Source organism: Chamaea fasciata, unplaced genomic scaffold (genome assembly GCF_029207755.1).
Source record: "Chamaea fasciata isolate MVZ Bird 193981 ecotype frontalis unplaced genomic scaffold, bChaFas1.0.hap1 SCAF_4, whole genome shotgun sequence".
Lineage (NCBI taxonomy): Eukaryota > Metazoa > Chordata > Aves > Passeriformes > Sylviidae > Chamaea > Chamaea fasciata.
The window spans coordinates 27,497,623-27,560,017 of NW_027094089.1; the positions used below are offsets into that span (position 1 = coordinate 27,497,623).

Sequence of the window (62,395 nt, forward strand, 5' to 3'; positions counted from 1 at the left end):
TTTCTCCACCAAAAGGTTGTCAGGCTGCCCAGGGAAGTGTTGAAGTCACCAACCTGGGGTTATTTAAAAGATACATGGATGTGGCTCTGGGGGACATAGTTAAGTGGTGAACTTGGCAGTGGTGGGTTAACAGTTGCACTCTATGATCTTACAGATACCTTCCAACCTAAAGAAGTCCATGATTATATAGGGCACATTCAAAACATAATCCACATTATATTACATTTTTGCCCAGGGCAGAAAGGAGCTGAGAACTAAATGAGGTCTGAAATCTGATCAGACTTTTTGTAGGTGCACCCATGCATACTATTCCTAAACACAAAGATTACATTAGAATTCTCTGTGCTTTTCTAACCTAGTCAACACACTAATTTCTTGCTTTTTCAGAACTTTTCAGCTGGTTGTCCATTACTTGTATTAGTATTTGATCTCCCCTCCAACTTCTTTCTTGTCTCCCTAATGGTTGTTAGGCCTTACATGAGGAGCTGTTCAGCTGCCATAAATTATTCATCCCTGCTGTGAGAAGAAAATATGTTGCACTTAGACAGTTAAGGAAAGTTGAAATGCACTCACTTTCTTTCTCTACTGTTTGCAGAAGCAGAACACCTCCAGATGTAGATTTTTATGGAGAGGAGTTGGCCCTGTCACTGCTGCAAGGTGGTGTACCTTCATCAGAAGTGATGCAGTTATGCAGATACACACATATATGCATATCCATGTATGCATCTATGTAACCACACTGATTCCTCTGAGAACTGCCTGTTGAAGTGCTTGTGTACACCTGAGCATATTCATGTGTGCACATGCCTGAGCCCAGACAGAGTGAGGTGTCTTAATTAATTTAGTTACCCACAGAGAAGGAAGTTGTTCATGTGATTTATATTGCTGCACAGTGTCATTCACCAGAACAGATGGCATTAGAGACTGCAACACTGCAACACTGCTGGGATCCTCTGTTTTGTGTTGTACATGGGGTCTAGCACAAGAGCCCACAAGGTCCTGGCCCTTGACCAGAAACCCCAGCCCATGTTTGTGCTGCATCTGTTGGTTTTGGATTGATGTTCCTTGTTTCTGAGTTTCCTGTATGAGGAGGTGACTGGCTCCCTCCATTCACAGTGCAGTGCAAACCAGCACTTGGACAATCTGGATGCTCAGGAAGCTTTAGACACATGGAGGCTCGAGTCCAGAGCTACAGGGTAGGAGTATCATCCACTGCTCCCACGATACAGGTAATTGCAAAGATCAATAGTAAGATAATAACTTTGATGCCTTGTGATTGCAGCAGTGCTAGGCAAGGCAACTCTGATGGATGAGTTTATCTGTGCAGACACAACGACCTTAGGGTATTAATACAGATATCATATTTGTATACAGGTATACAAATTAAAATGACACTGTAAGGCTGGGCAGAACAAATGTCAGAGACTATGCTCTGTGCAGGCTCAGATGAACTGTGGTGCACACATTGGGATGTGGTCATGAAAGTGAGATTTGGTCTGGTTTCTTCTGCAGTTGAATGGTACCAAATCCTTTGGCCTCACCTTGTCAGGGATTAGAAATACTACAAGAAAAGATAATGAAGTTCTACCTCAAAGAAATATCAGATTTTAATTTTGAATGCTCCCTTGATGAATTGTAGTAGGAGACCTTTATTTTAACAGGGGTTTCATGTATTGGGTTGTAAGATTTTAGCTTTGCTCATCTAGATGTCAAAATAAAAAATACCAAAGATTCAATAGCACAGTGTTTGGGAAGCAGTTTGTGTCGCAAACAGTGCAATTCTAAATCTCAGTGCTCACACAAAACACTGTTTTGAATTAAAAAATCACCCTCCTTAGGATTTTAAGAAGTAATTTGTGAATGCTTACTCAATAGCTTTATCTTTTGCTACTAGCTATTCTGGAACAGTCAGATATGATATCCTGCCAAAGGTCACTTGAAAATAACACACAGAGCTTATATACCATAAATTATTTAAGGCTATATGAAAGCTGCTTCTAAACAGATGAAATGGATACTAATTTAGGCTAATGTCTAAGTTCCTTTGCTCTTGTACCAATCTGCTGCAAAGATAGTGGAAGTTTTGTTCTACGGCTGTGTGTTAATGTCTGACATATTGATAACAGGAAGCAAGGCATATTCTCACTGCAGCTGAGTCTTGAGCCCATAAGAATATGAGCTTATTGCAAGTACAGGTAGTTGTTAATTGCAGCCTCTTCTCCCTCCTGGCACAACAAAGGAAAATATACAGTGATCTTATGGTGTTTCTGTAGAAAGGCTGGAAAACGTGCTACTCTTGCGTCCTTGCATAACTAAAGGAATTTGTATGTCCTGTGAACAAAAGATTACATTTGTAAACAAAAAAAACGTTAAACATAGTTTTTGTAGCATGACCTGTTCTTACTCATACTGTTTATTAGACAGTATTTGTTCCAAAATACTCTTTGTACCCTTCCCGTGTGCATGCTGTTTTTTGCAGTCTGAGAATTTATGAAGAGGCTCTAAGCAAAAGAGTCAATTTCATCTGTTACGTCTTTCTTCTACTTTGCAGAAATTTTTTAGTCAGCATTTGACAAAAATGTAATTTTTCTAGTGAACTTGGACTAATTAGCCTTCTCTTTTACTGGGCTTTCTAATGATTATTTTGTTTGCCGTTTTTCACCAGAGTAAATAGTCATTTTACTGCTGTCTCACTATCTAATTAAGAACTACTGTTTTATCTAGGTCTCTTGAGCTCAGAACATGAACATGAAGATTTACAATCAAAAAATGGGAACAGATATTTGACTAACACATTCTTCTGTGAATCAAGATTCTTAAAATATACTCATTTTCAAGAATCTCAAAACATGCATAGAAACAGATGTGCATACTTATGCTGTAGATTTATCATGTCAGTATCCTTACAGGATACTTGAAAAGTAAGCAGTGTGATTATTTAGCGCTGCCTGTTAGTAGCAGACTGGAGAAAAGTTAATGGCTCAAAACAACTGAAGTGTTCAGAGCAGGGAACAGGGCAAGTTCTGGGTAGGTGGTGCAGCCACTGCTCCAGCCCCCACCCACTGGAGCCTCTGGCCCAGCCGCAAAGCCACTGCCCCCCATCCCCCTGCCCCACAAATTCCTTTTCTCAAAACCTATGTTACTTAAAATAGGAGTTTGCTAAGTGAGTGCTTTGTGAAGTGCTTTACTTTAACTGGACGCTGCTTTAAAATTTGCCAAGCACTTCATTCTCTAAAGTTTGCGAATAAAAGTTTGCTATTCGACCTCCTGAGAAGTTTGTTGTCTTCTGAGGGTGTTGAAATACCGCAGCCCTTTCAAACACTCGCTGAATGAGGTTGGGGCGTGACACCATTCCTGTGCTGTACCTCCTTCAGCTCTTAAGAGAGACAAGTGTAGAAACTGCTCTCACCAGACAGAAAGGGGCACGCTTCCAAAGCAGTCATGTATCTAACTTTACTTGAGGGGTTAATACTCCAGGGTGCAGGCTGTCCTGAGATGCCCCAACTACAGATTAAGAATGTCCTTTCCCAGGGTCCTGAATAACTCAGGGTTTTCAAGTGAGCTTTAGGAGCATGGAGGAGGGTGGAGGGTTAGCCCACCACTAATTTGCTGGGGGATGAGGGTTCTGGGAGAGTTGCCCAGTGGGTAACTCTCAGTGACAGAACAGAACATCTATGGCTGCAGTGGGCTTGTTTCCCAATTCAAGCTGTCAAAGAGATTATGCTAGCTATAATATGGTGGTTTATATCTTAAAAGCTCTGCTTTAACATTGAATATTCCTATTGCGTTGTGAAGTCAAGACTTTTGAGTTTGAATGTCTCTATCAATATCTTTCTCAGCCTCTTAGGTTGCCTTGATTTCCAGGCACTGCTCAACCCCACACTGATAGCGTAGCAAGTCTGCTGAGCCAACTGGTGCATTGTTTCAGTTTCAGTGTATGACCTGATGGAACTGAAGTTTCTGAACTCATTTCTTGGAACAGTAGCCTTATTTATATTTCCTGGGTTGTCATTGCTATGCTCAGAATGCAGTAGTAACCTAGCCAAGGCTAACTTCTGGAGAATTTTCACCACTACATGAGTAACTGTATGTCTAATGGAATTTAACAAAGAAGTAACACTTTTCATAATCACAGAAAGATTATGCAAGAGTATCTAGGGGTGTCAGAGACAATGAGCATAAGATTATATTCACAGTTAATGCACTTAGACCATCACTGATCTAAACTGAACACTTTATTCTGAAGCAAAGGAGTATAAAAGATTTGCTGAAATGTTACTGTGGAAAATTATGTCCTAATGTAAGAAATTTCTTTATTATACCAGATGAGCCCAGCATGACCCTGCAGTGAATTTTCTCATAACCAGTGTCTGCTAAGTCTGCACATTGACTCCATGTTTTATTTCTGTTACTGTCTTAGATGGTTAGCTGAGAGGGTTTGACCTGGGAGGGGTTTTAGGTTTTGTTTCTTTTCCCGGTTTGGTTATCTTTTGTTCCCTTTTAGTGTAAGAATTTATGCCAGCAGCAGTAGTTTATGAGCTATGATATTTTTATTTACAAAATGTGTTTCTAAATCCTCTGAAGACAAAAAGTTTTGAACAGTGGGGGATAGTGTCTTTGCTTTGAACGTAAAGCTTTTTTGTCACTAGCATACTGCCTAGAAATGCTCATAACCAGCTGTGTTCATGGCTTGCTGCCTTTGCTGCCTGCTTCTCTCTCCCATGACCTTGCACCTCCTTCAAACATGCTCCATGCATTTGTTTTCATCTCTAGCTATTTCTTTTTGCTTTGTTTTATAGCTTGGCTCACAAAGAGGCTTGGGCTATTGCTTATCTTTAGCATCTCCCTTCTGCTTTTGCTTTTATTTTCTGGAGAGCTTGATTGCTTTTACACTTCTGATGAAAGGCTTCTGCAATTTTTGGGCTAGACAAGGTTACTCAACATCTGATCTGCAAGGAAGCAGGGGAGTGTTGAATCATTTTGGGTGAAAAGGAGCACACAGGAGTTTAGATTTTATTATTTTTCATCTTTTTTCCAGCACACAGGCTTGGTTCTCTGTTTTAAGTACTGCCTTTTTAAAGTAAAGGACAATCCTGGAAATAATCAGTGTATTACTTCTCCTGATGCACTATGGTGAGAGGTGTTATAAATACATATTATAAAGTTGACTTTTCGCAAGATGTGTGCTATATGATTATTAATGTTGTGGTAAGGATATAAGTTTTTACTTCTGCTATTAATAAAGAAGGTTAGGCAAAGTGGTAATAGTTGATATAGTATGCTTAAACTGTCTGTTTGGCTGGGATAACATCCAGTGAACATGTAAAGAAGACCCTGCTATTGAGATACCAACTATCAGCATCCACCATCTGAAGAAAGCGTGGACCAAGGCCCAAACTGGAGGTGATAATGAAGACACGGGCAAGAAACACGCATGCTCTAAAAAGGCGGACCCGAGGATGGACCATGCAGAACAGTTCCTGGAATATAGAAACTGGTTTATGGAAAAATATGAATATTCAGCAGACTGATGCAATAGAAAGGGTATTTAAAGAATGACTATGATATAGCAGTGTGTGGACTTGGCTGAATGCCAAGTCACTGGCTGGCCTTACTTTGCTTTTTTATCTATTTATTGTCTTATTATTTTATTAAATCTATTTCTTTAAATTTACATAGAAAGTGAACCTCGTTATTCACAGAGGGAGAGAAGATGCCTGAGCTCAAATAGGGGGTGACCCCATCCTTTGCTCCCATTCCTTTTTACCTTTCCTGTGCACATTCCCACTTCCCCAGCCCCATTGTAGTGATGCAAAACCACCAAACAAATGGCTGTGAAATTACCTAAGCCTTGGGTTTATTAGCAGACTGCTAGTTTGTAGATATGGATCAAGTTCCTGATCTAAGGTAGGAGCAAGGTAGCTCATTTCTCAGGGAGTGAGCTGGCAGTGCTGTGTCTAACAGGATAGGAGCACAGCCGTGTGGAGTAAATCCCTCACGTGCCCCTACTTGTTTTGTGGTGACTTGTGTTTTGTTTGTCTATGGCCTGAGATAAATTCTTGGATGCATTGTCTCTAGCTTGTGGTTGTTCTGCTCCCATGACCGAGGTTTAATTTTGTAAGGATTGACTTTTTCTTTAATGGTAGAGCTAACTAGAGTTTCTCTCTAGAGCCACATGGTTGTGGTTCTAGTTTTACTAGAGTTTACTCTGGCTCTGTTTACTCAAGTTTTTATGGCCAAGTCTGAGTTTCACTGCCTCTAAAGGAATTTATACTCTGTCAGTGTTTATTTTTGGTGTTTCTATGCTGACATTTTTAAAGTTACTCCACATGCTGCACTCTCACAGAGTCTGACCTTTTTCCTACATTACAGTCAATCTAATCTTAAAAGCTGATACAAGATGCCTTATTCACGCTCATAAAATTATTCAATTTGCTTCCATTTACAAATGTGTATCTATGCATTATCTATCCAACCAGCACTAATTTATATAAATAAATAAAATGGAGGGACTTTCTGACACATGCAAGAATGTTAATAGTTTCATTTAAGGAGGATATCCAGCAGACAGAGGAGTAAAAACACATGCAGCAAATAGAGCATAATGGGGATGTGCTAAAAGAGCTGTTCCCTGAGCAGGCTCTGGAGACATTTGCTATTGCCCGGGGCTATTTTGGCAAGCTCTTGTGTCTGAGAGAAGAAGGTGGGGAAGGGAGGAAGGGACACTCTTCAGGTGTCTGGCTGAACATGGCAAGTTTCGTGTAATACATGATAAAGGACAGTCAGAGTATGTTTTAAAGTTTATTACAGTGATGACTCCATTTAGGAATGTTCCCTTAGTACCAAAACAGCACCCTTGCCTCGTCCACAACCACGTCCTGGGTGATGGTGGGGAGAGGCACTGTGCGTGGTGGGGTGGTCCCCGTGGGTCTGTGCTGCCCGTGCAGCCACGCGTCTTCTTTTGCCAATGACGGATCTCCTCGAAATGGGAAAAAGCTGCATCTGTTCAAGCAGGAAGAGTTGTGCTGCCACGGTTTTAGTCCAGAAACGGTCTTCAGGAGCCTGTTTTTTTTCCCCAAAGCACTTGGGTCAGCGGTGATTACTTATCTGGGCAGAGCAGGGCAGTGATTCAGGCTGCAGCAGCGCATGAGAACAGGCTTCCTGTCAGCAAAGCCCAGCACATCCATCAGCCCGTGGGGACAGGGAACCGGTAATTGGGGCCTGTTTGATGTGGATCGGCCATTGTGAGGCCCCATGTGGGGGGATGGTGTGCCAAGTGGGCTCTGGGATACTGACCTGCTTGGCAACAGGCAGGTGTTGAGCCTGCCCATGACCTGGATTTATGACTCAGGACTGCGGGTGATGGAAGACCTTAACAAGGGTCAGGGCTTTTGCTCACAAAGGGAGAGGGAGAAACCACAGGGACTTGCTAAATTGCCAAAAAATAAATTGTTAAAAACATTCAGGAGTTGGTGGAGCAGCCAGCCTGCAGGCTACTACAGGAGACATGTGCTGCCCTCTCCTGGCACGGGCCTGGTGGGCTGAACCCGGTGGGGTTCTGGGGTTCCCAGCTGCTCTGCTCGCCCCAAGTGCCGTGAGAGGCCGGCATGGGGCTGTGCTGCGCTGCTGAGAGCAGCGCTGGGCCCCCAGGCTGCCCCTCTGCCCCAACACCACGGTGCTTCCGCGCTGGTCCCAGCATGGGTCTGCTCAGCTGCATGCTAGACGCGAGTGTCCCAGGCACTCACAGCCCTGTGAGGAACTTTATTTGGGATTCTGCTGCCCAGAACTGCTGCGTGACGCTGCACACGGGTAACAGGCCGGGCCAGCCGCAGCAGAGGAGCAGTCGAGAGCTGCTGGACATGTGTGCCCCCTGCAGAGCTGTCCTCCCACTGAAACCTGCAGCTGGCCCCTGACCCAGCCTAGCGCCCAGGCTGGCTGCGTGACTCAGGAGGCATCCATCACAAAAAGAATGCCGGGGCGACGCCTAGCACACCAGTGCACACAATACGCTTCCATTTCCAGGCGAGCCCGGAGTCAGATTACTCACTGGGAAAGTCATACTTCATCTCCCGGTGGGGTCACTAATCCTAGGCCTCCTTGGCCGATGCAGGAATTTCCCAGTTATTTTGTAGGGTGTGGGAGGAGTATTTTGGCTCTGCTAGTTATTTCGTGTGGATGGAGTCTGCTGGGAAGTCAGAAAGGCACTGGATCACTCGGCCATGAATAGCACAAATGACTGGAAAAAGCATGTAAGATGGTTTTGCAGAGTTCAATGTTACTGCGATTATCAGTGGTCAGAACACAGCAGAGATCTCCCGGCTGCACTGCAAACAGCACTGGGCAGGGCTAGCAGGGCCTCCGTGCACCTCTCAGAGGTGCTGTGCTGCTGTGCCAATCCTGGCTGGACAGACCTAGGCTACTTTAAAGGTAGAACATGGTTAGGCACACCTCCTGCTCCTGTGCTCTGCTCTGCTGGCCCCTGCCAAGGGGATGGAGAACTGTTTCCTTCCCGGAACCGAGCTGTTTCTGGCATTTGTCCTGCACTAATGCTCATCAGCTGTGAGCACAGGGGAGCAGGACACACAAAAATGCTATGCCTCTCAAGGGCCTTATGTGAAACAGGGGTCAGTGAACTACTGTGCAGTAAACCAACATTTTGGAAAAGGAGTCTTAGCATCTTCTACCAAGCATTAACTCATGCATGACACGCCTAGGATGGCTCTTCTGGTGCTGTATAATGAATGGAATGCCCCCTTCCCCACCCCACTGCCCCCTGGGCTTTACCGGGGTCCGAGTCTCTCTATTCAGATGAGGACTTCAGCCAAGAAAGGGGAGCAGTCTTTCCCCGCCTGCCCACCTTAAAGCACTTTGTGAAGGTGACCAGCCTTTGAAGACCCAACTCCCAAAAAAATGCTTTTTCAGTACATGTCAGTACTTGTCAGTATCAAGACATAATCTGTGATGATCCTACACCCACGAGAAACAAAAGAAGTAAACCCTGGTGAGATAGAGCAGTGCCAGACATAGCCAGGTCGGAGATGCCTTTCTTGGAAATGAGACTGTGTGAGTAGAGAGCATAGTTTCTGTTTCCAGCAGCAATAACCAAGGCGGGACTAGACCATTCACCTGCTGCTGAATGTGGCCACAGGAGCAATGAGAAGGTAGCCTTTTATTCAGGAACGTCATGGTTGTGTCTCTGTCTCTTGCATGTGAGGCAGTGGCCCAGACTCTTCTTCTGTGGTTACTACTTGGTTAGCCTCACAAAACACTGACTCTAGCACACAAGTTAAGTATGGAATTTTGTTTTGTTTTCTTTCTGCATATGATGTACTACAGAAATGCAATGTTCAGGCTCAATCAGGTAACAAAGAGGAAGACATTCAAAACTGACCATAAAAATAAATTGTAGAAAGCAGATTTTATATGACAATACACATGCAGCTTGCAAAAGAATAAAGACACTGAACAGGTATTAAAACACATTCCCATACAGAGACAGCTTATGCAGCAATTTACAAGGTTAACCTCTGGCCAGAGTATGCAAGCCCTTTAAAGCTGGCATCAAATTACCACTAGTTTAATTAGACATAATTAGTTTAAGTACATAGGAAAATTTAACTTAATGTTTACATTCACTAGCCATCCAATCCAGCATCAAGGCACTTTCCTTGTTGGTACATCTGTTCGTTCCTGTGTCGCACACCTCCACTCACCTAGATGCATATATTGGCACAGCAAACTGGGTGACCAGTAACTTCTTATCCCCAAATAAAAGCAATTGGTTACTAGACAATCCCTGGCTGTATCAAAGTGTCAGGCTATATGTGACACTGTAAACAAAACTGGTGTGTTAAAAAAACCAACGGCAAGTTGACTGGATCTGTTAACAAATGTGCTTTGATGATGAAAAGTGATAGGTGTTATCAATTTCACACTGCAGAGAACGCCCATCTGCCACGCCCATGATCCCCAGAGAAGAACAGCTGACACTTTAGTCTGAGCAGGAGGATGTGGATGTGGAGCTTTCCAGCCATCAGTCAACAGTTGTGCCATAAGTGTTTTTCATCTATTGTTACAGAAGTGTGCTTCTGCAGAGTAGCAATGACATTATTGCATATATCCCCTTCAGGTTGTCTTTGCAAATAAATACAAGTACTGGCTAAGGCTGCATTCTGGGAGGTACTTGCTGCCCACCCTCTCTCTGCACTACAGTTAAGAGGCAGGGAAGCATACAATTGTTGAAATCTGGCCCTTCATTATTGTATTTTGGTTTGTTTTATCAAATCTTGTGGCCTTAGAAATGCATCCTTGTGCATTAAGTCAGCACTGCTTTTATTTTCAAGAATGGCTCAGATTGCACAAATCCTACAAAGGAAACAACAGTGAAAGCAAATATATATGATTTTTAGCTTTTTTAGCTTTCACTTTAAAGGAAGAGAAATGGAAATTCGTGAGTCCAATGCAAGATACTTAATTTCAACCTCCTCCAGACTTTTCCACTTACACCTCCACTTCACTGCAATTTTCTGGATCAAAAGCAAAGCTGAAGACTCGGGTTGGCCGCAATTCCCTAACAGCTGTTCCATGACAGAACACTCAACATTTTTATATAAACTTCTTCTGTGAAACATTACAAGTGACTCCTGGAATTTAAAATGGTTATATGTATCCATCCTTGCAGACAGACAAGAGATTATGGGGATAAATGAACTTTTACTGTCGATCGGTCAAGAGAACTTTTTAACACAGTTAAAGGAATGCATTCAAACAACAGTTAATCTCAGCTACAGTCACTGTCTAATGGGGAAAATCAACTAGTATATTTAGTCCCATTTAATGCACATAAGTGACAATGTAAAATGTGTACATCCCAGAGTGGGGCAGACTATTAACAATCTGACAGTCTTTGGAATTTCAGATCCCACTGAGAAGTCGATTCCACAGCAGCATGCACTGATGTGGATCTTGGGTATCTGAGACCTGGCTCTAATTAAACAATTAATTAAAATCAGCACGGTGATCCCCACATACGGGGCACACTGATGTATGTTTTAACCACCTGACAAAGCTCATGCTCTACAAAGCTGAAGCTCCCACCCAGATGATGGGGCTGCTCCGGAGCCCAAGAACGGGACTCAGCCCTAGCATGCAAACTCCCTCATCCTCCCAGAGCCAAAGTTTTTTCCAGGTTTTGCTAGGCTTCTCTACCAGACAAGAATATACTCATCATAAACTCTCCAGAACAAAGTTTAAAAATTTTTCCTCTGCTGTGCTTGTACTGCCACATTAAGGCGTAACAGGCAGCTTAATTCTTCTACAGAAGCATGTGTGAAACAATTCCAAGACTTTCACTACAGCAGAAGAGGATATTCCTAGACTATCTGCCCTTGAACTGAGCCAACACACTCCAGAAAACAACACAAATCATCTCCTGGTCTAACAGAACCACCACAATAGAACTACAAAGGTAATATATTTACTTCCCTCGTAAACAGAGGACCATTATTCGGCCTGCACTTAAGAGTTTTTCAAATATATTAATATATTTCTACTAGCCTCCCTTCCCTGCCCCCAAATTAACAGCCCTTACGACTATTCTTCCACCTGTACCTGAAAAATTCCAGTCCAAGAAATCAAGTTGGACATGAAAGTGTCTATACTGAAATGTGACTTTAATAATGCCTTTGTTTTGTGAACCAATAGCCACTGGTGAAGGGAGGGGGTGGAGGAGGGAGAAAATTTTACTTTAATTACTGTGTTAGGGCCAAGCTCAGAAAATTTCAGTGGATTGCTATAATTACACTGCAGATACCCTTAGAAACCTGTATGCAACTGTTTGATACAATTAGATTTTTACAGTCCAAAGTACAAAATCTTGTTAAACCCTGAACACTGCACGATATATTTGGCACATAGGTTTATGAACTAGTTGTAAACCTGTTATTTATATGTATTGTGGCTTCTACAAGCTGTTCACCCACCAGGAGCTCCTGCTTAGTCTTTAGTATTTTAGCCCTAGATAAATGCACTGTCTCAAAAGAGCATGCCATTGCCAGCCAGCCAGAACTTTCTCTAGGACCCACTCAGTTCTTTGAGTTTATTACCACTGGCCCATAAACAACAATGAAAGATGTCAGAAATGACAGGCCAGAACTCTAGTTAGCACAGACTTTAAAAATCAGAATCTTTTGCTGCTGTTAAACATCAGGTAAATCTTGAATGGTCCACGATTAACAGCAACTGAGAAGAAAATGCCTTCCCTCTACAGAAAGGCAAGTAGCAACTTAAGGAATACCTGTCATTCTCCCTCAAATAACATATGCTATCAAAAGTTAATATTACTGAATCACAAAACCATAATTAAAAAACGCCAACATGTTTTTGAAAACATCCAGACCTTTGCAGCACTGTTTAGACCATGTAGCCAGGTTGTGGCCAACAATATTACAGAGATGAGAAGATGGATGAAATGCATTTGGCTGCTGGACAGTTCTAATAAGTATGCACACTGCTCAGCAGAGCCTTTCCCTTTCACTTGTGGTTTCTACAGTCATTGTGAAGTTTGCATAGAGAAGGTAACTCATCCCCCAGTAAAGTAAATGCAATTTTTCCCAAGAGGAACATGTTCCAAAAAAGGAATGCTCCTTCAACCTCTGAAAAAGGAAAGATGATATCTGTTGTCTCATGACAGCAGTTTTCATTATGCCTTTGCCCTGTGGGAGGGAGTTTGAAGATGCTGAGTGTGCAGTGGGGTGAACAGGAAGAGGAATGGTCTGAAGAAAGGTGTAATTATAGTAAGCTGCAACATAGCCTTTTAATTTAAAAAAAGTGCCTAGATACAGACAAATACTGTCAGGAGAAAGGAACAGTGGAATACTGAAATGTTATTAAAGATTCTGCATTCTTTATCTGTTTTAAATATTCCAAATTTCAAGAGGCAATCTTACAAATTTACTCTTGTACTTAATTTCTTCATAACAAAAGCAAAAGACACAAGTGGACATTTACATGTGTTACCCATCCTTCCATGCAAGCTGGCAGACAAGGGAAGATGAAATGATACTGACACAGGCCTTTCAAGGGCTTTTAGCAAGTGCTCTGCAGAACAGCAGTACCAGAGGTCACAGCACAAAAGGTTTCAGGTGGTCTTAAATACATAGTTATTTTGCTGAAGGAGAAATAAAACCCTTGTTTTAGTCTCACAAAACAGCATTTAGTGTTTTGAAATGCAGTTTTATTAGTGTCAGATTAGAAAGCTGACTGCCTACATTAGATTAAAAATTAATTAAAAAAAAACTTAAAGAGTGCCATAAAATTTCTGGTTATCACTGGAGAAGGGGGTTATTTTCATGCAATTTGATTTTTGTTTAAATACTGGGAGATGAAGTTTCCCAGAAATGTAGCTTCCTCAAAAAAACAGTAAACTGTATGAGCAGGGAGTCATTAAGGAATTTTAACAACTTAAGTGTGCTACCAGCAAAGTTCAAATTCAGAGTACAGGTTTTGGTTTTAGTTCCAAGAGCATCAATGACTTCTATGCTTTGGCTGATTTCAGTTTCAAGGATGACCTGCAGTATTAGCAGTGAGGTTACAGCACACTAACAGCTGCAGTCTGTCAGGAGGAAGGTTATATTTCCTTTCCCCTCAGCACTCAAAAATGGTAAAAGCTTACACCTTGTTACTTGAGCTGTACACAGCAAAGGTGCACTTATTAAAAAAAGGCATATATGACCACGGAAGTTTTATATGTTCAAACAGGACTGGGGTACAAAGCCTTTAAATAATTCCTGATCTGTGTTGTCATCTGATTTCCAAATTTTTCAATGAGACTGAATTGCTGTGTGTCAAGTTGCAAGGCACATTTTTATAGGCCAAATTACTCTATAGTTCATGTGCACACATATCTAAATGTAGGTACAGTATCAATTGCTATAGTAGAATTCAGATTCAAGCAATCTTGGTGTTCTCCTACCTGTGCACCATAGCAAGTTCTATTCAATGTTAAAGGTTTTTAAACAGGGATGAACATGATTTGCAGGCCTGGCAAGCTGAAAATTGAGGCACTGGGACAAATCAAAATTCTGTAAGTCAATTAAGTTATTGAAAAGTCTATCACACAAGTATTCTTCCATGTCAGAATACTGAGCTTCAGTCTTACTTTTGCACAAAGCTGCACTGTGCAACTAAGGCTAGCTTTTTAGGCTTGTACACTGCCACGCATCAAAGTGTTTCTTCTGGGAGGTCTATTGGCTGATGTGGATATTTAAAACTTGACCTTTTCAATCATGTGAAATTCTGTTACGAAGAGAGACACAATACCCAATGTAGCACACAGGCTCATTCAGCTATCCAGATGTAAGGTTTTATGTAGTGCATAAAAGTAAATCTCCAGTAGGTCTGCACTGGAAATTTTCCATAAAAACAGTCCTTATTGTATTCTGTCAAATTACTTTTCGCTTAATTTCAGGTTTTCTATCTGCAGTAAGATAAGAATACTTAGCTTACTTTATCAGAAACACAGGGGAATATGTGAACAGGCACTAATGAAGGCCTAAAGAGAGCCAGTCTTTTCTCTCACTGAGGCATATAGCCCCCTTGTCTCACAGTCTGTGGGAGGTAACTTTTTGGCATTTCATCAACTGGCAGTGGATTTTCTTCCACTGTTTCAGGTCTCACAGTTTGTCCTTCAGTACATGTCTGTAAAACACTTGATAGAGCAGATTCCTGGGTATTTTTTTCCATCCCAAGGCCCAATGGCTGTGAACTCTGACCTGAGATCTGCAGTTGAACAAATCCAACAAGATCTCCCTCATCAGCCTGAGTAACCTGCTTTGTTCTTTCAAAGCATGGCCTGTCTGTGTTGGTTTCATCCTGACCACCATTTTGTCTGAAATACTGCTGCCTCTGTGCCGTGCTGTCAGCTCCTCCAGAATGATCCTCTGATCTCTCTTCTGAATCTAGCAGTGGCTGAGTTGACTCAGACCTTGAAAAGACATGTAGAGGTGTCTGGTCTCTGTAGCCATTAAGCACTACAGTTGAATACTGTACAGTGCTTGAAGTGTTCTGTGTTGTTTCACCTTCATCGCTGTCAGAGACGCTCTGCCTAGGAGAGGACATGCACGAGGATCCTCCAATACCACTGCTGTGCCCTTCTGAAGTACTTTTGTCTTTTTTAAGCAAGTCAAAGGGTTTTAGATCTTGTTCTGAAAAAGACTTCTTGTCGTCAGCTTCTATTTCTACAATGCTTACATCTGTAAAGCTGCCTTCTGGGTACATCTGATCTTTGGAATTAAAGGTATGCTGAAAGAAAGAGATGTATGCTGTCTAAGAGGAAGGTTATGTTAAAAATCAAAAACCTCAATAAATATATGAATTTTTCTTCATAATGCCTTTGAATTTCTTCATGTAAGTTCTCTTTACTAAGTCTGGCAATATCTCCAAAGCATGTGTTAAAAAATTAAGGATACAGCTTTGTTTTCAATATGGAGCCTTAATTATCCAGCTATTCTAAAATCATAGTGGATGTTTGCTCTCATTTTAATTGTTCTTAAGAGCTGTAAACACAGAAGCATTTGCTGTGCAGCACAGGAACATCCTATACTGAGAACCATATACTACTTCAAATAATGTACTCAACATCAGACTACTTCTTCACAGAAATTAGCCACAATTTGTTGAACAGAATTTGCCTGGTCATTTGTCCCACATGTGGCACAAATTTTGCTGCCATCTTCTCATTAATGAGGAACTGTTTATAGTCTTCTCCTTCATTCATGACTGAACTGGGCAAACAAGTCACTTCAGGGTTTTAAGAATGGGAATCATGGTTTACTTAATGATGATTTCCCATGAATGAGCAAAGAAATGAGTACTTGACCCTTCCAACTAGTAAACTGAATCTAACTCACAACTTTAAAGCCCATGCTAGACTATGAATCTGTGCTAAGAGCCATGTGAATCTAATGCTCAATCTACAGATGAAATGAAGTCTTCTAACCATATTGTATCACAATATCAATGACACTTAATACTCAGGGTTTTCCTTGAAATCCATCTGTGCTAGAAGACAGAAGACTCCAGCTGGTTAGTTTATCTGAAACCTTGCAGACTAGGAAGATACAGGATGCAAAAAGGTATTACCTTAGCTGGAACTTGAGGAGACCACTGAGCAATGTTACTCTTGGATGGATCAGGTACAATAGGCCAGATATGTTTTTTAATTCTGTAAAGGATTAAAAAAGGAATAAAGTCACAAGATGCACTCCCCAAATTCTCTGTTCATAGCAACTACAGAAGACTCCAGGACACCACTTCCTTACATAGAAATTTTGCATTCCAAATAAGAATGCTTCCTGGGTTCCTTTTCATCTTTGTATGAGACTGTAGTACTTTAGTAGTAAAACAAAGCAAAACACAGCACTGCACTTTATTCCTCCACACATTAGATGAAGCTATTAATGTAATGCAAAACAACAAATGGCAACAATAGTGAGAGATTTTCAAATTTATAGCACTTTAGAATGTACAGAGCTATTACTTTAGTACTTCACGATGCATGCCAGCATGCAAATACGATCTGGCTTCTTTTTAATGTAACTATGATTAGCACAGGTCAAATCTAAGCTAACTCCACAATTAAAAATAAAAAAAAAAAAATATTTGGAAGAAAAACTTGCCTTGTAGGTCTTAAGAATGTACTGTTCCTTAAAACCAGAACGTTCTGTTGATACATCACCCCCAAACAAACCAGCTTTAAAACCGATGCACCTCTCTTGCTCTTTATAAACAGGCTACCACAAGAGATTCCCTATAGGAGAACTCTGAAGAACAATTCAAGATGGGCTTTCCAACTATTGTCTACTAAGAACTAATTTTAGGAGCAGCAGGGAGGTTAAAAGGAAAAGGGCATAAAATGCTGTCATTAATTAGAAAGAAAGGATAGTTGGCAGGGGACACAGGAGAGGTGCTACACCTTGCCAGGGGAAACACTGCAGCAATGCCATCTTGGTTAAGATGCCACAGACAAGAGCTTTGGGGTGGGGAAGCAGGAGGAGGCAGGTTGCTTCCCAGCAGTCAGTAAACAGGCACTGAGTTACCTGATCATGATGTCTGATTAATTTTTTTTTGCCATAAAGCTTCACGTTTGTTAATGCTGTAAATAAATTGCCCAAACACAACAAAGAGACTTCCTCCACTTCACAAACTAGGGACCATAATTCCACTCACAGGATGACTAAGAAACACAAACAGTATATCCTGATCAAAACCTAACAAAGCTAACCCTAACTACATCCACCAAGAAAATCATTAATTTTCTTGCAGGACTGAATCATGGAACATTTAGTATGTGTGTAACTAACAGTAAGAAATTAGTATCAGAAGAGGCCCTGGTTTCTCCAGGAAAACACAGGTTTTGACACCAATCCATACATGCATGCTTTAAGTTTTTCTCTGCTCTAACTGAAGAATACTTAATTGGGTTGGTATAAATTACTGCCATTTCTGTTACACTCAGAAATATAAGAGGAAGAGTTATTTTCTACTTACAGGTCACGTTTGTTGAAGCAAAACAGAACTCCAAGGAGCACAATCAACAGGAATGCTAGACACACAGGTACAACTATGGCTTCAATTTCTCCTTTTCCTGAAGGAGGTGAAAAAAAGCAGTTACAGCCCACTTTGGCATTTAAAGACCTCAACAGCAGTACATATTTCCAAAAGGTTAGGGAGAACCTGAAACACCTCAATGCTCAGTCTCAAAGCTTCACATTCAGAAGAACCTTTTCAACACATGAAAAGCGCCTCCTGATGAAAACATGAAAAGCACTGTCCTGACAATCTACTGCCTTGCACCAACAAAAAACATGGGTTGATCTAGAAGCTGTAGTACTGACAGAACAAGTAATTTTGTAGCTTGGGCAGGTATGACAGTAACATCTCTGTCAATTCATCTGCTGCCCAGGTGTTCCAGTGCCCGGGTGGCTGTCATAACACGGTCATGGTCAAATAAGTAAAGTAAACAAAGTCACTACTCAGCCATCAGTTTATTCTGTACATGAAGATTTCCTCTGCCTGCAAGCACCAAGGTTTGCATTATTATGTATTTCTTCGAATGTTACACACATTCTTAAGCAGACCTTGGAGAATGCTTAGGAAAGAGCAACACTATACAGGAAAAAAGCCTACAGTAAATTCAAGAATTTAAGTGTCTTCCACAATTAAACTCAGTCAGTAATGTTGCTGTTACCCTTACATGTAAGAAGCACCCTAACACTGAATATATAATATATTTAACTACTCAAAACAAGTCTCTGTAAAGATCTGTAGAAAACTTTCATAATGATATGAAAGAATTTGGAAGGGCTCTGAGAATGACATATGCTGACGGGCACCTACATCAGCAGATCAACATACAAGCACACGTTTCTATAGCTTCTTCAGCACACCTTATCAGGATTAAAAAAAAAGACTGACTAGGGGTAGGTGCCACTGGACATCAAAAGAGATAAGGGCACTGGGTGAATCCTAATGACTCATGAAAAATGACCCACGGCCTGAAATATACATAAAACACATCCAAACCAGCAGGGTTAGTAACAAAAAAGTGCAATTCATGAGGTTTGCAGAGCATTTATTGTTGTCTATATAATCAGAAAAATCCTGACTAAACTACCTCTTAGTAAAAGAGCACTAGACAAGCCACCCAGGTATTAGGAACATTACAGGTTGACTGTTACTGAAACTTTAAAATAAAATCACTTTTGCCTTTTAACACATCTTTCAAAGAGCCTTGCTGTATTGTTGCAACATTAATTCCTACCTCTACCAATTGTGCCACTTTGCCTTACCAAATTTTTGAGTAGTAAAAGTGAAATCAGGACCAGTGCTGCTTCCATTATCTGTGGATGCCATCATCCGCACAGTGTACAGTGTATCACTGGCTAGAGAGGAAAGGGTATACTCTGTCTTGGAGGGATCCACAGTCACAACTAAAGAGAAGAAATTTATACTGTTTTTTTACAAACAAATAACATCTCCACAAAAACAGCAACATGAAGATATCAAAACTTCAGACGTGAAGGATAGTTTTAACAGAACACATAGCAGGTGGAAAATACAACAGTCAAAGACTATAAACTTGTACAAGAAATGCTGAGATTAATTTCTGTTTAGGTATCTGAATTTAGTATCTTTCTATATTCAAGTTCCTGTGAGAGTTTTTTCCCCTACAATGCACCTACAAACTAAACTAGTAGTATAATTAAGGCTGAAAGTCTGTCTAGTAAGCCAAATACACAGTGCTAACAAGGAACTGCTAGTACTGACTAGGACAAAACCAAGCTAAGGAATATTAAGACATGGGTATGCATAAGTACCTGGCCCTTCCAATTTAAGCAAATCTAAGAATTAAAGTTTTGATAGTGTCAGCTGCCTGTACGTCACACACACTACTGAAAACTATGACACACTTCAAACAAGATGATCTACATCAGTACTATGTTGATCTACAGCTCCAGGAGGACTAAAAATCTCCTCCCCACTTCCTTAAGGTTTTATCATAGTTAAATACAGTCAAAACCTTTTGTATCTTGAATGGTCTGCCATCATCCTCATATACCATAATCTCAGTCTGTATTTAGATTGCAATATGGGAGCACAATACTCACAAATCAGCCTTCAGAAACTAAACTCAGTACCCAATATATACATACTGAATGTTCTGAATTCTTTACTAGGGACTTTCTGTTCTGTATGGAGGAGAATTATGGCTCAAACACCAGTTTTATGTTCTCAGAACAGACTGTCAGCTGTAATGATTCTGTGTATTTTTTCAGGAACAAATATTAGGAAGGAGACATATGAAACACTTCAATGCCATAAAACACTTCTCTATTTTCTGGTACCTGTTTCATTTCCATCAATAGTTTTATAAAGTATGGTGTAATTTCGGATAAATCCATTTTGTTCCTCAACTGTGAGATGGTTCCACGTCAAAACAGCTTCAGCTTTTCCTACTTTTTTTGTCTGAACAGTAGGTCCTTTTGAAGGACCTGTAATGGGAGATAAAGATTAGTTTCTGCTTGGCAACCTTGCATTCACAGAAGCAGCATATTAACAAGGACCAAACTGTTAGAGCATAAAAACTTCAATGGAATAGTTTGACTAACTTACATGGAAAAGCACTGGTTTTAAACAACATAAGAACTATAAAGATGCTTTAAAAAAGAAACATTCAGGACCAGATATGAAAAGAAAGTCAGCATGTTGCAGGAAACCTTCAAATAAAGTTAAGTTTTGATTTCACACTTGAAATTTAAAATAAATCAGCATATAAATATCACTATTGTAAATAATGAATATATTGTAAATATATCACTAAAATAAAAAATTCATGTCTGATTATCTGATAAAGTTTGGAGAAACAAAGAGCCAGCCATAGTCAGCCATCTGTCTAGTTCCCAAATACTGTAAAAAAGCAGAATGGATAATAACAGAAGGGAAAAGATGAACGATGTCACCTGACCCTCAGTTACTAAACCATTTTTAATTACACAGTCCACATTAAAGCAAAGGTTTATTTATTTTTTGTCAAAAAGGGTCAGTGTATGTGCTACAAGGCGATGACTTATACTTACGATCTTGCTTAAGATAAGCCTTCACAGACTGTCCACTTCCCTGACCATCAGCATACAGAGGGTACACAGTTATCAAGTAACACTTGAAAGGCTTTATACCTAATAAAAGGAATTTAAAAGGTGTTGTTTCAGACAGTCAAATTGCTCATCATCCTCATTTACTTCAGATACATGTTTCTGAGTTTTCGCTGTTTACTAGGTGTACTTGTACCTAATGCAGCTGAGTATTCTCTAGAGCTCATTAATACACTGCTCCAAAATATTAACTAAAGGAACAATATAATGGTCCACACTCAAATGTAAAATTTACTAAGTGCACTTCAGAGAAGTCAGGGTTTTTTTCTAATTTACTTTAAATAGAAGGTCTTTGTATATAGCATTAACTACCCAAATTACTGATTTCAGACACAGACCATAATCTCAGAAGAACAATAAGGCTGATCAAGTTTCACTGTAGTAAAAGAGTAATGAAAGAATTTGATTTCGAAAGGACTCATCCTTTTCACTATTTTAATGGTTTCTAAGAATGACAACACTAAAACCAAAATGGAGATATACCCCTTGTTGTTACATTGTATACATTTCAAAATTTGAGATCAGATACAGTTGTATATTTGACAAAAACACACAAATACTTCCATACACTCAAATTAAACTAGTTGAAACTCTCAGCATTAAACCGCTGTTCTACCAAGAAATTCTAATCACTGTGAGAGTGTTTCTCATCTTCAGAATGCTAAGCAGGTTTTTAGAGTGTCCTACAAACTATATGTAGATTTATGAGCTAAATACCTTTTAAGTCGATTCCTTGAACATCACCCTGTGCAATCTGCCATTCTATGATGCAATCTGAGCTGCTGGACACCAGACACCATTCAATCACATATTTAAGAACATAAGTGTTAGGAGCAGTCCACCCTACCCACAACTTGTCATGTTTAGGTAATGTTCTAAGATTCTTCACAGGAGCTGTAATGAAAGAAAAGAGAAAAATGACCAATATTGACAGTTCTTTCAAGATAGGAACTGTTCTGGCAAATGTTGATACTTTCGGGTAATGGTAGCAATTTGACACAACTAAAGTAAATGTAAATGCCATTTTCTGAAATTTGGAGGTTTACACGTGGATCTTTGTATCAGAGATTCAAAAGCAGTATCAGGCTATTTAAAAACAGGAAGTTAGACTCAACTTCTCTATTCTCAGAGACACTATGTTTCTTTCTTCCAAAAAAAGGTTTTGTTTCAAGACAGAAATCAGACTTAGAATGGGAATTTACAAGTGTATATCAAACAGTTACACTCAAGTACCGTACTAAGTACTATATGTACATAGTGTGTACATATGTAAATAGATAGCATACATAATGTCCAGCTCACAGCTGGACCAACACATCATGGGATGGGTGAGAACTGGCTCATGGGTTGGGCACAAAGGGCTACAGTAAATGGGGTGACATCAGACTGGGGACCTGTCACTAGGGGGTTCCACAGGGCTCCATCCTCAGCCCCGTGCTCTTTGACATCTTCACACATGACCTGGACTCAGGACTGGAAGGGACACTAATCATGTTCCCAGGTGATACAAATCTGGGAGGAGCTGCTGACTCCCTGAAAGGCAGGGAGGCTCTGCAGAGACCCTGACAAAGCCGAGGGCCAGGCAATCATCAACCATACGAAGCTCAACAGGGGAAAGTGCCAGATCCTGCACCTGGGCTGGGGCAGCCCTGGATGCACAGACAGACTGGGCAATGAGAGGCTGGAGAGCAGTGCCATGGAAAGGGCCCTGGGGTCCTGGGCCAGGGCAAGTTGAACATAAGCCAGCAGTGCCCTGGCAGCCAGGAGGGCCAAGTGTGTCCTGGGGGCATCAGGAACAGCATGGCCAGCTGGGCAAGGGAGGGGATTGTCCCCTCTGGGCTGGGGTGGCCTCGCCTCCAGGGCTGGGGGCAGTTCTGGGTGCCACAGAATAATGAAGTTATTAAACTGTAAGAGTGTCCAAAGGAGAGGAACAAAGACAGAGGAGGGCCTTGAAGGGAAGCTGTATGAGGAGCAGCTGAGATCACTTGGTCTGTTCAGCCTGGAGAAGAGGAGATTGAAGGGAAACCTCATTGCAGTTACAGCTTGCTTGTGAGGGGAAGAGGAGGGACACTCTTCTCTGAGTGACCAGAGACAGGATCCAAGGGAATGGCCTGAAGTTATGTCAGGGGCAGTTTAGGCTGGATATCAGCAAAAGGTTCTTCACCCAGAGGGTGGCTGGGCACTGGGACAGGCTCCCCAGGGACATGGTCACAGCACCCAGTCTGCCAGAGTTAAGAAGTGTTCAGACGAAGCTCTCAGGCTCACAGTGTGACTCTTGGGGTGATCTGTGCAGGGTCAGGAGCTGGACTTTAAAAGACCTGTGTGTCCCTTCCAACTCAGGTTATTCTGTAATACATATTATATGCCTATATACTATATATGTATACCTTACTAAGTACTTCCTCCTGGCTGCATCACGACTTTGTTTGAATTATATCCTTAACTAATTCATCTAATAGTTTTGGAGCCAGTGGCTCTCCCTTGGTGCTTACCTGCATCTATGCATATACCGATTTGCCTCCCATCATGGGACCATTTTAATTGTCTAAGAAAAGACTGGAAATAAGGATAAACCAGCCTGTTCTTACGATTAGTGCATAATAAAAAGAACATAATAAAAAAGAACATAAACTATAAGGAAATAGTGGAAGCAGATGACAGAACAACCAGATGATACTGAAAATATGGGAGAATGAGACTGGGACAATCAAAGAAGGGAGTGGGAGGGAGATCAGGAAATCAAAGGAGGAACAATGGCAGAATGGTATATACATACGTATATACCAACTCCTTGATTTTTTTTTTAAGAAAGACACAAAAATGCCTGCTATGCTAAGAAAAGAAACAACAGGGAATATAGTACACAGAAGCCCTAAGAATCAAAAACCAGCAGAACAACATACAAAGCTTCAAATGACACTGAGTACACAAACCCACACATTCCCTGGTACCCAAGTGGCAGTATATACAGAAGGCATGAGACTGCAGATAATTCAGTAATACTTTAATTATGTGCTCATGTAAAAGGTATTGTTTTATAACACTGAAGATACCTTATCAAAAGGGCTACGCAAATTTACTTGACAGAGACATTACTAAGAAACCTACCTTTTGAATTACTTGCCGGGATAAGTAAAACTGATGGAGGAGATGCCCCAACACTGTTACGGGCGATCAGAGTTACTTCATAAGTTCCTTCTGGCAGCTGTAAGGTATGGTTAGTGCTGGTAACATTGTATTTCTTCACTGGACAGGAAAGAGATGATTTATCTCTGACAGTCACTTCATATTGCAAGATTACTCCATTGGCTTCAAATGGCTTCAGTGCCTGTCAGAAACATAGCTTTGATTAAGCTGATATTGAACAAATGTGACAACCCTTATTGTTGTCCTTATAGCACAATTAAAAAATATGAGAACAAGGCAAGTTCCATAGATCAAATACCTGTCCATTTAGGAAAAGCATAAATAACCTGTGCATATTTCTATAAAGCAGTCACTTCCAAAGCCTATTTCTGGTTTAAATACTCCTTTTCTTGATCATACCTAGTGATTTACTAAAAGCTATTCTGTAAGGACTGCAAAACTTGTTGATAAAACCTTCGTTTTATGAGACTTTACAACACAATGACATAAAAGGAATCTCACACCTTTGGCTGTGTTACTATGATAAATATGACAGTTTATGGACTAAAAGAAAGCAGGGTTTGGGGAGTGACCACAATTACATTCCCCTTCTCAGCTGGACTAATCATCCAGCTGGACACAGCAGCATTACTGCACACAAACGCCCAGTGCTGTTTTTAACAACCTTGGCCCCTGCAGTATCTCAAGGCTTAATGGATTTTGCAGCTGGGGTATCACTGTCCAGTGTTGCCACATTTTAGGTTACAGCAGAAGGCATGGCATGAAGCTGTGCTTAGTTCAAGTGGCAGTTCCAAGTCCACAGAAGGAAAACAAATGAGGAATCTGAAAGCAGTCTGTGTGTTTTAGATCACAGAGGAGTGTCAGTTAAATGATGGCATTTACATCTGTAATTTAATTTTTCATAGCTAATTATTATAGAAATAATAAAGTCACTTCTCATATCAAAAAACCCTATAATATCCCAGCCATCTGTTGGGCAGATTTTTTCCACTTAAAAACTGAGGTTTTTAGAAGAATGCTCTATTTCTGCAATTCGCTTTACCTTCCATATTAGATGCACAGTCCAGGAAGCTGGTGAGTGAGATGTATCAATGATCCTCCATATGGGTGGTCCTTTCGATGGTTCTGAGGAAACAATGAAACAGTGCTTGACAGCAGAAATAATTTCATTTAAACTGTTTGAGTTCATCCTTTGATTATCATTATATGATTAGTTTCTTAAAAAAAATAAAAAAATATTAAAAAGCATTTCCTTACTTTCTCAATGAATATAATGCTTGGCATACTAAGTGGAAAATTTCCTGAAGAGATGAGCAAGACACCAGTCCTGCTTTAAGTGTACTGTATCAAAAGAGGTATGAGTCACAATGGTGGGCATCTGCAACATTAGACTGAAGGTGACAATGCTGAGTGAGGCATGATCACACCTACAGCATGCAGCCTGCATCCAGAGGCACAGCCCTGCACACCTGCAAGCCTTGCTACAGTCTGTATCCTGTACTGAGGGGTAGGAACAGTGAAGTTACCTGAAAAGAGGAAAGTGCACAAGAGTTAATAAGGAGAAAACTCTCCAGGGAGTAAGACTCCTAGATTCTGAAAGGGCAACAGAACTCTAGTATTTTTGTACAATGCTACAGTAGGTTTTGGCATCTGTAGTATGAAAAAGTGGTATTTTCACAGGAAATTCCATTTCAAATTAAGATGAACCAACCAATACTACACTGCACAAAGCAATAAAAAGTGGCCAATTTTTGTGAGGGTCTTAGTCTTGTAATATTAAAGATGCAATTCATTTTGAGATCAACTTTCTCTTGAGGCTATTTTTTCTCAGAGTAATTTCATAGCATTTAGCGTATTATGAGGCTTTGGCTTTTAACCTCAAATACCCCTCAGTACCACATATACAGCGTGCATCTCATCTTTTATGCTTTACACTTTGAGAGGAGAACTACAAATTGAGGAAAAGGGAGCTCTTTTACTCATTTGAGTACCCAAACTGGTTCACATGAAAGAAGCAATTGTACATCTTGGCTAATAGAGATCATGAATCTAACACGACCTGTCTGATGTTCACTGATGTTCAATCTTTGTTCTGAGGCTAAAGTAAGACATGGGTACTTAATCAGTATTAGCAGTATTTTTGCAGAGCCAGTCACCACAGCAGAACAACAATGCAACCTAAATAGGCAGGCAGTCCTGAAATCACCATTGCTCAGCCTGAGAGAAAAAACAGAGAAAATGAAGTCATACTATCATTACGAGTTGGAAAGCAGAGATTAGAATATTGGTATGTTTTACAGTATCTCTCCCAGAGAAAGCAGATTTTGTACAGAGCTGATGCAATGCCATCATGGATACAAATTCCACTTGTTTTAAACAAAAAATACAATAATCCCTCTTATTTCTTATCTAAGATGACAAATTAACTCCATCAGGATAAAAAAGGAAGGATTTCCAATCCGTTTTAATGTTGGGACTTGTATTGCCTTAACCTGATGTGCACTGACACTCTGCAGTGAACAGATTGCTCAGAAAAGACACACTTTGTAAGATACTATGGGACACACAGGATATTACAAAAACAAGATCATAAAGGTGCAAGCAGGAAAAGCTAAAGCACATTTAAAAACCAGAAAAATACCAGTCAGCTTGACACTGAAGCTAAATAGCTATCACAAAGTATTTATAGCAATTGGATGTAAGAATAGATTCCTTACTGAGTACTAAGTACACAACATTGGCTCCCTATGGGGTAGCATCAGCATAAGCCAGAAACAAAGCCAACCTTGCAGGCTATCAAAGTGGAAAAGAAATGAAAACTAATACTTTATCAAAAGTAAACCAGAATGTCTTATTTAGATGCTTTAGTGGCTACACTTACCATATGCACATTATTTTTTATCACTGCCTTACTAAGTTTGTGAAGAAGTCTATGCATCCCATCTGACTAAAATCTTCTGCTTTGTAACTGTTGATGATTGCTCACCTATGACTTTTACTAGCCTCCTAAACATGAAGTTATTCATAAACTAAGGCAGTTGGTCTACTAAGAAAACCTCTTCTAGGCAGGATAACTTCCGTTACAGAGAATAATATTCAGAATAAAGAAATCAAGCATAACGCCTAGATTTCTTCCAGAAGACTTTGAAAATACAGTCTTCTGTGAAGAAGGCTCTTCTTCCCTGTTGCTGTTCTAGCTGTTTTCAGGGAGCACCTCTACACTAGATTAATGGGAAGCTATTCTTATGCTCCCTGGAATGCATGGGTCAAGTCAGAGGTTGCTGAAAGTAACTCAGGAGAGCTTTGTTGCTTATACAAGCAACCAGCTCAAGCAAGGATACAACCATTTCAGCTGGCTATTGCCAAATTGCTGAGCACTCACACACTATAAGTCAGTGACCTACTTTTATACATTACTTACGATCTTCAGTGGTCATCCCGGACTTTTCTTCACTCCAGTCGCTCCAGTAGCCCTCTCCATCTTCCTTCATGCAACGAATGGAAAACACATACTCTGTGTAGGGTCTGAGACCTTGAACACTGAATGAAGTTCTTGGGGAAGCTGTATCCTCAGAAGGAACCTGCAAATGTGACAAAGATTTCAAAGGCACTGATCAAAACACTGTAGAGCTGAGTTCTGCTCTAGCTCAGCTGTCATCCACAAAGGCTCCCCACCACAAACACATCTAACACAAAAAAACTTTTCTTCCCTCTCACTTCCAAAAACTTCAATTCTCAAACACTGTTTGATAAAAGTTAAGTCAGTTGTGTGTCTTTACCAGGTGTAAGAACATACATACACTGGAACAGCTAGGCAGCCACCTCAGGAAAATCTCATTATTTTTTATCTTTTTTTTTTTTTTAAATTAGCATCTCTCTCCTTCCTTCCCACATAATTCTGCTGCTTACTGATCTGTAGTATCCTGCCTCAGAATTCAGAACTTTGCTAGGTTACCTGCTTCATTACTGAATGCAAAATTATTGGTTACTAGAAGCTAAAAATTCAGGATCACTGCTGTCACTGATCCAGAACAGTGTTTCTTGAGTGAAATTAAAAATAGTTTTAGAGTAGTTTATAGTTTTGTTAATAGATTATTTTCATAAGCTCTTTCTTTCATTATCTTAGGTGAGCAACCAAATGCCAGAGAAGTATTCTTAGTACGTATGTGGAATAGATAATAGACACAAGTAGGTACACACACTGACTCTTCATGTTATTCCACTTGCAACTAAGGGCTTTTTACAGTGAGGACCCCTGCAAGGCATGACTGCAGATTAAACACAAATGCAGGACACTTAAAGAGATTAATCCTGACAGCAAAGAATTACCCAAGTAGTCTAATTTTACCACAGCTAAGCAAGTCAACTGATTTGAAAGCTACTATTTCATTTGTTTTGCACATGTTAAAAGGCAAGACAAGTTAGAAGAGCTTGTCCTATTGTCCTATCAAGACAACATATCCACAGATCCTGGAGCTGCAGACTAGACTGTGCAGGCCAGTGTGTTTTAAAATATAAATACAGGTGACCTCAACAGTTTCTGCATCTAAAGCCACATTAGTCACAAAGAGCTACCTGCTCCAAAGAAGGTATTTTGGTAAAATCACAAGCAGTCTTCCTTACAAGAACTCACAGAATTCAGAATACATTTGGGCCTCTGCTGGAGTACTACTGCTCTGAGAGAAGGCCTGAAGTAAGGAAAAACTGAGGAGCTATATTAAATCTGTCCTATATTAAAAATATGTTCACAGATTGATGTTGATGTAAAGAAGAAAACCCAACAGCTCTTGATGACAGGAACACATCATAGTACATTACAGGTAAGGCTTACTCCTTACACTTCTGTTCTTGACTGCCTCACACTTGAGGCATGTACACAGAGCAGCCAGATTTTACAGAATTACACAATCACCAAGGTTGGAAGAGACCATTGAGTCCAATCATGTACCTATCACTGCTGAATACACTCCTGAACCATGTTCCAGAGTGCCACATCTAGATCTTTTGTAAACACTCTACAGCTTCCTTCGGCCAATCCTTGACAATTCTTTCCAGAATAATTTTTTTCCCCATATCCAGTGTAAACTGTCCCTGACACAGCTTGAGGCCATTTCCTCTGGTCCTAACACTTGAGAGAGCAGACTGACCCTGACACCACTACAACCTCCTTTCAGGCAGTTGTACAGTGATAATATCACCTCTGTACCTTCTTTCCTCCAGGCTGGATAAACCCAGCTTCTTCAGCTGTTCCTCAAACTTGTGATCTAGACCCTTCCTCAGCTGTGTTGCCTTTCTCTGGACATGCTCTGCTTAGCACCTCAGTGTCTTTCATGGAGTGAGGGGACCAAAACCAGGATTCAAGGTGTGGCTCCACCAGTGACAAATACAGGTAGACAGACAGAGGTCCTGCTGGCCACACCATTGCTGATCCAGGCCAGGATGCCACTGGCCTTCTTGGCCACCTGGGCACACCCTGGCTCATGTTCAGCTGCTGTCACCAGCACTGCCAGGTCCTTCCCAGCCACTCTGCCCCAGCCTCTTGCACTGCCTGGAACTACTGTAGCCCAACTGCAGGTACAGTAAGTTCTAAAAAACATCCCAGCATGATATAGTATTTACCCAAGCTTTGGATGACATTTAGATCACTCATTTTGCACATGCATGGGAAGATGAAAATTCATTAATGTTCTATATGTTGCATGTGCACAATAAAATTTAAAATAATCATACTGCATTGTGGCAGGGAGGACAGCAGAAAAGTTCACAAAGATATGAAAAGGTCACCATACTCAGACTGTGCCAAAAAATACCCAGACCACAGCCTCCATGAACAGGCCAGATAAACTTCCTTGGGTAGCCAGGTAAGACATAATGAAATGAAACTGAATGTCCTGAACTGCAACAGAGGGAACTCCAGTTTGACAGATGGCTTGGTTACAGGAGAATCATGGCAAGGGACATTAGTGGTATTACCTCCATCCAGTTTGTGTCACCAGCAACCCTGTAGCGAATATTGAATTTCAGCGTCATCACAGCATTTGAAATCCAATTCTCCCAGGAAAGCTTCAAAACAGTAGGCAGAATTCCTGAGCTGACTGATACATTCTGTGGAGACAGTGGTTTAACTAGAAGAGAAGAAGAAGTTAAAGTCAACTCCACAGCTGTACTTTACCATGTCTTTAGAAGCTGGCACACTATGTTTCAGCACTACTATTAAAGCCATTCAGGACCTGAAATGGCTGCTACTTTACACTGCCTTCTAAATCAGACTACCCGACACAAATCTGCTATCAGAATTGTGATGAAATCTCTCCACCTTTGCCCAGCACAGTACAAGCTCTAGTCAACAACACTTATGCAGTGATAATTTTTATAGTGAAGAAACATTAACAAACCAGTTCAGCAATGTGCACAGAGGCAGCAGTAATGTTCTGTTAAAGATTTAAGGGGCATATAGTTACCAATGTCAATGGGATCAACAACAAGATGATCAGATTCAGCCTTCCCAAGGGCATTTGTTGCTTCTACCCAGATCTCCGTGTTAACAAAGAACTGAATATCAGTAATGGTGCAAGAATTGTTTACATCTTTTGGTATACAGTCAGGAAAGATCTCTTCTGGCCTAAAAAGAGAAAGACAAAACAAGCTACAAAGCAGTAAGTTTGGTTTCCCTTAGAGAATATTTTAAAGTAGATCAGAGTGAGCAATCAGTTTATCTTGTATGCTTCCCCTCTTAACTTTGTAAGCAGGGGGGGCGGGAAAGAAAAAGCAGGAATGGTTTGTTCAGCCACAAATGCATGATTGCATTAGAACTGAAACCAAAACAAAATTTCTTGACTTCCAGTCACAAATCTTCAAAAGCACAAGCGACAGCACTATAATTAAATTTGTATAAAAATCCGGACTGGGCTTAAAAAAGAAAACAACAAGAACTGATACAATTAATCAAAAGCAACATGGCCAATAACTAGAATACAATAGAAAATGTAGTCAGTGCTACCCAAATACCTTTCAAGAATACACTGTTAGAGGTGCCATACATAATTTCTGTTCACCATCTTCTGCTACACTAACACTAGATAGTTATACAGGCATAATTTGCAAAGCACTAACATTTTCTACCTGTGCATACTTTCTACTACGCCTGTTACCAAAACACTTCAGCAGAACTGGATACCTGGAAAGCTGTAGTCAATCATTCCTGTTTCCAGAACAATGCAACTCCTGTTCACTCCATATTAAACTATGACAGACCACCCAAAGAGTTTGGAAAGTAACTTAATTTGCTTTCACAGGAGAAATACTTTGCTGAAGCTTTCATGTTAGGATTAACTCAGAACAGTGCGTGTCCACAGTTCCTATGAAGTGCAGACAGATAATACCTTTACAAAATTCAGTCATGTTTATGTTAGTTTCTCTGCTTAGAATCATAAAATGGTTTGGATTGAAATGGACATTTCAAAGTCATGTAGTCTGATCCTCCTGCAATGAGCAAGGACGTATCCTGCTTGTTTAGAATGGGATAGAACTGTCAATCCAGAAAAGTGTAAAAGTTTGGGGAGAGCCCCCTATTACTAGATGTACTGTACTAAGCCACACTAATCATATATTTGAAGAACAGAAAAATAGGAGAACATTGCTACTCCAAAACAAGTTCAGCAGCAAAAATTCAAGTCTGACTTACAATTACTTGAATGCCAACTTCTTTAACTCTTCCCTTTCCCCTCATACCAGACAGACAGCAATGCCTCAGAGAACAGGACTTATGTTAAGAACTCCTCCAAAGAATCAGGAATTTTAAGGACTTTTGGTTTAGCACAAAAATATTCTTCAGAATTATTTAGATGTTCTATAGGGTGCTACTTACCAGCTGTATCTCAACTTGAACTGAGTATCCAGGAATGTGTGCCTTCCAGGGTTCCAGGTACAAGTCATAACATATGTGAATTTTGACACCTGATGCACAATGCAACTTAAGTTCTTCGGCTTCTCTGGAGCCACTGTACAGAAAGAGTATGCAATAATTAATCTATACACAAATTTCAACCCAGCAAGAATCCTTTTAACTGTCCCACTAGAGTGATTTCTGTGAACATCAGAAGTATTTAATTCACCCTTTTCTAAAGTGTGCGGCAAAAAGGGCTGGATACCATCCTGCAATCAAAGTCAAGAAGCTTAAATAGCTGCACTGACAAACAGGCTGTCTAAGGATTAAGCACCTGCTAGTAAGGAACAACAAAGACTTCTCATTCTGAGGCAGAAAGCCTTGTATTAACCATCTCTCATCTAAATATATTTTAATTCACACAGAAGAAAAATAAATTAATAATCACTACTGAATTGGCACATGGTGACTTTGCCAGTAACCTGAGCTCCAAAGGCAATTTGATAGGTCTGCTCTCCCCCAGCGAGGTATGGAAGAAGCTTGAGCTGCAAACCCATGCAAGAAAACTTCGGGATCTTCATCAATCCACTGTAGTGTACAAGGAACTTCTTCAGACTTCAGCAAAACTATTTTTTTTCCTTCTTAATCTCAAATTATAACATACAAAGAGTTTGTTGCTACCTCCTTTTTGATCACTATTTACAACAGTATGATGTACTTAGAGAATCATATTTGCTTTCAAGCAGAGTGCTAGTTCCAAAAGAACAACATTATTGCTTTCTTCCCAAATAACTGTATTCTTCTCAAACCTGTTGCTAATCTCATTATTCGGTTTTTCTTTAATTGATAGTATTAAAAGACAATAGCTTTAAATAAAAATGCATCTCAAGACTTATAACATAAATTACAAATGTGGAATATTATCTGTTCATTTATAATATTAGACTAATTTATCTGTCTTCACCTTTCCATGTATTTTATCTTTAAAAAATATTTTTTATTTTATCTTTTCTTGTACAACATTTACGCCTCCGAGATTGAAATGGAAAACATTACTTTTCTGTGATAGCAATTTTGTGAGTCATGCTAGAAGCACGTAATTTTAAATTGTGGATTCAAGCTGGCCTTTTGCATGAAGACCATTCAGCATCTGTAGTACCTTTTGCCATTACTAGGAGACAACATAATTAATCAGCTATATAATGCAATATTTAGGACACTACAACATTTGTCCTATTAGCAGGAAACCAAGTAATTATAAGAAGTAGCATATTAAGTTATTCACATGACTAAACCAAGTAATTATAAGAAGTAGCATATTAAGTTATTCACGTGACTTTCTCAAGACAGTCTCATCTAAAAGCACTTGAACCGAACCATGCAAGTGCTATCATTCTAGAATAAATGAAGTTTGTAAGTAGTTTGAAGTATTTTATTAGGTATAGAGGTAAAGTAATCCAAATAATACGTTCCATCCATAAGACAATTCAGGTTAGCTTTAGTGATACCGATGGACTAAATATTTCTCAGTCCATTAATGAAGAAAACATTATTTTTAAAATGTTAGTATGAAACCAGGATGTACCACCTAAAAGTATTTCCTCTGACTCTGATAGAGAATCAAGAAGTAAGAAATTAAGTAGGAAATTAACTTTTCCTATTTCAGTTAAATCCACATCTTTATTCTGTAATTCAAATCTGCTACTTTTTGTTTTTCCATTTTTTCCTATTTCAACACTGAAATACTCCAGAGTATTTTTTAGTTTTTAGAAAACTTTCTTCAGTGCATATTAAGCAGCCATGGTGGCATGTAATTTGACAATATTTTGACTCAATTATCCAGGAACTAAGGGAACAAAAGTAAGTGCCTCAATATGCACACACATTCTATTGTTTGCATTTTCCCATTTCTCAGAAACAATTTTCTTAATAACAGAATAAAATGTAAAAAATGGTACTCACAGCCTACTGTAACTGTAATTCCATAAATGTTCTGTTCAATCTGTCCATCTGCTAAAATGTTGCATGTCAGAGGAGTAGCTAATGAAGAAGTGTCATTGAATGTGACACTGGAAACTGTTCTGTTTATTTCACGATACTGTTCTTTAGGTACCACTCTATTTTTAATCTTCCAGATAATCTGACTGGCATAGATATTGCCAAAGTCAAGACAACTCTCATTGAGAATGCATAATGCTGTGAAATTGGAACCAAGGGCCAGTACAGGTGACTCTGGGATGATGTGACCACATGACTGCACAAGTCCACTTGAAGCTAAAAAGAAAACAAATTTCACATTTATTAAAAACTACACAACATTCCCTAATCATACAGCTGATACATCACTAGTGCAATGTTAAAAACACTACATGTGTCTAAACAGCAACTTAAGTAGTTACTTGACAATTATAAAACTGAAATGCACTAGTAGACCACCAGGAAGATCTAAGGGCAAAAACCAGCATAGCATTCTTTAGGCTTTGCAAAAGCATTTTACCAAGCTAGGAAAGCTCTACTAATAAACAGAGGCACTTAAAAAGAGAGAGAGGAGAGTCAAGGGTTGCATGATTATATCTTCTGAAGGAGGAAGTTCTTACACTTGAGATTACTCTTTGGATAAAAAAGTGTTTTCTGTTAAGAAAGTTATCATAGGAAAATCGGGGTTAAGTGTGCACCTCTGCTGTGGTGAACCAATGTTAGAAGACTCGGTGTATCTATCCTAACACACCTTGCTTTCTGTCCCCATCCAACAAGTATCTAGACAAAAAGCAGGCAGGTGCTTCAGACATGCAATGTAACCAGTTCTACAAATCCTCTTGTATTTGAGGCACAGAACTCTTACCGTCAGGAGAACAAATATTCAACACCAGATAGAAGCCACAGGCCACCCAGCTCCAGCTAGAAAACATGTTGCACAGAATTTCTGTAACAAGAGAAAGATAATTTTTTAAAAAATTTAAACTATTATTTTTTACTTTAGATCAATGTCAAAATCAGATTTGTATTTTCTCTAAGATAATTTCTCACAAAGACATTTATTTTCCTGGAAGCACTTCTATCTTCTCACATTAGAATGGGCATACTATGTTTCCATTTGCCTCACTGCTAAAACAAAATCAAATGTTTACCTAAAAAAACTGAGGCATTTAAAGCTGCTTTAATTGTAAGTTTAACAAATTCATCAGCTTTAGTTTTTCACACTGTATATGAAAACAAACTTCACTGGTAACCCTGTGGGAGGTTCAGTTAGAATACAGGGTATAACACTGTGGTTCAGGTTTTAAAACATAACCCAATGAATTTGATTATGGTTATCACACTTACCTAACTTTCAAGGGCACTGATACATACAAAAGGTTCAGAACAACTTACCACAAGAGTGGTAAGTTACCACTCATTCACAAGAGCGACTTAAAATACAAATTACAAAGGAATTACAAAGCACAATGCCCCCATATCAAGAACTGTCGTCTACTATAGAAAAAACACTAATTAATTCTTCAAAACTTTACAAAGGAGTTTGCAATTCCCCAAAAGCTGGAGTACATTTTATAACACTGTATATATTTCTGTACTGCAACAGAGCCCACTCATTCTCAAGTTTTGACATTTCTGGAAAACACATTAGAGAAACTGAAGCATGCACACAGTAGCTTCCATCCCCATTGTTCTGAAGCCACTAAGTCTGTTCTGGTTTTCTCAACTTACAGTTTTAAAGCAGCCCTAAACTACTACAAGCAAGTGATCATTCTCTACTAAGCATATAAGCTATATTATTTTTAGCTACATTTACGCATCTTTACAGGAACAGGTAGATTGGCTTAGTGAAATAAGGCATTTAGTTCACAAGCTGATTTCTAGAAGCAGACTTCATACTGTTCTTACACCTAGAAACTAAACATAGGCTCTTTAGGTTTACTAAGATTTGAAGTGAGATAGCCTACAGTAATAGTGTTTCTGAAGTCTTATTTTCCTTCTTTGGAAACTGAGCTTTACCCAACAAAAGGAAACTCACTAAAAGTTTTAAGGGAATTCCACAGTATTCCCTAGACAGGAAAACTAAGAAGAAACTGCAATTTATGACAGTAAACATGCCTTTGCTTTGACTGCTTGTAATTTACTTTATAATGACAGAAGGCCACAAGGCATTTCACATATATAAGTAAAACCAGACACACGTTTAAGCGTGGATCACTACCAAGCCAGAACCTCATTCCTTACACATCAACACAACGAAGCCATTTCTTCATTACAAATCATTTCTTTTCAGTGTAAAGAAAATCTATTTACAAGAACAATTAAAATGAAAGCAAATCTCAAACATTCATAGCAGTCTTTGTAGGATTTGCCAACCTAGAAGTCTTTCAGTTAGAACTAAAATAAAAGCCATCAGAATCACCCAGCAGTATCTTTATTTGCTTCTGTATTTGTGAGTTCATTGCCCAAAGCCCACCAAAATTGCTTATATAGAAACTTTATAGCAGAAACATTGCTGATTGAAAGACCTGACAAATACATTAAGAAGCATTTGTTTGTCACTGGGAGCTTGTTGGTTTGTTGTTTGACTAAATAAGATGCCATTTTTCACCCAACTGTAGCTATATGGCATTAAGAACCAAAAAGCTATTAATTTTTCCTATGTTCTATTTAAGTACTCTCACTGCGTTGGATATAAGAACCGCTACACTGCTCTAAATGCAGTGTGTATTTGGATATTTATTACAAGGGTACAGTAAAAGAACTGTATTTTTGCTTATTTTGGAAGTAAAGTGTACAATATCTGAAAAATAAGGTTTCTATCCACATATGAATTTCTGTGTTTAAAAAAAAATCCCAGCTAATTTAACAAATTTTTATAAATTTTCATGGTGAACACAAGCCAACTCTAAAGAGTATTCTCTTTTAGTTTAGATCACTAAATAAAACCAGCACATAGGGATCTACTTTAATGACTTGACTTATGCTAACACTTATCAGAATATTCTTTGTTAACCAAAGCCTATTGAGCTCTGCTACAGATAGACCTTAGGATCTGTTATAAGCAAGATCCATTTAAATTATTTAATCAGAACAATTTGAGTTGTGGAAGATCTGAAATTCATCAGAAGCCAGAGGCAACTACAAAGTAGGTGAAAAGAAGCAGGAACTCTGCTTCACTGCTAATTGCCAAGAGCTGCAAAACAACAGCATAAGCACCTTTCACACTGAATGGGAAAGAATGAAACACATGTAAAAAGGAAAGTTTTTAAAATGTCGCTTAATTTCTCTTCCATTCGCTATTATGATTCACGCTACCTTAGAACAACGTCAGGGTCACCTAAGCTATTGCATCATTTCAAAGTTACTGGTTTTCTTTGGGGTCATTATTTATTAAAGTCAGACAGTATTTCCACAAAACTATTCACTGATTTTCACACCAGCAGTTATTAAGTATGGCTCAGGTTATCAACAACATACTGCAAAGCAACTGGAAGAATAAATAAATAAAAAGCAATAACCAACTTAATAAGTAAACAGTAATACATAATTAGCACACATTTTTCCCTTAAGTATGATTTTTTCACTGGAAATGAAAATTAAATTACTATCTTTTGTATCAATGCCATTTCTATATTCAACTGTCTTCCAGACTTGAAAAAATTTCATTTGTTCCGAGCAGATTTATTCACACTGAAGAGACTGAAGTTCAAATCTCTACCAGTTTGCACTTTGGAAAGTTTAGCAATTATTTTGAGGGAGCAGATAAGCCCTCCACAAATCATACTACTTAATTCCACTGCAGTCAGCTCCTGAAAGGAATGAGAATGGAGCTTCATGCTCCATCACCTGCAAAGGAAAGTTAAGTGGAAAGCCCACCCACCTACAGCATGGGAACCAAGCAGCCAAAACTACAGTGTCAAAACCATGCCACAATTTAGCATGTATCTGCTTTAGGCTGTTCTGATTTATTTTACTCACCCCACCCCCTGTTGATCAATGCAGTTTGAAAAAGACTGAAGCTATACACCTACAAACCCACAAAGGGGCTATTACAATCCTTACTAATGTGTGCTATTTTAAAAAACATTAGTGTCTCTGGCTTTTACAAGACTGATTCTTAATTGAAATTTTGTTCTAGGGGAAAGATCCAGAGTTACACTAGACACTTCCATCCATCTTGCCTACATGAAAGCCATAAAGGAAATTAAAAAACAAAATAAATGGTGGGACTTAAAACTATCAAAACAAGGAGCCATACTCCATATTAGAATGAGGAAATAATTCTATGCACACTAGTGTTTTCTTATTTAAGTGTGTAAAACTGCTCAGGCGAAATCAGTGCAGAACTCCTGCAAATAAGCTACACCAAACTTTAAAGACAGGACAATCATTCAACAGTAATGCTAAACAATTGTTCATCATTAATGATTTTAATTCAGACTAAGCTAGCTGTTAGTCTAGACAACAGAAAGCTCAGTAATTTCTTTCAGTCACTATGCACAGCTCAGTCCAAGTTTTATATTTTACTGTGTACAGTGTACACATATCTAAGGTGAAAGCTGAACCTGATGCTGAACAAACACTGAAACAGCTAGTCAGTTCAGATGCTTTTTATTAAAAACAAAAAAGAAGCAAAAAACCCCAAAAACACCCCAAAACGAACCAAGCAAACAAAAAACCACACCCCCCCCCCAAACAAACAAACAAAAAAACCGAACACAAAGAGCCAAATCAACACATTTTATCTATACTATGCAGTTGTTCTTAGTGTGGATCACGAAGTAAACAGGCAAGGGAGACAGAGAAAGAAAACTGACTTCAGAAGTCTGCCCAGTTATTCTCACGGATTAGTGGCAAAATATCAAAATCCATCAAAATACTACTGAGTAAAATCAGCATGATCAATTTAGAATGTTGCTGGTGATAGTCCTTAACTCACGGAAAATAAACTACCTTGAAGAGGAAAAAACTGTTAAAATGCTCTGATTATTCCCATGAAGACAGACTTAAAAAACTCATGGGACATGAGTTCACCCTATTTAATCTCCAAATCAAATGGGACTTCTATTATTCTTCACATCCTGCAGCCATTTTGAAAAGAAAGCATTAAGCCTTTATGCCTGATCTGTAAATTGATGCTCCATGCAGTGCCCATGAAAAGCTAGTAACAACCCTAAAACCAAACCTTATATGCACAAAGTAGCAACAGTGTTGGGTATTAAGATCAACTTGTGACTAACAGTTTGTGAAGAAGTATCAGGCTTTCATGCAAAACAGGTATCACAACTTATTCTAAGGAAGAGAAAAATCTAAAAAATTAATCTTATTTCATAAATCATGAGATCTACCCCAAAATTAACACATGAATATGTCATTATATAATGACACGTATAATGAATCTCTCAATTACAGAGAAGTGGCAATTCCTGTCCAAGTGACCTACAAAATCACAATGTCAGTTTAAGAAACTACAGCTAAAATACCATGTACTTGCCAGCAAAGCCAGCTTGGAAGCCAGGAAGTATAGATAACACCATAACCACCAGAGGAAGGTGTCCAGTCTATTAAGGCTCATCGTCACATCAATCACAAGAGACCAAAGGTTGCAGGATAATGGATTTCCAGAAATTCCTCAAAAAAGATAAGATGACCTATGTTTACAGCTTCAAGAGGTCATTTGTCACAAGGAATCCACACGGCTTGGGCAGTCAGAACCAGATGCTTCACCAAGCAGCTGCTACTTGAGGTTTTATAACAAGCCAGACTGTACTTAAAGCCATCTAAAAACTGTAACTATCCTCAAGGAATTTTGATTACTGAAACAGTAACTGCTTTCTAATTAAGCGTTTTTCATCTGCAAGCTTCCTTCCTGCCTCCAAGCTTACTTCCTTCTTGGAAATATTTATGTTTTTATGTCAAAAAACCACCAGACACCTCTAAGAGAAGCACTGAAAAATATTATCTAACATCATATGAACAGAATATTCTGAAATACATTTTTGTGTTTAAAATATCTACATTCAAATGACATCTCTGTCCCTTTCACCATTTAAGCAAGTGATTTTTTCTACATTATTTATTCCTCTGCCTCTAGAAGAAGGCTTATCCCTGGAGTTTCAGTAGAGCCCTCAGAATAAAAAAAAATATAAAGAAAAAAGGAAAATCAAAAAGGGTACAGAGTTTAAAAATACTGAAATACCTAATTAGAGGCACCAAGTATTAGCTTGCAATAATTGAGTCTTTTCTGATACCTTCTTAAAACTGTAAATCAATTTCTCTGAAATACTTCAGAATTTTTTCACAGCTAGCAAGTACTTTTAGTCCAAAAATCAAATTAGTTTATACGAAGTAATGTCTTAGCACTCCGTGTTCTCATTTTGAAATCAAACCTTCCAGACTGATCACAAGCAGTGCTGCTTTTCTAATCTACACAGTTCTTACTAATACAAGAATAATTGATGAAAACATGGCCAAAAAGTTAACTTAATTTCACGTATTTGTGCTAGTGCTAATCCTCCAGACAAGCAGCATGGGAACAGTATCTCTATTTGGTGTACTCACTTATAGATGTGCATCTATCTTTCTCCTCAGCCAAAGAGATGAATCTAATAACTTTACTTTAAACACTACATTTCCAAACATATAAACAACACCAAAATAACTACTCTGAATGCTCAACGTCTAGGAAGTAATCTCAAATTTTCATCATCCACACTTACATTCTTACTGTGCTACACCAACATATAGATAAAAAATCTGTTCAGAAGTTACACACTTCGAACGATGTATTTTACATAACTATGGCTCTGAAAGTAACAGCATATAGGAAGCATAAATGTTATATTCTTATAGAAAAGAGAGTGAAAGAAAAAAGACCTTAACTACCAATAGTATCCAACCTCTTCAGGCTGTGGATTCCCTTTCCCCCTCTGTGGCAGATCACTAATGACAGAACTATAATCCCATATAGTTCTTTTATCTGCTAGCAGAACTACAACTATGTGTAGAACTATGCCTTCAGAATGCCTCAGCAGTAACAATCAGCCACCAGCTGGAAATCCCTAGTCAGCCTAAAACAAGCATAAAAACTGAGACTGGGAATTATTCCCCTCAATCCTGCCAACACACTTGGCAAACGGCTTTCCTTTGTGCCTCAGTTTCATCATCTGAGAGATGAAAATAATGATGCCGATATTTTTTAGGGAAAGCATCAGAGCCCCACGACAGCAAAGACTGGAGCCCAGGACCACACGGGAAGGAATCAGACGGGCACTGTACCCGCTCATCCCTAATTCCTCAGGGAATCCCCTCCAATACTTGGACCGGCAATAAGACGAAGCGTGCGTATCTTTCAGGGCGGCAGATTTCTACCATCTACAGGCAACAAGAGCAGACAACTTGTGGTGACGGCAAAGAAACGCGAATCTCTTCATCAAGGAAATGCCTGTCGGTGGCACAGCCGCGCTTATCTGACAGCCGAAAAAGCCGAAAGACGCGAATCCAGCCAGGATCGCGACACGTTTGCCAGCTCAGGCGGCCGGCACTAACCACCACCGCTCTGGGAAGAGCGCAGATAACCTTCAGCCTGACCCTCCGCGCCGCGCCGGGGGCAGGGCTGCGGACGGGGCCCGGCGGAGCGGCCCCGCCGGGGAACCGGCACCCCCGGGCCTCACAGCCAGCGGCCCCGGGCGAGGCCATGCTGCGCTCCGAGCGTCACCGCCGGCCAGCTCCGCCGGCGCCGGCGAGGGGAGGCTGAACGAGACGAGACACCGCCGCGGGGCACGGCTGGCGATCGGCCCGGGAACCGAGTGGCGCAAGGCTGCCGCCCGCCCGCCCACCCCGGCCCGTCTCCCGGTCAGCCCTGAACGAACATCCCTCGGTGCCCCCGCCCGCGGCGCACGGCCCGGAGGGAAAGGATGGGCCAGCACGGCCCCCGCCGGCGGACGCCCGTCACAGAGAGGAAGCCGGGGAGGCAGAGGGGAGCCTCGCACACGACCACACACCCCAACCCTTACCCAACGCCGCCGCCTGCGCTCCGCGGCCGCTGCCCCTAAATAGCGGCACTGCCGCCTCGCGCCATCGCGCCGCCGTCCCGCACGCGCGGCTCCGCGCCCGGTCACGCTCCCGCCCCGCCCCAGCCCCGCGCGCCCTTCCCTCCTCCTCCACCCACACCGCCATTGGCCCATTGAGAGAGTGACGTCATACGGGGGCGGGGCCGCAGGAAGGGGCGGGGCTTCCCGTAACGCGGCGGCCGGTGCCAGGATCCCGGGGGCGCGGGGGGCGCGCGCAGGGGGCGGGCGCGGTGGCGGGGGCCCTGAGGGCGGCGGTGGCACTCCGCCGCATCGCCCCCTCCCGCTCGTCGGCCGCGACTTGCGGCCCCCGCAGGGTTCTCCCATCAAGGTGTGTCCCAGCTCTGGGCGGCAGCCGCGGGACGCCCGGCTGAGGACAGCCGGACCCTGCCCGGGCCGCCGGCGTCCAGGCTCTGGAAGCTTCTCCTGGCCCTTGCCCGGCCGGGCCTGCGCGAGCGGCGCGGCGGGGGTGTTGTCCTGAGCAGGCCTGAGGAGTCAGCGGCCTTCCCCGCGTTTCGCAAGACTCCCTTGGGAGCACGGGCGGCTGGAGAGTGCTTTTGTCAACAGCTGCGGTGTAAGCGAAGCGCTGCGATCCAGAGCAGCCTCAATGTTTCAGTCCCTGAAAATCGCTCAGGATTCCAGTCCCTCAAAAAAGTGTTTGTGGAAGGCTGGGTTGTTAGGGAATGATCCTTAGTATAGATCGTTAATATGATCGTAACCCAGATTTTCCTTGGAAATTTCTTCGTTCAGTAATTCTGAAAAATGACGTTTGTAAGTCAGAAAAAACCATGTGCTCTAAGATGCTGTCTTCATTCCAGATTGATTTTTTTCCAGTTCATGAGTAAGAAAGAGCACATTTCAGTGTCATGCCACAAACTTGGTGTTGAGAGTGTCAAAGGAGGCTGTTCCTGGTGAGGGAAGTACCAGATATCACTGATGCATGCCTGAGTTTCTTCCTGCCGTATGCTTTAGGGTTTTGCCCTTTTAGTTCTTAAATTATATTTGGGCTCAAGTAGGATATGAGGTATATTACACTTCTAGTTACATCTGTAGATGAGTGGACAGATTGGCTAGATTAAAAACGACATCTTGTTCAATACCCTGTTTCAGGCAATGGCTGCTAATAAGATTTGGAACTTTGGAAAAAGACAGTGGAACATAGTCTGTTTCTCACAGATTTAGTGCCAGTCTCTGATTATGCTTGGTGTACTGTGTAAGATGGCTTAATATCCAACAAGAGTGTTGTTGCTAATTCTGAAAATACTGTGGTTTTCTTCTGTGCAACAGAGTAAAGCTAGATGGACACTTTTAAATGGTCATTTAGTTGCTCTGCTTTCCTAACAGCAAAATTGTTTGTACTTACATAATTTCTGATAAGTATTTATCTGGGCTGCAGATTAAATTTATTACTTTATGTCCCTGCTTGCAACTGATGCTGTCTAGTAACCTTCGATATTGTAGATACTGCTGTTTTCTCCCAGTGGTGGTCTCTCCACTCAATAGACTCAATCCTTTCCATTTTCTCCTACAAGACTTTTGGTGTTCAAACCCTTCTTAAGGTATCGGGATAAATGACATCTGGGGAATAAGTTTCACAGTTTTTTTCAGTGCAGTAAGAGCATTACCGTTGGCCACTTTTGCTTTCTCACCAGATAGTGGTTACTATGTGTTTACATTGATTCTAGGTAACAGTTTGAGACTGTACAAGTACAGATACAGTTTGATTGTATAACTGGTAGATTTCAGTGTGTGTGGATATGCCTGCTTCAGCATCCTCGAAAAATCGGTGTTTGGCAACAAAACTTTAAGTGGAACTAAGCTCTAACTAGAAGGACCGAAAATATAATATTTTTTCTCTTGTTTTAGCATGTCCTCTGTCTCTTGTAAGATCACTTGAGTTCTGCTGCTAAATAGACATTCCAGAAGTAGACTCTCCACTCTCCTCCCTCCCCCAGCCAACAGAAAGCCTCTTATGACATTCTTATTCTGAAATCCTATAGCCTGAAGCGATTCTTGGTATATTGCCAGAACTTGTAGAGCAACCTCCCATCTCCCTTCAAAGCCAGTCCTGTGACAGGCTTCACTTACATATGACATGCTTTGTAACTTTTCAAATAAGCAAGAGATTGTGTATTTCAAATTTATGGGCTCAGTGTGGAAGTATGTACACATATCTGAAGTTGTGTAGAGAACCAAAATAATTTGGTTGCAACTGAACTTAATTTTTCTATATTGTCACAAAATACTATTTATTCATTAACAGTGTAGTTGCCAAAAATCTGATTGTTCTTAGACACCAGCAGTTTTCAGGTGCAAGCAGGTAAAGGTTAAGAGCATTACGACTGCCACTGGATAGAATCAGGACATTTGGGATCCCTGGTAAAAAGAGAATTAAGCCGTTCAAGCATGTGAAGTGCCTTTTCTGCACATGGATGATTTCCTGGAAGGACTCTTTAGTTTGATTTACTGCTTCACAGTCTTCCCTACTGAGACATGTTATATGGCTTTATACTGTACTGTATATGCAGTGTAGTACTGGTATATAAGTAATATAAACACCAGTTATTTAAACTTTAAAATACTGAGAGAAATGAAAAATTTTGACAACATTTTTAAAATGTTCCTGCCAGCTAGCCTTTTAATCTGCACATTGAATCAAGCATTATATGAAATGCTTATTTTATGTATTTCACTAAGCGTTTGGTCATGTATTTCATAAATATGAGGCAAGAATAAAAGAAAGCTAGTTGTCAGTAATTGGAAGGTCTTTGATATCAATTACCCTCTACTTATTCACACTGCAATTTATATTCATTCCAACATTGTGCTCTCATCAGGGCTATGTAGGATATTTCCAAGCTCCCATGGTACACAGTTAGGATATCAGTCAGTGAAGCATGCCTTCACATCCTCTGCTTTCTCAGTCCCTGAAAGGAGATAGCCTGGACGTGTAGAGATGGGCACTGACACTTGAAAAACATGTAGCTGTTAACTGGGAGCAGAGATGTTTTTGGAGAAGCTGTTGGAGATTGCTGAGGAATAAACTTGTGTCACTCCATGGATATTTTCAGTGGTTTTGTAACGAAGGAAAAAATTTTCCGTCTGTGCAAAATCCACTGAATCTTACAGTAGGTGAGCCACAGAGAAGAAAAAGCATTCTGGAATGCATTATTATCTTGGTATAAGGACACAGAGCATCCTAGAGATGCATCAGATGTGTGAAGAGATTGCTCAGTCTGACTACGTGTGGGTTTGTTTTTTTTTTTTTTGGTAATGTGTCACTCTCAGAACAGGGATGTTGGGAATGATTCTCAATAAGGGAGAAGCTGAACAACAACATCCTTTAATGGCAATGTTCTGACCCATGCCAAGATATTTACTGTGAGATGGGTGAATCACTATATAGAACTGTTTGCCTGGGAGGTTTGGTGAAACATCTGAGCCTCTTGCCAAAGTGATGATGTTGCCTCAGCTTGTATCACTTCTCCTGAGCCTGAACTTAAGATCTCCAATGTCTGACATTCTTTAGCATGAAGAAGAGTTACTTTATTTTTCCCCTCTTTGGCCTGAGTGGTGGGAACAGTAGCAGACACAGTCTTTGAGGCTACAGTCTTGTAGGTCAAAAAGTCATGGTGAAGTCCTCTGAAGAGGTAGGGAAGAGACAGCAGCAAGGAAAAAAATGGCTGATGTAACTGCTGGAAATGATTTAGTGACAGTTACAGCAGTTCACAGCCTTTTAACCTACCAAACATGAGCAGTTCAGTGGCAGCAAAAAATGGATTTAATAATTCAGTACTTCCTCTTGAGGGAGAAGGGAGCATATCGCTTTTTTTTGAGGGCAGGTAGGTGTTTGCAATTTGTGTGACAAACGAGTGAAGTTCACTGAGCCACTATTGCAACCTTGTATATACAGCTGCATGCTTGATGGCATCTCTTTACAAGGGAGTGAATGATGCATGTTGCAACAAGACTCACCTCATTCTTTAGTTTGGCTATGCCCAGTGAAAGGTTATAAAACTTAAGCCTCTGGACAAGACCTTGCAAAATTCAGCCAGGGTCTGTAGAGCTCCATCAGGATGCCAGAACTTCAGGAGAATCTTGTGGTCATTGGAAGAAGCTAGGAATAGGGATAGCTGACTCCTCATGATATATGATATGCTTGATAGGAAAGCTTTGGATTGCTGGAGAGGGCTTGACCTAGTTCTTTCATTCTGATTCTCAAGAACAGGAATGGTAACAGCAGGGTGCAGCAGGTGTATAGAACAGAAAGGAGATTGGTTATAGCCCACTTCAAATTAATGAAACATCTAATGGAGCAGTGTGGAACCTAGCAATCTGCTAGTTTTTCTGTGGTGGAAATCACAGAATTAATGACATTTTAGATCTAGACTGGAAGTTCTGACTGATGTTGCTAGGGGGTGGTTTTTAGGAAAAGATAGTGGGTAGGATAATCAGAGAAAAAAAAAAAAATGGTCTGGTCTTCACTGGAGGAACAAGACCAAAAGTGAGATCAGAAAAAGGAAAACATAAATGAAATTTCAGTGAAGATAAGAAAACTGTAAAGGATAAAATTGATCAAACAGGAAAAATGGTTAAGTCAGAACAAGCCAAATAGTTCACTGAGAAGAAAGGCTTGTTCAGAGCTAAGATGAGGTGAAGGTGTTATGCTGCAGTCTCCTACACCACATGGGAGAGCTGCCCATGAATATAGTATGCTTTTGGCACCTGCTGGAGCTAAAATACTTTTGGAGTAATCCGGCACAAACAAACCAGAATGTGGATGTGTCCTTAAGGCAGAGCTCTTGGGCAGTGAGTAAGAAGACTCAACTAGGAGTAGTAAAAGATGATTAAAAAGAAAATGACATCTCAGATTGACTGGAATTATGTTTCCTACTTGTCCGCAGACTTCCATGAGCAGTGTAGCCAATAAAAAGTATGCCAGAAAATGTAAGTCAGTACTTTTTTGCCAAAGTAATGAACTATTTGCACAAAATAAAGTAATGCGTGAAGAACAGCTGAGCTGGGCCTAATTATTTGGGCTGACAAAAGGCATGCTAGCAGTTGAAAAAGGCATTCTGAAACCAAGGCTGTGGTTCAGTCTACTCTGTTACGGGAAGCCAGTCTGTCTTGTATCAATGTAATTGTGCAATCGTTTCTGATGTCAGCCTTTTAAAAGATACAAGGGTGGCACTTTGGTCCTTTCCACTGAGCGAGGGAACAGTTCTAGCCAGGCAAATTAGCACTGGCCCTGGTTATCCAGGCCTTCCCTTGAGTCTTGGGCAGGCTGTAACAAGGTTCTAGGTGATGCAGAACAGTGCCATGGATGTGCCTTTTCAGATTGTGTGATGACTGGCATGGAAGGTGTAGAATCACAAATGGAGTTCGTGTTCTTGGTCCTCAGCTGCAGAGTGTAGCAGGGAAAACACAGGCATGCCTAAATCTGTACAACACTGTAGTTGCTCCATTTAGTCTTAGCCTCTCCAGACTAAGGCTAAAACTTGTCTGTGTGAGATCTGGTGTTAGTGGAATTACTCTAAACACAAAGAGTATGTAAGAGTTAACCTGTAATTGGAAATGTTGGTTTTCTGATACTACAGCTTGTGACTTCTCAGTAAAGTATGGTAGAGACATATTTAAGAAACAGTGTATGTGTAGCTTACAGAGGGGAAATATGCTACAGGCAAACTACTGACAAGTCCTTTTGTATTTTTCCATGCTATACCTAGTGTTCTACACTATACCACTGAAATCAATACCATGAGATACCACTTGATTGCCAGGAAAAGAGCTATCAGAAGTGATAGATAATTGTCTTGAAGTGACATGTTTTTTAAAAAAAAGGCCTTAACAGCAATGTCCTTCAAGTTTTCTGCTTGAACTGTTAAAAAACACAAAAGGTTGGAGCATGTTGCTACAAGTAAAGACTGTGGAATTCACAGGGAAGTACATTCTCATCACTAACATTGAGGCTAAGTTAGTATTAGATAACCCCTCCCTCACTGCTGCCTTATGGTTAAATTAGCTAATGCTATTCAGAGCAATTAAGGATATACATGGTAAAGTATATTCAGTCCTGAGTACTTTATTGATAATATTATCAAAATGAATGCTTTTGTGAGAAAGAGTAACAACTTCATATCATGAAGGAATGAAGACCTCAGAATATGAACAATTGGAAAAGCAGCAACAAAATTCAACATGCCGGGTATATTTGTGTGTAAATGTGCAACTAAGAGATGCAGAAAGGAATGTAGGATTTTGTACATGAAATTGTATAGAGCATAAAGTAAACAACAGAACAAAAGAGAGAAAAGGAGACTATTGGGGTTTGGTAATAATTTCTAATTGCTGAGAGAGTATACTGTATATATATAGTATAGCTTCCATCAGCCACAGGACTAGATAATTTCAGTCTGGAGTGAAGAAGTACCTAGGAAACTTATGCATTCACTAAAAAATTAAAAGAAACGGTAAAGATTTGTATTAGCCAATTCTTGTGGCAACTTCATATGTAGTACAGGTAAGATACAGGTAAAGATCTTTGTCCCATATGTTTCACTGCCTTTAAGGATCTATTTTGTATTTTACATTTCTGGTCTCACTGATCTATCTTCTTGTCTTCCACTACCCTACCATTTCTGTACCGTTCCTTACCACTTTTTAAGAGTTCTTCCTTTCTTTTATCTCCTTTTGCTCCTTTTGTCCTTTGCCACTGCCAAACTCAAATTCATGTATTTTCCTGTTTTTTCTGCTCCCTTTAGCATTACCTGTTTTATTTACAAGTTTTCCAACATCAGTCTGTCAAAATAGTTCCTTTTAAGAATTATTTTAGGAGAAAGTTAATTGCCTAAAAATACTTTTGTGGTCAGTTTATACTATCAGTGAGCTACATAAGAAATCAAATTCTGCCAGAAATCTGAAGTGACAGAGTTCCTTTTCTTCTCGTCTCACCGGCATAGCATAACAAATGCTTTGCAGTCAGAATTTAGCAAACAAAAATAATGGTGTCAGAATTGAAGCAGTAGCACGGAAACCTTGCTTTAAGAGATAAGCCAGAGACATACGAATCCTAGCCTGAGAGCATCTCCTTCACTGATCAGTGAAGCATTCTGTTTAGAGCCAAGGCCCTAGTGTAGAAATTGTCATTGTTACTTGAAATTCTGTTATGAATATTCATAATCAAGCTATAACTTCCAAGAACAGAGCTTAGTATGTTTTGTGATTTCTTTTTCGTTTTGTTCTCTCACTCACATTTCCCAGACTGGAGTAAAAGCACATTGTCTTGCTGGTGTATAAAAGTATGGAAAAAATGTAGATCTTCCTGAGAATCAGAAATCCTAAAAGATAGAAGAAAACAGCAGAAAAACATTAGTGGTAAGAGCTGTAACATACACACCAAACTACTTTGCATAAAAATAGACTATTGCTACCTCATTGTTTACTTTTTCATTGTCTACTCATTTCTTTTTCACTTTCCTGTGTCTTTCCTTTTGCCTTTCCTTTCTCCTGTAATTGAAACCACTTGTCATTAATTCTGTAAGGGTTTATTTAAATATATTTTGTGTATAGTTAATTAAGCAGTGGGAGAATCCTCTTGAAGAGTTCTACACACTCAAGATCAGGTTCAAGTCACATCATCATCACTATTTCCTGAGAGATATAAAATTTTCATATTTCAGTGCCTTTTCTGAGTAGGTCCTTTATGAAACTACTTGCTAGTATTTCCTCCCAAGTTACAGTTAATTACATATTATTTAACTTTTATTATATGACTGTGACAAGATCAACTAAAATAATAATTCATTCACCAATCAGAAGAGACATTAAAAATGTTTACTATCCTAATAATTTGTATGCAGTCCTTATTCATGTGAATAAATGTATTCCAGAAATGCTTATAAATTCATATATCACTCATTATTGCCTGATAAGCTTGATTAAACAGTTGTTAATAAATTACTTCTAATGCCTTAGATAAGATGAAAATTTCTCAGATTATATTGATATTTTCTCCTAGCTTCTTCTTGTCAGCTTCATACTGTAAATTGCATGCCTGTCAACATGTAACATGTTGGTATGGAAAATATATATATTTAAACTAAATTTTTGAAAAACAGTAGTGTGGAGTTGGATCATCTCATCTTTGGATGTGTTGAGTGCACTGTTCCCCCCTGAGCTGATAAGTGGGTAATACAAGCTTTGAGAGAAGTGTAGAACCACAGCATCTGCAGAGTTTGCTTTCTAAATTATTTACTAAATTATTTTACAATTCTGTGGTAATCAATAACTTATCACTAAAGATTGGGCTAAAGCCCATTTGCTGTCCAATGCATTTAGTACTTACTGAATTACTGGAATGTATTCAACATGTCTTCTTATTTTTTTTTAATGTTACATTTATGCATGCCTTATTACAAGTTTAAATGTGTATCACTGATAACATACCTACTTTATAGAGACTTAGATGACCATTAATGCCTGGAAATACACTAATACATTCACAATAACCAACCATCTCCTATGGAGTGATTCTGTGTTTAGTGTAAAGATGTGTGTCATTTTGGAAAAAAGCTCCCCTATAGTGCCTTTGTGTTACCCTTCTTAGTTCTGGGAAAGCTTTTCAAACGTTGTCTAAGCTATGGTATAAAGTTGCTTTGCAAATTGTTGCCAGCTCAGGGTTTTGTAGAACACTTGGTATTCTCGGGAGTGATCTGGTAGCTGCTGTCTGTCTGATCTCCTGCAGGAAGTGTCAGGCTGTCATTTTCCTGCTTTGTCTCCTTTAAATCTTGTTCCACTGCGTTTCTTTTCCCTGACTTTTGCCTCTGAATTTATTTAGTATTGTCCGGGGTATGTCTCACCATCCAGATCTCATAATCCAAATTTGGTTAGGTAGACTGGTATCATAGCCTCTGATCTGGGGGAACCCTTCTTACTGACAGAAATACTAGGAGCATGTACAGACAGGGCAGTAAAGGAAGCTGTGAATAACAAGGTGCTATTCTAAGTGTCCGAGTTAGGAATTTATGGTAGCTGTATTCAGCACCGGTGAGGCCACACTTTGAATCCTGTGTCCCATTCTGGGCTCCTTGCTCCTTGCAAGAAAGACACTGAGGTGCTGGAGTGAGTCCAAAGAAGGGGAATGGGGCTGGGGAAGGGTCTGGAGCAGCAGTCCTGTGAGGAGCAGCTGAGGGAGCTGGGGTCATTTATCCTTGAGAAAAGGAGGCTCAGGGGTGACCTTATCACTCTCTACAACTGCCTGAAAGGAGGCTGTCTGCCGCTTCTCCCAAGTAACCAGTGACAGGATGAAAAGGTACGGCCTCAAGCTGTGCCAAGGTTGGTTCAGATTGGACATCAGGAGGAAGTTTTTCATGGAAAGGGTTATTAAATATTGGGATGACTGCCCCAGGAGATGGTGGAGTCACCATTCCTGGAGGTGTTCTAGAAAGGGCTGGAAATGGCACTTAGTGCATGTGACACTTAGTGGTGATCTGTCAAAGATTGGACTTTATGATCTTAGAGGTATTTCCCAACCTAAATGATTCTGTGATTCTGTGAAACTAGTACCTCACGTACAGATGAGCTATTGACGGGATAGTGGTGGGATCTTGTCCCCTGGGAAGCAGCAGTTCCTGGCTCCTGCTGAGTTCCTTCCAGCAAGTTCAACCACTGAGTTAGAAAAGAAAAACACAATCTGACATATAATCCTTGACAAATTGCTGACCCTTGTATCTGAGAGGAAACTATTATCTGTGTTCACACAGTTCTTTTCTCTGTAAGCAGCAATTCTTTGTCCTCGGCCCTAAGAAAAAAACTCTGACCTGAAGACAGAAAGTTCAGTTTCATTTCTGTGTGTAGGAAGTCCCTTTTAGAGATGACTGAATTCAGCCATGTCTGGAGTGAATGTAACAATTGTTTAAAAATGTGAAGTTTTAAATTATATCCAGCTGATTCTGTAGGGGAATTTTGCAGGCAGAAAGGAATTAGTTTCTCAAAACTGGATCCAGATCAGGATTAGGTTTATTGGCTCACACACTACAAACTTGATAGCTCTAATGTGGTGAATGACATTTTTTTTTATCATTTGTGAGCATGTGCAATGCTGCAAGAAGGTGTTTTTCTAGTCAGCTCAAGAAACAACTTTTTACCTGTTTGTTATTCAATTACACTTTTCTTGAGAAACGGAATGTAAACTAACATAATATTCCAATATTTACTGAAAAAAAATCCAGGTAGGAGCTTTTCAGGTCATAGTTCAGAACTCCTTGGTTTTGCCTTTTTTCCCCTCAAAATGGTCAGGGTCAACATGACCAGTATGTTTTCAGTGTTCTCATTTGCAGTAATGTGATGTTATCTTGGTGGTGTGATTATCCTGAAGAATCACAGCTAGATTTTCATCATATGGAGGGCTGGCAGATTTGGCTTCTGAACCATGAAATGAAACTTACTGGTGAAAATTGAGACCAGCAAAGCTAATGAATATTTTATTAGTGACCCTGTAGGGTGAAGATGTTCTCTGAGGAATTAAATCTTCAGCCATTATTAGAAAGTTAAACACAAGTATGATTTTATATTAATCCTAATTTTGACATTATTTAAATGAATAGGTGTTTTCTATTGAGTTCAGTAACAACTGGACTGGACTCCCTTGTTGAATTCTGCAAAATACAGCTGACCTCTGCTAATCCCTTTTATTTAAACGGAACCTAAGGTATCAGTACCACAAATGGGCAAATATTTTCAAAAAAATACTCAAGAGAATGAATTTGCATAAGATTATCTTATTTAATTTCTAACTTCAAATCTGACTTAATATACAAGTTAAAAGATTTCAGAGGTTATAGCCCATAGTTAGGGTGATGTTAGTATTGCCTTCTGAAATAACTTTAGGGAGGATGAAATTCAGACTTACAAAGGAATGGAAATAAATCTGTCTGCAAAGAACAGAAGAAGAAGAAAGAAATACAATTGTCTGCTCTTAAGGCAAGTTGGTCTCAGAAATTAATAAGAAGAAAATACCAATTTTTAGTTAAAACAGGCAAGACATTTTGAGTTACTTAGAGAAAAATAGGATTGTTGTGAAAGTACCTTGAACTATTCAGAAACTTTGTAAAATATTGGTACAAAAGTAAGGTTATTTCAAGATACAATGGTATTGTTTTTCCCTTTTCATGTTGTTATGGTTAACTGAGGAGGAAAAGTTTTCTAGGATACGTGTAGCTTATATCAGGTAAAAGAATCTTTACTTCAGCAGGAACCTTCTTAAACTGTATAAAACTTGATACTGTTAATGCAGTATATCTCTGTTGAATGAGTTTGACCTATTTGTGTCCCAAAAATGGACTATCCAGGTGAGTAAATGTAATCTAGCCAAACTGTAAAGAAATGTCATAGTAATAGAGGTTGTCTACACTTTCAGCCTTTAATGGTACATTTTTTGCAACGTGTATCTTTCAATTACAGTTGATTTTTGAAACATGGATGACAATACTAGCACCAATTTCTTAATGAAATGAAGCTACAGTGTAATGGTGAAAGAAAGAATGCTAACTGCTTGACTGACCAACACACAGCTTGAAAGGAAGGGAAGCACAGTGAATTCACTTCCTATTTGAGTCAAACCCTAGTTCTAAAAAAAGAATCACTAATAATAACAACAAAGTAAGTTATGTGAAGAGGGCCAGAAACTGTCAAGGTAAAAAGGAGGAATACACAACAAGATTATTGAAGAGATACAGAGGACGTTGTGCTTCTCTCAACGATATTGGAGTAATGTGTAAATTTTAGCTACTGCAAGAAAAACAAAATTTATCTTTTATTGTTTACCTTACACAAATAATGCTTCAAATAAATTGCTTTAAGCAATAGATTTCTTCAAAACCTTACCAAGTTTCAACCTTTAACCTTCTATATTTCTTATGCCAGGACTTCCAGGGTTTCTGTTGTTTTTTGGTTACATTGGTACAATATGCACATAACTCATTCTTCTGTGAAACAAAACATATTTCTCTAGTTATCATGGAAGTGTTATGTTACCTAGATCACTTCTTTGGATTCTTACTGATGATAGCATTTGCTGACTTTTCAAGGGTTTATTAGGTGACCATTAGGTATAGTAAGCATTAGGTTGTCTAATGCAGGTATAGGAAATGCTTCTTAGCCCATCTAATAACACCAGGAGTTTGGATAATTTTATCATCTTAGTCAAATGTTGGTTGTGGTGTACTAGTAGTGGGGTCAAACCCTGCACCATTTCCCTCAGGCATAATTTTGTTAAAACTTTTCCTAACAGCCTGTATTTCCTAGACAACAGTCAACATCTAAGCAAGGCCTTGCATTTAAATAAAGGGTTTGAATTTGTGAGCCAGACTGTATAAATTTACTGACTCCAGACTTTTCAGAATCTGTAAAATTTTCATTTTTTTGGGACATCTGTTATTTTGCTAAGCCTGATCACCAAGGAAAGCCCTTTGTGTTCTCCACTAACCATGATTAGCCATCTGGCAGCTATCTGTAGATTTAGTTTCCCAAACCGTAATTTCTTTCCAGTGCTAAGCCTAGGCGGATGACCAGGGGCCTCCATTAGCATCTGTCTTTCTGTTATTTTTAAAAATTACTTCCAGTATTTCTGCCCAGTACTTAGCACCCTTGTTTACTTTACAGTATTTCTAGCAGATGGGGAAGAATGTTCAATTTTCCTTGCATTCAGCACATTTCCAAAGAATGCCTGTTTCTTTTTTGAGCTATAATGGAACAAGATACTACTGGAATAACATGTTTCAAAAGGGGTTTCTTTCATGTCTGCACTTCTTGATGATCATAGAGATCTTTTAGATGCCACTGTTCATCTTGCTTTGTGTTTCTTTGACTATGGCATAAAAGTAGAAACATAGTCTGTAGAGTGAATCTGCTCTAAAGAAGTACTCCAGGTGTTCTCTCCTGCTTTGTGCAGCTCTGTATTCATGCTAACCGTGGCCGATAGTTACAACAGAGAAAACAAACAGCTGTTTCAGATTACAGGAAGAGCAAAATAGTGCTCAATTCCAAGATAAGAATTGTTTAAAAAGTGAAAAAAACCCACTGCAATATTATCTGTTGTTTTTCTCCTGTTTTGGAAGAGTACCGTATTTGCATACTGTGGAATCTTGTAGAAGCGTTGAGTGATAAAGAAATACCCAACAGTTTTTGGTCATGCTTTATGCCAGTGACATGGCTTCTCCAGTTTCTGTTCAATATAAGGGGTTTATATTCTAAATATATTGATCAATACCACTACAAGACTGGAAAGCACAGAGTCTTCATGCACTTAGCAGTGTTGGGAAACCAGTGAAGCTAAGGTGAAGTTATGCTGATGTGGTTTACTTTTAAGGGTAATGACGATGGTGCTTTACTCCACCTGTGTAAGGTATTGTCATATAGAAAAAAAGCTGGTGCTTTCCACTTATATATTTTGTGACTCACTCTCAAGTTTTACCTAGGTAGTATTCTCAGCAGACAGACTACGACTTTTCCACTGAAGCAATTCAATTCCAAGCCCAGGAAATGCAGATAAGAAATGAAATAGAAACATTGATTGAAACTTTGTGGTTAAATAATTATTGGTAGAATAATTGGCAAGAAGTCAGCCTTCCTATTTTATTCATCCACTTGTTCATCTAAATCAGGCCTTAAATCAGTGTTGAATGGACTGAAGTCAGTGTAGTTTAGAAAGCTGTCATAGAGGTTTCTGAAACTTTTCAATCTTACATTAAGTAAGGCTGTGGCAGTGTAGGTGCGTGATAGGACTCTCTGTATGAATAAAAAAAATATTATGCAGGACACAGAACGCACTCAAATAACATTGGTGGGAAAAGTCCAGGGAAGAATCGTAGGAGTAGGTTACAATTTCTAATCTTTCCAGGCTGCAACGCAGGCAGAAGCTGTTTCAGAGTGTGTTCTGAAAGAGTGGGTGTAGAAAGTCATGCAGTGCTCAACGAGCTCATGATTTGGCAGGTGAATTCCCTCTTCAAAACATGCTCATAGCCTGTAGCTCCTGGCATCTTGCCTGCTTTTCTGGTTTGAAATGGGAGGAGTGAATTTCCACGTATAAAAGTACTTTTGTCTACAATTCACCTCAAATAGTTGTTGAGCAGCTGCCACACTTTCTAGCTGGCCTTAAGCCTCAAGCCCTATGACAGAGAAACTTTTTTTTTTAAAGCACTGGGGAACATAAATATATAATTTTTGTGATTTTTTTAAAAATATAAACATTTGAACTACGTTGGAAATACTGTTCAGACACAAATTGGACTTTCTTTTAAAGAAGCCGAGAAATATCTGGGGAGAAAGATATTTGTATTTCTATATTCACTTTCTGTATTAAATCATTCAAAGCTTGTGCATGTTGATTACAGCATTTCCTCTTCTTGTAATGTTCTTCTCTAAGAGAAACACTCATATAAGCATTGCAGTAAATGAGTCTAGCATGTATTTAATTTTTCTCTTCACTTCAGAGATGCAAATGAGCCTAAAAAAAGATTGTAGAAGTCTAAATAATGTTATGAATTACTAACAAAATGTGAAGAATTTATACACAATATATTTTGAGGCTCTTGTGACATGAGACATAAAGGTCTGAAAGTCCTGCTGCACTTATCTACTAATATATTTTCCAGTGCAATTGCATCCCAGAGCTCTATGAATATTGTTTTAGAGTTGACTGGAACATCTGAAATTAGGTCCGTGCTTGATTCTGACTGGCCTCATGTTCCTCTACAATCATTTTACACTAGTGTGTGTGAGAATTCCAACAACTGAACTTTTCGACTGGCCTGGCAATCTGCCATTTTAGACAATATGTTTACATCTCTGGCTTCTAAAAATAGTAACAGGAATGAGGTGAAGGGTGAGAAATGCTTTGCAGGAAGACTAAAGAGCACACTGTAAAAGATTCTTCAAAAGAATGAAGCTAAAAGAGCATGTATTTCTTAGTTTACATTGCTGACACATTTGAAGGGGCATGGGCTGTTACCATTCATTTAAAAATAGTTAATAGTTAGAGAAAGTCCAAGGAATCATGCATATGCGATAACTATGCTTTATCCACTGCTAAAATGCAGCCCCCTCCTAGGATGGAACAGTGACTGTTCAAAAGGGCTTGTCAGCACTACAAGGATTTTATGTGTCAGATAACCAAAGTGACTGATATGGATGACTTGAGAATACCACTGTTTTCAGTAATTAACTGCAAATAGGCTTCATGCATGGCTGAATCAAGAAACCAACTAAGGTATCTTTGCTGTATCACCTTGACCAAAATGCTTTCATTTTTGACCTCTGTGTAGCCTGTTTCAGTTATAAATTTGGGGATCACAGGGATCTATTTCTTGTAACATATTTGTGAAGTAAGAAGCACAGTGAGGTTTATATCTTCACTGGAATGTCTAGGTGCTACTTTGATATGAGGGAATAAATTGCAAGCAGTTAAGTAGTCACATCTTATGTATAAAAGATGCATTTTAGTGCAGTTGGCATCTAATGGAACAAGAATACATGGCAAAAGATTTGCCTGCAGCTTGGGAGAGGATGGATGCAGTCTGAGACAATGCTGGCTTCTGCCACAAGCTGTATTTCCAGTTATGCTGACTGCAAAGTGAAAGAATATTTTGCATAATGGAATTAGCCTTTTTTTTTTCCTGTGTAAGCCAACCGCATGAACCACACCCTAAATGGTTGCTCTTTTGTAAATCACGGTACAGATTACTATCATGTGTCCTGCTGCTGTGTGACATTGAGCTCTTTCATGAACATATTTATTGCTTACTTTCCTAAACTCCTGCTAGACACTATTAAAAGTACTCACTGCTGAGATCTTAATTTAAACTGGGTAAGTATTCCCAGAAAGTCAAAACTGTTAGTATAGTCCTGACATTTTATGGCTTAGCTATATGATGCTAAACAGCTTGGGTGTATATAGAAAACACTCCTGAGGTGGTGTGTGAGCCAGCTACGTTTGTGCTGGCCAGTATGAACAGGTGGTAAGAAAACCAGTGCATGATCCCAGCAGAAGGTGACCAGGAATCCACCTGAAGAGAAACTCTTAGGATGACAATGGGAAGAGAAAAAATAAGCTGCTCTGTCTCTGGCTGGAAAGAAGGTTCCCATTTTTAAAATACAGAAACAGAAACTTGATTCTAGTGCTTGTTTCTTTGTATATAGGAAGCATAACCCTGCTGATACTGAAAAATAATCAGACCAAGTCAGAGGCCTGCCTTGCTGCTTACCTCTCATGTATCTTATTCAGATTTATTTGCTAGTCACTTAGGATCCATGCAATAGTTGCTCTCACCAACTACTGTGAATACTTCCCTGAAAATTCTTAATTTAACTCAAATCACATTGTGAGGTTCACCATGGAAACAGGGCATCATGTGGTTGTTCCTCAGTTCCTTCCTTCTCCCTTGCAAGAGCTTTCCAGCATGCTTTGGTATGGACACCTGGGACTTCGAGCTCAATGCATTGAGTTCCATTTTGTTGCTGTGCTGCTCCATTCTGTTGAATTAAACCCTACAATTTCCTCTTTGCAGAGGCTGGGGTGGGAAATGTTCTGGTTTTAAATTAATGTATCTTACTAATCCATTGAGAACATCACTAAAATAAGTGAATGTGATATTCCATTTTTATTAAGAAAGTGACTTTTTTCAGAGTACACAGCAGAAATTAGCTGGTGATCTGAGATAGCCATTTGTATTTTTCAAGAACTTCAAATTCAGCTGACACTCCTATACCCTTAAAAACAAAACAAAACCACACCCAACTACCACACATCACCAGGTATTCGTATTCATTGTTTTCTTAGTCATTGTACAGACAAAACTACACACTCTGGGAGGCCTGCCCAGAAAGATTGGGTAATCAGGTTAGAAATAGCAAACTGAAAGTTTTAGTCCAAAAATATAATGTCTGAACAAATGCATGTCATTACAGTGAGGTGGTACACCCTGCTGCAACTAATTGCAGGTGTTTGATGTTGTGACATGGTTGTTTTACTGAGTTCATGTTACAATTTCCAGTAGTACATCACTATTACTCTGTTGTTGGCACTGAGGGCTTACTACTCTTCATCCTACTGTGTAGATAACAGCTGGAGAATCAGTGCTCCAGGCATCACCCATAAACTGAAGAAAGGAATACTCCCCTGCAAAATTCATAGTCTTGGAGAAATCCAAATGATTGTCTAATCAAAAATGTCAAAGAACCACAGAATTGCTTAGGTTGAAGAAGACCCCTAAGATCATTGAGTCCAACTGTTAATGCAGAACTACCAAGTCCACCACTGAACCATGTAATGAAGTATGACATCAAGGTTTTCTTTTAAACATCCTCAGGGATGGTGGCCCACCTCTTCCCTGAGCAGTCTGTGCCGATGCTTGACAGCTCTTTCTGTGAAGAAATTTTTCCTAGTATGCAAGGTGAACCCTCCCTGGTGCAACTTTAAGTTGTTTCCTCTTGTCCAATTGCTTGTTACTTTGGAGAGGGGGCTGACCCCCACCTGGCCACGACCTCCTTTCAGGCAGTTGTAGAGAGTGATAAGACCTCTGGATAAGGTGGTTCAGGCCACCCCTGAGCCTCCTTTTCTCCAGGATAAACACCCCCAGCTCCCTCAGCTGCTCCTCACAGGACTGCTGCTCCAGACCCTTCCCCCGCCCCATTGACCTTCTCTGGACTCACTCCAGCACCTCTGTGTCTTTCTTGGAGTGAGGGCCCAGAACTGGACACAGCACTCGAGGTGTGGCCTGACCAGTGCCCAGCACAGGGGGACAATCCCTGCCCTGCTCCTGCTGGCCACACCATTGCTGATCCAGGCCAGGATGCCATTGGCCTTCTTGGCCCCCTGGGCCCACGCTGGCTTGCTGTCAACCAGCATCCTCAGGTGCTTTTCCACAGGGCAGCCTTCCAGCTATTCTTCCCCCAGCCTGGGACTGTTGCAATCCAAGGACAGGACCTGGCACTTGGCCTTTTTGAACCTTACACCATTGGCCTTGGCAGCTTGATCCATCCCGTACAGATCCCTGCGCAGAGCCTTCCTGCCCTCCAGCACATCAACATTCACACTCAACTCGGTGTCATCTGTGAAGGGCCTGAGGGTGCACTCAATCCCCTCATCCAGATCATTGATAAAGATATTAAACAGAAGTGCCTCCAGTACTGAGCTGTGGGGAACCCCACCCATGACCAGCCACCAGCTGGATGTAACTCGACTCACCACCACCCTCTGGGCTCAGCCATCCAGGCAGTTTTTACTCAATGAACAGAGCACCTGTCCAACCCATGGGCTGCCAGCTTTCCAGGATAATATTGTGGGAAATGGTATCAAAAGCTTTACAGAAATCGGGTAGACAGCATCCACAGCTTCTTCCTCAGGAGGTTGGGTGGTCAAGGAGGACCTGCCTTTTATAAGTCCATGCTGGCTAGGCCTGATCTTCTGATTGTCCTGCAAGTGCAGTGTGATGACCTTTTCCATGACCTTCCCAGCATCAGGTTGACAGGCCTGTAATTCTCCAGATCCTCCTTCCAGCCTGTCTTGTATTTGGGCATCATACTTGCTAACCTCCTCTTAACTGGAACCAGCATCATCAGCCAAGATTGCTTGTAAGTGACAGAAAGTGGCTTGGGATCTTTTGCCAGATCCTTCAGTACCCTTCAGACGATTTCATCTAATCCCATAAATTTGTGGGGTAGCAGGTAATTGACTATGTCCCCTTGGATTAAGGGGGCTTCCTTCTTCTCCCCACCCCTGTCCTCCAGCTCAGCAGGCTAAGTATCCAGAGAAAAACTGGTGTTGCTATTGAAGACAGAGACAAATAAGGCATTAAATACTTCATCTGTTTCCTCCTTTGTCACAATGTTTCTGCCCATATGCAGTAAAGGATGGAGATTATTCTTACCTCTCTTTTTGTGCTGATATATTTAAAGAAATATTTTTTTACTGTCTTTTATGACACTAATCATACTAGGCTCTCTTTGAGCTTTGGCACTTTTCTAGCATGTTTTCCTCTGTAAAAATTCTCTTTTGAGCTGAGACATGATTTCTGTTATGAAAATGTATTTAAAAATAGCTTGAAAGACAGTTTTTAGACTAACTCTAGGTTTGAAATTGTTGGTAGACAGCTTGAAAGAAAGTAGTTCACACCTGTGGTGGCATTTCTTTGAAGGTCTCTTTATTTGGAGAACATTTTGACACAGATCTCAGATGTCTCTCAGCCTCAGTCAGCTGATGGATGTCATTTTCTTGAAAAATGTTTGGAATAAAAAAAAAATCAACTTGGCAGCCAATGTAATGTTGCTACTTAGTTAAATACGTGATTACGCATAGCAGCTAACAGACACCCCTCTCGCCAGCTGCTGTGTGGAATGCAGAATTTATCATGCTCTTACAGATTGTAATGATGCAGAAAATGCATATGAATTTATGTTTTGACAGAACTGAGAAGATGGGCCAGGAGGCAGCTAAAGCTTCTACTCGTGTAAGAGCGTATTGAAAGAAAACCATAAGCAAGTGATACTTAGTGCTGAGACAAAAAGTTCATGTTTTAAATTAGCATAGTTTAAGTTATCACTTGAAGCAATTCATACTTGTTAATTTGAACTGTCTCAATTGTTGAGTTTAGCCCAAATTAGTAATTACTAATTGCACTAGTAAGCTTGTATTATGGAGTTAGAATGTTAAACATGGAAGACAGCTAATGTGGATTTTATTTTCCTATAATTTGTTTGGCACAGTAACATAAGAAATTTTCAGACCAGCCTGTTGCCTAAAGCAGAATGAGTCAGTAAGAAGTGAACTCATCCTATAGCTTTCCAGTGGCCTCTGTGGTTTGAATTGATGATTTTGGTTCCGCTCACAGAAGCCAGTTGTAAGCACTGGCCTTTTAAATCTTAAAGATAAGTTAAAGAACAAATAAACTTGTGATTTAGATTTTATTGTGAGAGTTTTCCATTTGATACAAATGGAGAACATGACAACCTCATTGTGTCCTTATCGCTTTGCTGTAGTGAACCTGTAAATACAGTTGTGCATTCTCAAGTACTGTTCAGCCAGCATCTGTTTTTGAGTGAAAATGATGTGCTGAGGTGCTTACCAAAGGGTGCTGCGCAAGAGAGGTTGTGCTGACCACAAGTACCATGTCTGGTGTCCCTTCATGGGTGGTACTATGTGGCAGCAGCATTTTAATTTGGATCAGCTAGGGAATGTGAAACAAGACCATCCATTGTGATGATGATGATGGGTTATGTGATGGGTTCAGGTTCACAAAACCTGTCAGGAGAGCAGCTGGAATGTGCTCTTTATGGATTAATTGAATCACTTTTCTGTAGTTTGGGAAGGCAGAGTGGTACTGTGGCTCCAAAACCCCTGACTATTCTCTTCCATCATCAAAGAAGATTATGGAGATGAGAGGACAACGAGGATGAAGGAGCCAAAAAGCTATTCTCAGCTGGAAGCTCTGTACCTTTTCTAGCCCAGAGAGTAATCACACGAAGTACTGCCAAGAGAAGGTTCCACTTAGTTTTTCTGAAGATACAGTCTGCTTCCAGTCCTTTTCCTAGTGCTCTGATGTTGTGATTCC

General features: G+C 40.0%; 1 protein-coding gene across 2 annotated transcripts; it reads right to left on the bottom strand.

Annotated features, from left to right (window-relative positions):
• Positions 1-9,286: 9,286 nt before the first annotated feature.
• IL6ST (interleukin 6 cytokine family signal transducer) lies at positions 9,287-41,809 on the bottom strand. 2 transcript variants are annotated; one of them, XM_066181163.1, is made up of 16 exons: positions 41,739-41,809; positions 34,586-34,666; positions 33,706-34,017; positions 31,726-31,858; positions 30,320-30,480; positions 29,832-29,983; positions 27,280-27,439; positions 24,901-24,983; positions 23,820-24,039; positions 21,429-21,605; positions 20,637-20,735; positions 19,905-20,051; positions 18,849-18,989; positions 17,548-17,644; positions 16,141-16,222; positions 9,287-15,300 (listed from the first exon to the last, which is right to left on the bottom strand). In XM_066181163.1, the coding sequence occupies exons 2-16, from the start codon at positions 34,650-34,652 to the stop codon at positions 14,575-14,577; spliced, it is 2,757 nt and encodes a 918-aa protein (XP_066037260.1). In that variant the 5' UTR covers positions 34,653-34,666; positions 41,739-41,809; the 3' UTR covers positions 9,287-14,574. The 2 variants fall into 2 exon arrangements, with proteins under 2 accessions (XP_066037260.1, XP_066037259.1); XM_066181162.1 differs by having other exon boundaries at positions 30,320-30,504.
• Between the last annotated feature and the right edge of the window lie 20,586 nt (positions 41,810-62,395).

Coding starts and splice junctions, on each gene's coding strand:
- IL6ST (XM_066181162.1), bottom strand. CDS start 34,652: ATGTTTTCTAGCTGGAGCTGGGTGGCCTGTGGCTTCTATCTGGTGTTG. Junction 31,859..33,705: donor AATTACAGTTACAGTAGGCT/GTGAGTACCATT, acceptor CTTTCTGTACAG/TGGCTCCAGAGAAGCCGAAG. Junction 18,990..19,904: donor TATTGATGGAAATGAAACAG/GTACCAGAAAAT, acceptor TCTTCTCTTTAG/TTGTGACTGTGGATCCCTCC.